Source organism: Capsicum annuum, chromosome 2 (genome assembly GCF_002878395.1).
Source record: "Capsicum annuum cultivar UCD-10X-F1 chromosome 2, UCD10Xv1.1, whole genome shotgun sequence".
NCBI classification, from domain to species: Eukaryota; Viridiplantae; Streptophyta; class Magnoliopsida; order Solanales; family Solanaceae; genus Capsicum; species Capsicum annuum.
The window spans coordinates 145,927,912-145,987,206 of NC_061112.1; the positions used below are offsets into that span (position 1 = coordinate 145,927,912).

The 59,295-nt window shown below is 33.2% G+C and overlaps 4 protein-coding genes across 6 annotated transcripts; 2 read left to right on the plus strand and 2 right to left on the minus strand.

Annotated features, from left to right (window-relative positions):
* The first annotated feature begins 16,127 nt into the window (after nucleotides 1-16,127).
* On the plus strand, nucleotides 16,128-24,081 carry LOC107860288 (nuclear pore complex protein NUP98A). 3 transcript variants are annotated; one of them, XM_047407390.1, is made up of 10 exons: nucleotides 16,128-16,257; nucleotides 17,841-17,990; nucleotides 18,647-18,814; nucleotides 19,021-19,245; nucleotides 20,207-20,488; nucleotides 20,736-20,957; nucleotides 21,049-22,100; nucleotides 22,533-22,649; nucleotides 22,875-23,004; nucleotides 23,400-24,081. In XM_047407390.1, exons 1-10 carry the CDS (start codon nucleotides 16,236-16,238, stop codon nucleotides 23,939-23,941), a joined length of 2,910 nt encoding a protein of 969 aa, XP_047263346.1. In that variant the 5' UTR covers nucleotides 16,128-16,235; the 3' UTR covers nucleotides 23,942-24,081. The 3 variants fall into 3 exon arrangements, with proteins under 3 accessions (XP_047263346.1, XP_047263345.1, XP_016561079.2); XM_047407389.1 differs by having other exon boundaries at nucleotides 18,668-18,814; nucleotides 22,875-23,040; XM_016705593.2 differs by having other exon boundaries at nucleotides 16,129-16,257; nucleotides 22,875-23,040.
* A 1,816-nt stretch (nucleotides 24,082-25,897) lies between these two features.
* On the plus strand, nucleotides 25,898-28,536 carry LOC107860291. Its single transcript, XM_016705597.2, has 3 exons — nucleotides 25,898-26,698; nucleotides 27,090-27,275; nucleotides 27,915-28,536. Exons 1-3 carry the CDS (start codon nucleotides 26,210-26,212, stop codon nucleotides 28,197-28,199), a joined length of 960 nt encoding a protein of 319 aa, XP_016561083.1. The 5' UTR covers nucleotides 25,898-26,209; the 3' UTR covers nucleotides 28,200-28,536.
* A 3,926-nt stretch (nucleotides 28,537-32,462) lies between these two features.
* On the minus strand, nucleotides 32,463-33,916 carry LOC107860290 (mitogen-activated protein kinase kinase kinase 20). The gene has a single exon (XM_016705596.2). The coding sequence runs from the start codon at nucleotides 33,820-33,822 to the stop codon at nucleotides 32,734-32,736; it is 1,089 nt and encodes a 362-aa protein (XP_016561082.1). The 5' UTR covers nucleotides 33,823-33,916; the 3' UTR covers nucleotides 32,463-32,733.
* An 8,744-nt stretch (nucleotides 33,917-42,660) lies between these two features.
* On the minus strand, nucleotides 42,661-44,088 carry LOC107861392 (mitogen-activated protein kinase kinase kinase 20). Its single transcript, XM_016706729.2, has one exon. It carries the CDS (start codon nucleotides 43,934-43,936, stop codon nucleotides 42,845-42,847), a length of 1,092 nt encoding a protein of 363 aa, XP_016562215.2. The 5' UTR covers nucleotides 43,937-44,088; the 3' UTR covers nucleotides 42,661-42,844.
* Nucleotides 44,089-59,295: the final 15,207 nt, after the last annotated feature.

Sequence of the window (59,295 nt, forward strand, 5' to 3'; positions counted from 1 at the left end):
AGGACCCTCTTGGAAAATGGAATTTCACTTTATGTTCAGGATCCTCCTGGAAAATGGGATTTTACTTTATGTTCAGGACCTTTCTGAAAAATGAAAATTTACTTTCTGTTTAGGACCCTCCTGGAAAATGGGATTTTACTTTATGTTCAGGACTCTCCTGAATTTATTTTCTGTCTAGGACCCTCCTGAAAAATGAGATTTTACTTTTTGTTCAGGACCCTTCTGAAAAATGGTATTTTACTTTCTGTCCAGGACCCTCCGAAAAAATGGGATTTTACTTTCTGTTCAGGAGCCTCCTGAAAAATGGGATTTTACTTTTTCTCCAAGACCCTCCGAATAATGGAATTTTACTTTCTGTCTAGGACCCTTCTGAAAAATGGGATTTTACTTTCTGTCCAGGACCCCTATGAAAAATGGGATTTTACTTTCTATTCAGGACCCTACTAAAAATGGGATTTTACTTTCTATCCAGGATCCTCCTCTAGAACGGAATTTTACTTTCTGTTCAGGACCCTCCTAAAAAATGGGATTTTACTTTATGTTCAGGACCCTCCTGAAAAATGGGACTTTACTTTCAAAAAATGAAATCTTTTTTTATCGTAATCTTTGTTTGGGATAATTTTCGTTCTAGTTTTGATTTTGGTTTCAGCAGCCCATCTGAAGAACAGGGTGATGAAATTGGAAGATGATTGAAAATTGCAAGTCAGGGGCCCGCCTGAAGAACAGGGTGAAGGAATTGAAAGCCAAACAACAAATTGAAGAAATTGCAGGTCAGGAGCTTGCCTGAAGAATAAGATGATGAAACTCAAGTCAAGAGTCCAAAAGTAGCTGCATAGATAGGATTTTGTAATTTTATTTATGTTTTAACTTGTAATTTTCATTCTGATGTAATAACAGAGCCGCGGATCAGAACCTCGATAGGATCTCACTTGACTCTCCAACTCGGTATAGTCCATCTCCTTTCAATCTTTTGAGATATCTGTCACTTGATTCTCTCATAACTGGGGTAGTTGGGATGTCCTAAGTCAAGATTCGGTTGTCCTCCTTCCTTCTATTTTTTCCTTCGAATAATGATCGGGATAAAATTCTGTCTTATTGTCTACTTCTTTGTATGAAAACACTCTGTGTTTACATTCAAAGGGGGCATGATGTAGCCACGTAATTTCATCCCTTCACAACTTAATTTTATCATTTACCCCGTCTTACCACGTATCCTATCCATGTGGTAATTTTCCCACAAGAAAAACAAAATAAATAACCACCTCATTATTTTATTTATTTATTTATTTATTTATTTATTTTTATCTTTATCCCATTTAACAAATTCTAACAAATTTTATCTTCTTTTAAACATCCCAACAATCTCTTCAATTAAAAGAGGACACATCACCCCCCAAGACCCTCCTACCCTACCTACCCACGTGACCCCCCCCTTCATATTTCTTGTCCACAAAGAAAAAAAAAGGATAAACATAAACACTATAAAAAGGGGGACCCACATTGAAAAAGGGATCATTGATTTTATCCCATTAGCATATGCCCTAAAAAATTATCTTCTCTACAAAAAACAAACTCACTGAAAACAGACCTTCAAACACGATATTCACACACTAAATCGCACGCACACACATCGAAGTGAAAGGAAAAATGGAGTGAGAGAGAACTAAGAAAGGCAAAGAGAGAGATCTACGAGATAAAGGATACATACACGAACAAAAAAAGAGAAGCAACGACAATCTTCATCCTTTTTTTTCTCTCTTGTCGGAGCTCCCAGTGGTGAAAAAAACACGCACATACACAGACTGTGATAGAGAGGATCGAGGGAGTGAGAGAGATTTGTGTGAGAGAGAGAGATCTGCAATTTAGAATCGAGGAAGAATTAGAATCAAGAAACAGTTAGAGGTCGCATTTTTAGCTACTGCTCCGGCAACACAGTCATCGAAAAAATGTCAAAAGCATCTCAAAATGCACTTCTTGCCATTGAACTCGCTCAATTTGACTCGATCCTGCGAATTTTGTATACTGGCTTGGGTATTGGTCATGATTTTAGTTTTGGCGTCTTGATCTTCATATTGTTTTTGGGAATCTGGATTCGGAAGCTGGGAATTTGATTTGAGTTGGATTTTGTGTCGTGTTGAGGTTCGAATTGAGGCTTTCCGGGTGCACTATTATCTCTGATATATTGAAATCGACACTTGAGGTCTATTTCCTTAACCCGATCTCTTTTTATTTATTTTAGTTTGTTGGATTGACTCTGATTATGTGTGATGTGATTATGTTTTATTGGATTTTTGTTACGTTGATGTTATGATCATGATGCTTGGTGATTCGGTTGTGGTGGTTTGAGGAATAAATTTGATCATGTTTTAATGAACTGATAAAAAGGAAGTTGGGGGTGGAATTGAAAATTGATGAAAAGGTTAGCTCCAGATCAATTTTGATTCATTGTGATGTTGAATGTAAATGTCATCGAATTGGATAGGCAAAAATGTTTAGGTTCGGGTAGGCAAAATTTGGGAGTGATGTGTTTTTGAATGTGTTGAATGTTTAAATGTGTGTTAATGTTTTTTGGTTTATCTTATTTAATTCAAATGTATTCATTCGGCCGGGGAATGCCCCGAGGTATTTGTGTTTATTTTGCCGGGGAATGCCCCGAAGTAGTTTATACTCGGAGGACGTTCGTGATGAAGGCCCGAGGCATCGGGTAAGGTATTGGAGTTTAGCTTAGGATTAGTTTAGAATAGGATTTATATTTTTCTCATTTTTTCATTTTGGACTGTACACTATATTTTGGGATTTGTACGTTTGGTTTGTTTGTTTGATGTTTTTATGTGTTTTGTGTGGTTTATACATCTATAGTGTTAAATTAGCCGATATTCTCCACCAAGCGACCGTGGTCAAACCACGGGACCGAGGGGTGCCTAACAACTTCCCCTCGGTCAACAAAATTCCTTAGCCGGAACCTATGTTCGCAAACCAGCTTAAAGAGTCAAAACGTTTTGAAAAGGATCTTTCAAAGGTGACTTGTCACACCGAATTATGCCAAGTGGCGACTCTGAACAAAAAATGTAAATAATCCTTTTTCGAAACAAAAATCATCTTTTGTCACCCAATAAATAAAACCCTTTCAAAACTTAAAATTTAATCTTTTTGGGTTGAAAAAAGGGTGTGACAGAGGACAGAGAGGTTGAATGCTCTAGAAGCCCTAAGAGTAAGCAATAAGGACATGGAGGACTTCCTATCTCAGCTCAGGGTTCCAAGAACATAAATTCTCAATCTAGTGGAGCCTCTAAATCTAGAGTTCACAGAACCAGTCCAGGAGATTGTGATCATCTTGATACCCCTAGGGTTAACAGGTTTAGGCTTAAGAATAAGTCCAATAAGCCCTATGAGAGAAGAGACCCTCAAGGTTATACTATTCTCACTCAACAGGAAAAGGAAGATACCTTTCCTGCCATCCACCTCCAACCCCAAGGGGAAGGACAGGGTGACGGAAGTAGAACCTCACTACCCCCTTCACTTAAAGATGAAGAACTGCATTGTGTGGAATGCTAGAGGGGGCAAGAATGCTGAGTTTAGGAAACACTTCAAGGCTATGGTAAATATTCATTAGCCATGTATCCTTGCTTTGTTAGAAACTAAGATGACTGAGCACCAAGACCTTTGTGAGGAGCTAGGATACCAAAACCACATTCAGACTGGGGCCAATGGTAACTCAGGAGGGATTTCCATCATATGGAAGGAGGATTCTATCTCCATTACTTCTGTCTCCATCTCTCCCCAGGCTATTAATGCCAAGGTTAAGGTCAACTCTCCTCCTACATCTTATCTTTTTAGTGTCATCTATGCTAGCACTGATTTCCAATCCATAAATGGGACCAGCTCTCTTCTTTCTTTGATACTTACATCTCCCCTGAAGGCAAGAGCTGGCTAGTATGAGGGGACTTTAATGAAGTCCTTAGGGCTTCTAAAAAATTTGAAGGTTCCAAGATTAACCTCAATAGGTCCAACCTGTTTATGAACTGTTTAAATTATTTCAAGCTCATAGACTAGGATTTAGGGGTAGCAAGTTTACTTGGTCCAATATGAGATATAGCATCAGACAAAGCCTTATTCTTAAAAAACTTGATAGATGTCTTGCTAATGATGATTGGGTTCATCTATACCTTGAGGAAACCATCACTCACCTCCCTAGAACCCACTCTGATCACTCCCATCTTCTCTTTAACCTTGGTTCCACCCGTACGAACCAGATCAAGCCCTTTAGAATAGAATCCATGTGGCTTAGCTATCAATTCTTCCCAAACCTTATCAAAGAGTCCTTCCTGAACTGTCCTTGCATCACTGTGGCAACCTCTGAGTTTGTAGATAAGGCCAGGGTTTAGAATAGACTTATCTTTGGAAATATCTTCACTAAGAAAAAGTACTTGCTTGCAAGGTTAGCTGGCATCCAGAACTCCCCTAAATACCCCACTAACCCCTTTCTTCATGGGTTGGAGTCAAACCTCCTAAAGGAGTTCAATCATATCCTCACCCTGGAAACTGAGTTCTGGAAGCTCAAGTCCAGAATATCTTGGCTTCTAGAAGGAGACTCTGAAACCAGGTTCTTCTATACCTTTACCCTCAATAGAAGGAGGAAAAACAAAATCAACTCCCCCATTGATAACAATGACACTTAACATTACCACCATAAGGACAATGCCAATATTGTGTCTTCCTTCTATGCCAACCTCTACTCTACAAAACACAAATTGAGGTATCATGCTACCTAGCTCAACTTCTCCATTGAGGGAAGTATCAGCTCCTCCCACCATGACTTCTTTCAAGCCATCCCTTCATTCGAGGAAGTCAAAAGAGCTGTTTTTTCCTTCAAGCCCAGCAAGGCCCCTGGGCCTGATGGCTTACACCCTTTTTTTGTATCAAAAATCCCCCCCCCCCCCCTTATTTAATTTTGTCAGAAAACTTTCACCTCCTACTCTATGGACCACAGAGGAAACTCTATCTACCCGTGCCTCATCCCTAAGTGTAGGAATTCTACTTTTCTTAAGAACTTTAGACCTATTGGCCTTAGTAATACCAGTACAAAATCATCATCAAGATCATAACCACCAGGCTGAAGCCTCTCCTAGAAAAAATCACTGGCCCCAGCCAGGCCAGCTTCATGGCCAAAAGAAGGGCCTCTGATAATGTCAGCATAGTCTAAGAATATGTTAGCCACTTCTCCAAGATGAAGGGTAAGAAGGCTAAAATGCTCATTAAAATTGACCTGGAGAAAGTCTTTGATAGACTTGAGTGGTCTTTCATCATACAAGCCCTTGACTTCTTTAATTTCCCCCAAAACCTTATCAAACTCATTCTCTCTTGCATCTCCCCCTCCTCTATCTCTATTTTGGTTAATGGGGGAAACTGCAAGCTTTAACCCCTCCAGGGGCATCAGGAAAGGGGATACCATGTCTCCATATCTCTTCATCCTTTGCATGAAAATGCTGTCCAGAAGAATCAACTATGAAGTTGATACCTTTCATTGGACACCTATATCTATCTCTAATAGGGGTCACCCTGTCTCCTACCTATTCTTTGCAGATGATCTTATCCTTTTACAAGAGTTGATCCTAAAAACTGTCACACCATTAACAGAATCCTTCACAGTTTCAGCACTCAATCTGGGCAAAGGTTCAACTTTGCTAAATCTAAGGTCATCTTCTCAGCAAATTATAAGCCTGAAGATCAGGAGAATCTCTCTACTATTCTGGGCATTCACTCCTCTACCAACTTTGGTAAATACCTGGGCTTTCCCATCTTTCATAAAAAGCCTGTGAAGGGTGACTTTTAATTCCTCATTGACAACCTGAACAACAAACTTGCAGGGTGAAAAATCAAATTCCTTAACATGACAGGAAGGGTAACCCTAGACAAATCCTCCTTGGCCAGCATTCCTAATCATGTTATGCAGTACATTCACCTTCCAAAAAGTATCCATAAGCTCATTGACAAATCCCAAAGAAACTTCATTTGGGGCACCACTAAAGTCAATAAGAGAATGCACCTTTTGGGGTGGGACATCATCACCCTTCCCAGAAGAGATGAAGCCTGGGTATGCAGAGGGCTGACATAAAAAACAAAGGTCTCATTTGCAGCTTGGGTTAGAAAATTTACTCCAACCCCACCTCCCTTTGGGCCAACACTCTTCTTTCTAAGTATGGGACAAGGAGAAAAAACAACATGGGCTCTAGAACTTGGCACAATATCTCCAATTGCTGGAGGCTTTGCAATGATGCCCTCTTCTGGGCCATTATGGACGAAACTAAGGTGAATTCCTGGGAGGATAGATGGGTCCCAGGAATTCCCCTTCTCTCTACTATCATCCAAGGGCTACTCCCAAACCTCCCCGACCATATCAAGGTCAATGATATCTGGAAAGAAGGGGGTGGGACTTTACTCCCCTACCTTTTTAGATCCCCCATAGTATTACTTATAATATCCAAAATATATTTCTTCAGAGCCCTCACTTGAAACAAGACACTCCTCTTTGGAGACTTACAGGGGATGTCACCTTTTCTTGCAAAAGTGCCTACCACTGCATCAACAGTTTTGTAAGGAACCCTATTAATACCCGTCTGTCCTACAACTGAATCTAGCAGCTTAAAGCCCCAAACAAAATCAAGACCTTTATGTTGCTCATGCACCATAACAGTCTTCCTACTAAATCCACTCTTTCCAAAAGAGGTTTGAACATTAATACCACCTACCAATGCTGCAATACTATCCAGGAAAACCAACACCACATCTTTTTTGGGTGCAATGCTGTCAAGACCTTTTGGCACCATCTTATCCAGAAATACAAAGGGCACATGCATCTCAATATTCTCATGTTTCACACCAACAATTGGCCCACTACTTGGAGGACTCTTAGTAAGGAGGACTTTAAACCCAACACCCCCTAGGGTACCCTTCTCCCCTTCTACCTCTGACATCTCTGGAAGACTAGAAATTCTAATTACTTCCAGAATTGCAGCTCCTATCCTTGCTTTAGCATTCCCCATGATGAAGCTGTAGAATGTTACCATCGAGGGAGTTCTACAAACCACCATCCCAAAACCAACGTCTCTATCAAATGGCTTCCCCCTACCTGTAACCCCTTCAATCTTAATACTGATGGGTCATATCTTGGGAACCCAGGTAGGAGAAGGATAGAGGAGTCACCAGGAATGGTAGGGGGGGACTGGGTGGTAGGTTTTAGCAAGAGCTTCACTCATGCAACCAACAACCTCATGGAGATCTTAGCTCTAAAGGAAGGCCTCCAACTGGCCCTGGAGCAGAATCTGAAACCCTTAGATATCTGCATAGACTCTATGGAAGTGATTAACATGTTGCATCATGGAAACTTACTTTATAATTCAATTATATCTGAATACAGGTCTCTACTAAAGAGCTTGGGGAATCCTCTAGTCTACCACTCCTATCGAGAGAGAATAGAGTAGCGGATTGGATGGCAAGGCATGGCTCGAAGTTAGATCTGTTTGACAAACTACATGTTTTTGCAACTCCCCCAGTTAGTGTAGGAGTAGTTTTTTGGGAAGACTTCAAGGGGAAATCATTCTCCCGAATTGTACCCACTACTGAAAACTCTAATCCAAATGCTTATGTTTTTGTACCTGATTAGGTATTGCTCTGTAAAACTCTTTACTTATTAATGCACTTCTTCTTTACCAAAAAAAAGTACTTTTCTAAGAATTCATCTGAATACTTCATAATATCTAGGCAGTAACGCGACATCTTGCCTGTGGCTGTCCCCTTGAAATTACTGTCTTCCACACTGTTTGGATGGTTGTTTCGTATAAATTTATAATGTATGATATTGTATGGTATTGTGTTGTATGATACTGTATTATTTTAATAAATAGTATAATATTTGGAAAAATTGTATCCTACTAAATAAGTTGACATGGGGTAAAACTATTATAGAAAGGTAGAATAAAAGATAAAATAAAATTATTAAATAATAAATAAAGATAAAATAAGAGAAAAATTAAGATAACACCACGATATTATTAAGTCGTTGATTACACAAAGTGGAATTTTTCATAGTTACTTAACCATGAAACCAAATCATACCATATATTTTAAAAAACAATCAAAACAAAAACAGTACTCTTAGAAATGATATCATACTATACCATATGTAACCACCATCCAAACAGAGTAATATATGGAGTACTTTTTTTTTTGGCTGTCCATTCATCCTATTAAATGAATTCTGGAGAATAATTTTTATAAATTTCGTTGTTTCTACAAATAACAACAGGCTTCCCATTGGAAAGCACCTCGACAACATTGGTTTCAATGTCTCTCCTCTTTGTCATCACTGCAGTCTGCAAGAGGAAGACATAAACCACCTTTTTTTTCTTGCCAAAAAGCCTCAACCTTCTGAATAGCCCTCAGTGCTAAGAGCCTTTCTATTTAGTCTTTCGACTCTTAACTCCATAAATACTGACAATTGAATCAATACTTGGAAGCTTCTTAAGGAAAAAGCTTACAATAACTGGGATGGACGGGGATACTACCATCCCGTTCAGTGCGGTAGCTCGGCTTTATCAAGGCATGTGCTTTCGTGATTTCCAACAAGAGTTAATAACTTAAATGGTCACTTAAATTATGATTTTTCTCTCAAGAAATCACTTAACTTTGATTCTTACTTCAAAAATCACTCAATTATAATTTTTTTCTCAGAAGGTCACTCAACTTTAGATTTTATTTCAAAAATCACTCAACTATAAATATCTTACTTACAAAGTCACTCAAAATATTTAACTAATTTTTTCATTAAAACTTGCTAACATGTAATTTTTATTTAAAACAAAAAATTTTAAAAATAAAAAAGATTGAGCGACTTACTTACAAAGTCGCTCAAGATATTTAACTAATTTTTTTCATTAAAATTTGCTAACATGTAATTTTTATTTTAAAAAAAAAAAGATTTTCATTTAAACAATCAATTTAATAACTTGCCCATATTCAAAATATATTTAAATGGTTTAAAAGAATATCTCTTTATTTCTTTGAATTTTGATTTTACTACTATTTTTGTAATTTTCTTGTCCGATAATTACTTTATACTCTAAAGTATATATAGTCATACAGATCACCAATTAATATCTCAAAATCACAATTATTTGATTGTACATTTTTGCTGCTAATTTGACCTTGTGTTACAGTGTATATATTATAATGTTACTAATGTTTAGTAACATTTGCTAATGTATTATATCTTAGCACTTTAATTTTAATTCTATAACGTTCCCTTTTATTAACTTATTATGAATAAAATTCATTATATTTATTTGATGTATTTATATATTATACAAGTGGAAATATAAAAAATTGCATTATGATTGAAAAATCAATTCCATAAATAAGTATCACGTTAAAAGTTAATTAAATCTAATCAGCTAAATGAATATGATTCTGAAAATCTCAAAAATCAATATTAACATTATAAGTGAATTTATATAAACTACTTAATAGTATATGATAATAGTTAAAATTTCTGAGAGAAAAGTCATAACTTAACTGATCATTTCAACTATTAACTCTTTCCAACAAGGCTGAACTGTTTGCTATCTTTGAAGGCCTAAAGCTGACTTTAGTCCACAATTACACCCCCTGGAAATTACTACTGACTCAATGGAGATGATTTATATGTTGAGAAATGATCAACTTATAATGACCTTATCTTTGAATGCAAATGCTGGGAGCTAATCACATGCCTCATAATAACCTTATTATAGAATGCAGGTCTTTGATGCAAATGTCGGGAGCTCCACCAATCATGGATGTGTGTAAGGAGTAGAATAGGGTGGCTGATTGTTTAGCGAAGGAGAGGGCAATGTCCTTATTTTTGATAACAAGCACCAACTTTAGAAGTTCCTCCGATGTTCAAGGGTAATTAAGGCGAGTAAAGCCTATGCTTTACGCCCCAAAATTTTGGGGCCTCAAAAATTTTAATAGTAAATTATATGATAATAATGAAGGTTATAAAATACATTTTAAAAAATTATCTTAAAAAACGAGAAAAAACTAGCTCATTTTTACAAGAAATATTTTAGAACTTTGAACTAAATAACTCAAACTTTATACTAATAAATAAAATTTTAACAACAACATTCAAGTTAATGCATTGCAAATAAATTACTAATATCTTATTAAATAGAATTAATCCTTACTTCTATTAATAATTATATTAATCTGTGAAATTAAAGGTTATATGTCTTTTAAAAATAGTACACCAAAATAACTTTTATCCAAGAACAAATAAGACAACTCTAAATTATAATATTAGTATTTTTATATGTATGTTTACAGTCTCTTATTAAAACTTCGCTTTAAGCACTAATTTTATTAAAAAATGCATGTGGCAGCACACATTCTATTTAACTGCTTATTCAGTTGGCATCATGTAGCCAAAAATACTAATGGGTAACCCCAAACCTTTGTAACTGCAACTTAAGTTCTATTTATTAGCTATATGTTTTTTGTAATGCTACTTAAGTTCTATATATTGTCTATATGTTTTTATCAACAAAAATAATAATTTGAGTTGTGTTTTTTTTTTTGTGTACTATTTGAACAATTATTTTAGCTCTTTTCACATTTTATATCAATAATAACATATTAAATACATTTTCACAAAATGATTTTATATAAACAATACAATAACAACATTAACATATTAAATGCATTTCCACAAAATGAATATGAAAAAGATATAGTGGAACTGTCTATATCACTACTTCATATGTGAGGTAGAGAAAACTATTTTCGATAGAACCAGACTCAAGGTAAAAATAGTCTTAAGAAAACATAATACAAGAGCAAATAAATATAATATATTAAGTAAAAATATTGAGTATTTACAAAGTAAAAAAATGAATAAAAGATATAATTTATCATATACTTTTTGAAAATTGAGCAGGTTAAGAAGTATTATTTCCTTAATATTAATGTTATAATTAGAAATAAGTAACTGTTAATTCTTATTAGAGTCGTCAATATGGGTCAGGCTCGTTGGGCCGGTTCGACTCAACCTGTAATTTGATGGAGTTGGACTTCAGTTTTTACAATCAATTTAAGAACAGGGCTTTTTAACCCGGCTCGGATAAGCCCGTGGGGCTTGAGCAATGTGGGTTGGGCTAGCCCGTGGGTCAGCTTGTAAGTCAAATACATGCAACTATTTAAATTGGTTATTAGTATTTTTATTTAATTCGAAGGATATCATGTCAAAAGTTATTTAATTTCGCTATTAGGAGTATTTTCGGGGGAGGGGGGTGTTAGAGACTTGATTAACAAGCATTAACACTATGTAATATTATCTAGTAATATTTATGTTTATTAACATTCTAAAATTAAATTATAAAATATTATATTTTAAAAAGTGGGTTGACCCGTGAGGCGCGCAGCCCACAGAGTAATGGTGTAGGTTTGGGATTTTTTGGCCCATCAATTTTGTTGGGTCAGCCCGGCCTAACCCGTCAAACTCAAAGCTTGTGTGAGTTAGCCCAAATGAACTGGGCTAACCTGTATTGACAGCTCTAATTCTAATGTTGAATTTCTGTAATAAGAATTATTTTGAATTAAAGTGATAGTTAAAATGAAAGAGGACTAAGAAATAAGTGAAACCTCATTCGCCACTATCCAATTAAATTAAAAAAAAAAAAAAAAGAAATAAAAACATTTCAAATTTGTTAGGAAAACTTGTTATCTAGATAGTAATTAGAGTCGCCAATATGGGCTAGGTTCATTGAAATGGTTCAACCAGAGGCGGAATCAGGATTTCAAGTAAGTGGATTCAATATTCAAATAAAACTAAATCGAAGGGGTTCAACACCTACTATAACCACATAAAAAATAATTTTAATCATGTATAAATAGTATATTTTTCCATCCGACCCCCCTAAAGAGGGCTGGCTCCGCCTCTGGGTTCAACTCAAAGCTAAGATTTTTTAAGCGTATTTAAGAACAAAGCTTTTTGTACTCTGTCCATATAAGTTTCATCGGTTTGAGCAATATGGATCTGGCTGACTCGTGGACCAAACAAAAAATAATTAAATTAAAATAAAAAATGAAAAAGGCTCAAAAATACCCCTGAACTATCTGAAATAGCTCAAAAATGCCCCTCATTAGATTTTTGGCTCAAAAATACCCCTCCATTAAATATTTGGCTCAAAAATACCCCTCCCTCGACGGAATTCGAAAAAGGATCAAAAATACCCCTAACTATCTGAAATGGCTAAAAAATGTCCCTCCCCTTAATGAAATTCCACCAAGCATGCCACCTAGATAAAAAAAAAACTATGTGGTTATGCCACATTACCATCCACATGTAAAATGTTAGTATTTTTTAATTATATGACATTCCTTTCTACTTTATTTTTATTTAAAAACGTCAGTGAAACAGATGAAACTTACACGGCTTTTTCATTTTTAATCAAAGTAGACAAACAGTGGTTACATAATTTTTTTTTTGAAATAATTTATTAAATGTAACACCGCTATTATCAAATTCCTTTGATCATCTAAAAAATAAGTTTTTTTCCTGTTAATAGGTTTAAAAGTGTGAAACCCGATAAAAGAGTCTTATTAAACTGTTAAACTCATTAATTATTAGGCCAGTATAAAAGTTAAAATTAAGATTTACTCGTAAAAGTAATAAATTTCAAACTAAACTTTAAATTAGTTACTCAAAAAGATGTGTTTGGCTTTGCTAGCTTTTACTCAAAATGCTTATGTCAAAATGATTTAATAAATACCTCCTCTAATCTAAAATGAATGAATCTTTGATGTGTCACACATCTTCAAAAAGTTAATAAATGACATAATTAAATAATAATTTATCAATATTAAGTATCATTTTACTTCTTTTCAAACTTGTTCTAAAATTAATAAGATTATTCATCAAAACTAAGTTTAGAAAAATGAATTTATTTTGAATGATTAAACAAGTGTTAAAAGGAATTCATTTATTTTGAAAAAGAATTTGCATGTACTAAATTCAACTCAATTATTAGTACATCAACATTGCTAACTTAAAAGTTAAAATTCTAGCTCCTCATCTGAGTCAACATCAGATCAAGATCAAGCTGACTCTCATCTCAAACGACAATAACAAGATGAAATTTAGAACTTTTAAAACACCAATGAAAAGGTGAAATCTAGAACTTTTAAAACACTAATGAATTAATTAGCAAAAGATTGATTTTTTGATTTTTCTGTTTCACTACTTTGCAAAAAAATAAAAATAAAAATAAAAATAGAAATAAAGAAGAAAGAAGAAAGGAATGTCATGTGATTAAAAAATACTAACATTTTACATGTGGATGGTAACGTGGCATAGTCACGTATTTTTTTTTTATCTAGGTGGCATGTTTGGTGGAATTTCGTTAAAGAAAGGGATATTTTTTAGTCAAATATTTAACAGAGGGGTATTTTTGAGTTATTTCAGATAGTTCAGGGGTATTTTTGATCCTTTTCGAATTCCGTTAGAGGGAGGGGGTATTTTTGAGTCAAATATTTAACGAAGGGGTATTTTTTAGCCAAAAATCTAACGAGGGGCATTTTAGAGCTATTTCGAATAGTTCAGAGGTATTTTTGAACCTTTTTCGAATGAAAAATAAAGTATATTACTAAAAGTAACAAGATTACAAGAGAACTCCTAACTCAAAATCTACTTATACCATCATATATTAGTATCACAAAGCCCAAATATTCAAATATTGTAACTAATCATAATACAAAAAACTTATTTTTTTAAAATCACTATTTAGTATCTACTCCCTTTCGCGCTCGATGGTTGTTACTTTCTCATCTCCTTCAGACCTTCACGTTGGTTATTTTTAATTTAAAATATTTTAAAAATAATATTTTTGTAAAAAAGTGGATTGGCTCGTCACGACTCATAACTCATAGAATGATGCATTGGGTTTGCTATTTTTTGTTTGGCCCGTTAAATTTAAAAGTTTGTGTGAACTAGTCCGAATGACTGAACCGACTCATATTGACAATTGTAATGAAAATTAATGATGAGATTACTGTTATGAAAAAATTACAATGCTTAGCAAATATAAACACCTAATTAATTAACCTACTCACCCCTAGATTTTAACTAATTATGATTTATAGTCTAACATTACTATACTGGCCCCTCACTCTCACCATTCCCCTTCTATCTTTCCCGATCTCGCTATGTATCACTGCATTTGATTCTTATGACCAACTTCATATAATTAGATTTTCTTGAATTTTTATTTATACAGTTCTATATTATACATAGTTTAATCATAGTATTTGTATGTTGACTTTGTATATAATTAAAGAGAAAATGGTCTGTTACCCCCCAATCTTTAGTCGAAATCTCAACTACACACTCAACCTTTTAATGTGACTTATTACCCCCTTGAACTTATTTTTACCGAATTTATTACCCCCAAATTGCTGACGTGTCACTGGACGTGACTACATGCGCCCATAGGTGCGTCAGTTGACTTTTTTTCGCTTTAAAATCATTATTTTTTTATTAACACGTCATTATTTTTAATAATAATTATTTTTTCTTAATCAGCAGTGCAGCTTCAATGGTGAAATGCCGATGAACAGTGACGGCGCCAGAAAGTTCAAAATTCAGTCAACTTTTTTTTTTTTTAATGAATTTCACGTAATTCGATTCAATATTTTGATTCCACACGTTGATTCAACATTCGATTCAGCTTCACGTAATCAATGACATTTGACTTTTTTGATTCAACATTCTCACATAATTCGAGTTCTTGGATGCCATTGAAGAAGAAGAACAAGAAATGCCATTAATGAGTTCTCACTTGAACTAAGAACTTCGATTCAAAAAACTTGAAAAAAATTAAGAACTTGAATTTTTGAATGGGGAGATGAGGAAGGTGATAAATTAATCTTGAATACCATTGATTAGTTCTTGGATGCTATTGAAGAAGAAATGCCATTGAACCCAAATTAAGTTGAAAAAAATTAAGAACTTGAATTCTTGAATGAGGAGATGATGAAGATGATAAATTAATCTTGAATGTCATTGATGAGTTTTTGGATGCTATTGATGAATAATGCCATTGATGGATTCTTAGATGCCATTGAAGAAGAAGAATTGAAGAAGAAGAACTGAAAAAGAAGAAATGAAGAAGAAGAGTTGAAGAAGAAGAAAGAAAAATAATAATTGTCATTGATGGGTTCTTGGGTGCCATTGAAGAAGAAGAAGAATTGGAGAAGAAGAATTGAAGAAGAAGAAGAAAGAAAAATAATAATTGAGAAATAATAATGTTAAATTATTATTTTTTTTAGAGTAAAAAAAAAATTGATGTGGCATGATGTGGCAGCGCGTGCATCATACCATATTTGCAATGACTGGTTGTTAGTTTTGGGGGTTTAATAATTCCATTTTAAAATAATTTATGGAGATAATAATTCCACTTTAAAATAGTTCGGGATAATAGGTCACCTTTAAAGGTTGAGTGTCTAGTTGAGATTTGAGGTAAAGGTTTAGGAGTTAACAGACCAAAGTGCCAAAATTTTTGTATTTTTGTATATGTTGATAAAAATATAGTTCATGTAAATACGATTGACACACAGGCTACGAATTGCAATTTTTACAACTGTAGTTATGAAGACTTATTTTCACTATCAGTTAAAAGGGTTATGAGGTAATTCTTTTTAATTGTTAAAATGAGATTAAAAACAAAATAAAGATCACTTCAATTTTTTTATTTATAAATAAGAAAAGAGTTACTATTTATAAATAATATTTTTATTAGGGAAAATGCGTAAAAAGAACAAAACTAATATATTTATTAGAAAAATTATTTTTGACCCAATAAAGAAATTTTTGGATTAAATTATTAATAAAAGATATTTTTTTATTCAATATCGTATAATTTAAAGACATATTTTACTCCAAAATCGTGGAGGAAAAGGTATATGGTCGTATAATAGAGTTTAGAAGGACTTAAATTAGGATTTATTATTAATTTATTAGGGATTAAATAAAAGGGAGAACCGATTCATGAGCTTAAACAGTAAGCTACACGGTTGGGGTTAAATGTGTGCGTAGAGAATATGCAACCTTCTTCTCTATATAAACCACCGATTCGAATATTGCCATTATTTACAAGTCCTATAAAACAAAAAGTCGCGCTCTTTGCTTTCTCTGTCTCAAAATCATGTCCTTGTTTTCTGCTCCATGTAAGTTAACAATTCCCTTTAATTTTGTTGATCAATGTGTCCTCCTTCCTTCCTCTTTCTGTGTGTGTTTATGGTTTTTTTTTCTCCATGTAATGTAAGTAAATTTGCTTGATAACTCATGAATGTGGTTTCCTCAAGGGTTTTGCATGTCTGTTCTGCTTAGTTTATAGTTTATGTATGTGTCCATATCCATGAAGCGGGAGCTAACAAGGGCCCGGAGAGGGAGGGGTTGGAGAAAATTACGCTGTTTATACATTGTTAAAATTATTTTTTTAGAACCCTTTTGGTCTATTCGCGTTTTTACTTTTTATCTTTTGAATATTTTTGGCGAGTTCCGCCACTTCACATGATTCTTTAGAACATGAATTTGTTCTCATGGAGTACTTAGCCAACACATTTTTACTGAGTCTGGGCACGTTGTTCTTTTTTTTTTTTCTTAGTTCTGTGTTTATGCTTCTTTGTGGTCTTTCATATTGGTTCTAGTTAGTTGTGATCTATAGTTTATGCGGCTTAATTTCTCGCTCTCCATGTCCATGATATATGTTTTATTAGTGACGGAGCCAGAATTTTCATTGAGGGGTTCACAAGTAAATATACGCACTAGTGGAAGGTTCTACATCTACTATATATACATAAAAATATTTTCGACCATGTAAAAATAGTACTTCCTCCGTTTAAAAAAAAATGACCTATTTTGACTTGGCACAAAGTTTAAGAAAATAAAGAAGATTTTTGAAACATGCCATATGAAAAGTTTAAATTAAAGTATTGTCAAAAAAGAAAATGGGTCAATCTTTTTGAAACGGACTAAAAAGGAAAGTAGGTCATTCTTTTTCAAATGGAGGGAGTATAATTTTCCGTCGAAGGGGTTCGGATGAACCCCTGAATCCAAGGTGGCTCCGCCACTGTGTTTTATACGGACAAAATTTTTTCTTGACGAGCTACAACAATTGCACCTATTGAAATAAGTTCAAATGGAAGAAAAAGAAATCTGTTGATAAATGAATTACAAATTGTTGATTATTAATTACTTAGAAAATCTTAATCTAGCTATAATTTGGTTTGATCTTGTAGTCCAAATAATCTCGTATCAATACGTATCTGAAATAGTAGTAATTAGCGAAACCATCAAAGTAATTGCATCTCCTACGCTGTAATATTCTGAACCATTCATGGACATCCAGCAGAATTGGTATTGATTACTACCATTAATTACCCGGTGGATAGATTATATTGGGTGCACTTGGATTACTCTGTAATATTAGTAGTATTTTTGATTGAACTGTCCTTAAAAAAAACGAAAAAGAAACTGTCCTTAGGCTACTAACAATAAAGTTTTAAAGCTAATTGGTGCAATCTTTTGAAGTCCTAGCGACCTGATTAAAAATTTGACAACCTATTGTCTGGTTTATTCATCTTATGTACTGAATATTCTGCTTCATCAAATATGTAGTTGCTACCGCAATATGTGCACAATATGATTTTCCATTGCTGTCTTCTTCCTGGAATTAAGTTGATTAAACAAATTCTTTGGTTACATTGTTAATATGGTGATTGACTTTTTCCTCATAATCTTTTGACAGCTTCAAGCCCATTTAGCAGTGTCATCCTATTTGGTTCTACATCCGGAGTTCAACAGACTAGCAACTCCGGTGTGCCACAGTTGTTTGGAACAATGACCTCATCAGCACCACAACCTGCTCGTCCTTTTGGAAGTTTAACACCTTTTGGCGGTAAAGACTTAATTCTGTTATGACGTTTTTCAGCTTCCATGATCACATCCAAACTAAAAAGAATAGGGTGTGCAATTTTCTCAAAAAAATAAGAAGTAAAAAATCTGTGCGCATTAAATCACTAGAAAGACGTTTTTCTTTGTGCAACTTGCTGCAGTTAAAACTGCATCTGTTTCTAGCTTGATTTTGGTGCATTATTATGTCTTATCAACTGAATTTAACATAGAATGCTTCAGAAGAAAGTCAACTTAAACTAATGACCTATATACACTCTTTGAATATGTTTTTTCCAATGATTTCTCTCCAAATGAAATTTCTCGCCTGTGATTCAGGTGTGGCTTGGCTTATATAGATAGATGCTACACTTGAATACTGCCAATTTCATGTAAGGAGAGATATCTTATCTACTTTTCTAGAGCAGTAAGGCGGCTTTGGAATTGGTCAAAAAGCTAACTCTGCTCCTTTTGAGAGTAGCTATGCACATTAGCTGTATTCTTCCCCAAAATGTTAGATAAATTGCAGTATCTCGGTGGGATTTCTTATGCTGGGTAGTGTGGTTGCTTACTATTTCAGGAACCGATCTCGTGTCAGCAAATATATTAGTTGTATTTAATTAGTGATTAGAAAATCAATTCAATTTGTTTTCCTAACTGCAGGACCATTATCCTTTAATGCAGCAAATAATGCCAATGTCTCGGACTCCTCTGTATTTGGAACTCTAGAAGCTCCTGCATTTGTTTTTTCAAGCAACTCACACTTTGGCACCCAAAGTTCAGATTCCTATTCCTTTGGCCAACCAGCAGTATCCATGTCAGGGAGCAAAGGTTTGCTTTATTGCCCATTTTCTCATGTACTATTTAGATGATCTGATTGATATAAGATTATATACAGTTCAATGTGCATTACTCTATGCTCTATATTGATCAGTAATCCATGGTGAGCTTTTATTAGATGCTACTAAGTACTATTTATTCTTACTTTAAATATTTAGATATCTAAGTGTTCAATGTTGATCAAATTTGCAAACCAGGAAAAGAAAGTACAACACCTTTCCTCAAGAGCTCTGGTTTTGGAATGTCAGCATTTTGCATTAATCAGAAAGGAAGTAGAATAGCATCATATATTGCAACTCCAGAGATTGGTGCTGACACAGGACCCAGTCGTGCAAAAATTCAATCAATTTACGGAATGCCGACTTATAAAGATAAAAGCCAGGAGGAGTTGAGGTTTGAGGACTACCAGTTAGGTGATAAAGGTATCCTTAACTTGTTCTCATATATTAACTACACACTTTTTAATTTCTCCACTTTCATGCATTCTTGATAACTATTCTTGATAACTGAATCTGGGCATTCTTCTTCTTCTTCTTCTTCTTATTGAGAACATTTTTTACTTTCAGTAATTTCCCATGTTTATTATCGCAAAGATTTCTTGGTATTAGTGATGAAATAGATTACCAATAACAACCAGGTGGATAGATTATATTGGATGCACTCGTATTACTATGGAATACTAGTGGTATTCTTTATTAAACTGTCATTAAAAAAAGGTGTCCTTTGACTGCTAACAATAAAAGTTTTAAAGCTTGGTGCAGTCTTTCGAAGTCATAGTGACTTAATTAAAAAATTGACAACCTATTGTCATGGTATTTGTTCGTCTTATGTGGATTCAAATTCTGCTTCTTCATATATGTGGTTGCTACCTTAATATGTGCATATCTTCCTGTAGTTAAGTTGATTAAACAGATTCTTTGGTCTCTGTCCAAATACACTCAGAATAAAGACCACTTAAGCTATTGCACTGGAATGACCTACAATCACTCTTTGAATATGTTTTTCCCAATGATTTCCCTGCCAAATGGATTAAGTATAGCTTTCTTTCTCGCCTGTGGTCCAGGTGAGGATTGGCATATATAAATGCTACACTCAATACTGCCGATATCATGAAAGGAGAGATATCATATTTACTTTTCTAGAGCAGTGAGCTGCCTTTGGAATCGATCGAAAAGCTAAATCTTCTGCTTGTGAAAGTAGGCTACGCACACTGAGCTGTACTATTCTCCAAAAATGTTAGTAATAACTACAATGTGGGATTTCTTATGGTGGGTAATGTTATTTACTATTTCTGGAACCAATCTTGTTCCAGCTATTGATGCTTGTATAGTTGTCTTTAATTAGTGATCAGCAAATCAATTCAATCTGCTTTCCTAACTGCAGGAACATTAGCCTTTAATGCAGCGACGACTGCTACATCTGGTCAAACAGAAAACATATCCCCGGGTTCATTCACTTTACCGACATTTGGAAAGAAAAATGACGTTAATAGTGCGGCCAATGAACCTCTGCTTTGGTCCAGGGATGCCAATGTCTCAGACTCCTTCGTATTTGGAGGTCTAAAACCTCCTGTGTTTGGTGTTTCAAGCAACTCACACTTTGGCACCCCAAGATGTGATTCCTACTCATTTGGCCAACCAGCTCTATCCATGTCAGGGAGCAAAGGTTTGCTTTATTGTTCATTCTCTCATGTATTGGAGCAGATTAATCAACATTTTGAGGGAGAACTTTTTTCCGTAATCTAGATGATCTGATTGATATAAGAATATATACAGTTCGATGTGCAGTAATATGCTCTATATTGTTCTGAAATCCATGTTGGGCTTTATTAAGTACTACAAATTACTATTTATTCCTACTTTATATTTTTAGATATCTTAAGTATTCAGTCTTGATCAAATTTGTAAACCAGGAAAAGAAAGTACAATACCTTTGTTCCAGAGCTCTGGTTTTGGAAAGCCAGCATTTGGTATTAATCAGAAAGGAAGTAGAGCAGCATCATACATTGCAACTCCAGAGAAAGATAGCGCAAGACCTGGTGGTGAAAAAATTCTATCCATTTGCGCAATGCAGACTTATAAAGATAAAAGCCAAGAGGAGTTGAGGTTTGAGGACTACCAGTTAGGTGATAAAGGTATCCTTTAACTTTTTGTCTTATTGTAGATAGCAAAGAAATCTACTTTCTATTTCCTTAACTCTTTTATACTTCATGGGTGAATTTGCAGGTCAGAAATGGGGTTTTTCAGTTGGTATTTCCAGCACACAGGGATTTGGTGTCATCGACAACACGGGGCCTCTCACATCACCAGTATTTAACCAATCACCTGTTGATCAACCTTTTTACTCCCATTTCTCATTTTCAAATAAAAATTCTACAGCAACTGCTTCTACCCCTTTTCTGAAGCCGCAGCAGTCCATTTCCCATATATTCCCCCCTAAAACATCATTGTTAAACACTTGTGACACTGAAAGTAGAGTGGCATCTAGTTCCTCAGATGTTTCATTTTCTCCATGGATCCATTTGCCGTTTCCACCTTTAAATCCAGCTTCCAGTTCTTCCACTTCCTCCACCTCTTCTGCATTAAGGAATCCATGGGCTTTATCTACATCTTCCACTACATCACTTACGGCTGCACCTTCCACTACCTCCACCTTTTCTCCATTAACCAATCCATGGCCGTTTCCACCTTTAAATCCAACTTCCAGTTCTTCCACTTTCTCCACGTCTTCTGCATTAAGGAATCCATGGGCCTTATCTACATCTTCCACTACATCACTTACCCAATCTCCACCGCGTGCAGGTTTGGTCGCACCTTCCACTACCTCCACCTTTTCTCCATTAACCAATCCATGGCCATTTCCACCTTTAAATCCAGCTTCCAGTTCTTCCACTACATCACTTACCCAATCTCCACTATGTGCAGATTTAGTCACACCTTCCACTACCTCCACCTTTTCTCCATTACCCAATCCATGGCCGTTTGCACCTTTAAAACCATCAGGCCATGATTCTGATCAAAAGAGCTCTTTTTCTCCCATTCCTGTTTTAGCTACAGGAAGCGCTCCACAATCCTCATTATGCTTGAATTGCTTAAAGCAGTTACAGCCTACTCCCCCAGGACTTTGTAATGTTTCAAGCTCTCTATCTATTGGATTGGAAAACTCAAGAACATCATCACCAATTATGCCTCCTGCTGAAACACAACCTTCAGTCCAAATCACGGTTGAGCACCCGAATTTGACAACATCCATCCAATATGGAATTTCTAGTTTACCTGTAAGTTTCACATTTCTGAACAACTAATTATATGTAATGTGGCTCCTGGATGTGCTCATTGGTCTCAGACCAAGTATCATACTTATCACCCATTCCTATTGGTAAAAATATTATGCACTTATATGCTTTCCTGTCAAGGTAGATGTAACTTGCTAAAGCATGATTCACGTCTAGTTGCTGCTTTGCCTTTTGACTTTATATTTGTTGGATTTTACTGCATCACATAGGTTTATATAAATAAATTCCAGTATTTCTCCAATAAGATATAAACATCAATATAGTTGTCCAAGTTCCAAACAAACTATTCAAAGTAGCATACATAATTATGTTTTTGTAGCTTCACCATGATTTTTAATTCATATTGTTTATGTTTAAGGTGAAAATAAAAGTTGTACGCTATTATGAACAATTCACTTCTATTGTTGGTTGCAGGTTTCTAATAACCCTGCTCCGGTCAGACGAAAATCATCGTTGATAATTCGACATTCATCTCTAGGTCGGCGTAGGTTGCCACCTCAGAAATACAATCCTGCAAGTGATAAACCAAAGGTGAGTAGTATGATTTTATGCGATAATTGTTTAGTAGCTCATGGCATGCTTTGGGTAATGGACCGAAATTTAAGTTAAATGAGAGAAACACAGATCATATGTAAAGATTGCAAGTACTGGTATCATTTCATGTGAAAAAATAAAATACAGGAAAAAGTCCATACTTTCATCTAATCCAAGCAAAACACTGGAAATTTTACAGGACTCTAATATTTGTTTATGCAGGTTCCCTTTTTCATGGATAAAGAAAACGCTTCTGGCTTACTAAGGACAGAAGTCATCATCAGTCCAAGGGAAAATCTAATGGACTGGGTTCGGCCTACCGCTAAAGAATTTCCACTGGAAGATGACTCACGTATATTGTCTCAACTGAAACATATTTCTATAGACAGTAAGCTTTATCTTTCTTAATGAACTTATGCATGCATGCCTTCCTTTCATCTATTGGTTCAGCTGGATTCTAATGGACGCAAAAGTCAGCTATCATAGATAGTGAATGGGAACATCACATGTAATGTTTAGTGGATTACTTAATATCTACCATTTTATGTTTGCTCAATTAAGATGCCATTTCCTTAAGCTCGAAGCCTGGAATCTCTAATTGTTCAAATTAAATCAAGAAACTTCACGGAGGTTCACTTGCTATTTTACAATTTCCAAGAATTAAGAACCAAACTAAACATGTTTTCTATTTAGCTAGCTCATCATTCCCTTTTCTATTAACTTGATAAAAATGTGATAAAATTGCAGGTACGCACGGAGGCAAAGTTGATGATAAACCCAAGTTAGATCCTAAGGAGATGCATTATGATAAATGTGGCGATGACAAGGATTTGGATGCCATAATGCCGAAGCTCCAACGTTCTGATTACTACACAGTTCCTCCTATTGAGGATTTGATATCAAAGGAGAAGGAAGAAGCTGATTTTTGTTGCCACGTGAAGGACTTTGTGGTAGGAAGACACGGCTACGGAAGCATCAAGTTCTTGGGGGAAACAGATGTCCGGAAGCTGGATCTTGATTCTGCTGTCCATTTCAACAGTCGCGAGGTGATCATTTATATGGATGAGAGCAAGAAACCTCCAGTTGGACAAGGCCTCAACAAGCCAGCTGAGATAACTCTCCTTAATGTCAGATGCATCAACAAATCAACTGGGAGGGAGTACAAAGATGGGCCAGTGGTCAACAAGTATAGAGATATCCTTATTAAGAAAGCAGCAGAGCAGGATGCAGAATTTGTTTCTTATGATCCAGTACAAGGGCAGTGGAAATTTAGGGTATCACACTTTTAAGTATGTAATCTCCCTACGTAGTTTGCTTGCATAAGAATTAGGAGTTCAAATTTTAGGTTTGTTTTGTTGTAGAATAACCAAATGTTTGAATTGTTATAACGTGTCTTCCCAATTGATATATTTTACAATTTGCTTGCTTAGTTCGATGATTGTCCCATCATTTAATAATCCCAGTGAGATTAATTTGAAGTCCAACTCTTGCGCACTTTGGTTTCTTCTGATCAAAGTAGCATAATAGTTTATACTGAATTTGGATAACTAGTTCTTGGATTTGTTTTTACATAGTGAAATCAAAGTTTAAACCAGCAAGGTACTGCCTACTTTAGGCCATAGGGAGAAAGTAAATTTTTTTTAGCATCTTTAGAAAAAGACTTAACATTTAAAAGCACTGGTTGTTGACTTATACACAACTCAGTAACTTAGAGAATTATTTTGCAAAACAAACACAAATGCAAGTTCATATATTTCTTTGTGATGTATATTTCTCAAAGAAATATACAAACTCTTCAAAAGCTGTCGGTGAAAGGAAAAATAATTACTAGGTGTGTTTGGTATGATGGAAGATATTCCCCCTTGACCCATGAGGGAAGTCATTTTCGCTTGGCTCATGGGGTGGGATAGAGGCATAAAAGTCACATATATCATTTTCTGAAAAATGGGATAGGTGCATAAAAGTCACATTGTCATTTTCTGGCAAATGACTTCCCTTGATCCATGAGAGAAGTCATTTTCCCTCAAATAGTGAAAAATAAGTCATTTTGGAAAACATTTTCTCAATGTTTTAGTACAACCAAACATTTTTCAGAGAATATTTTCCCTCATACCAAACACACCCTTGATGTACTCTTGAGTTCTTGACATGTACTAATTTAAAGACAATGTTCAAAAAGCTTGTCATGTTTAAACTAATTTAGAACATGTAAAAAGCAATTTTACATGTGTTATATATATAGCAATCATAAATCTGTCATGGCGTACATAGGACATTAATTTTATGAAAAACGACAAGCTGAAATTGATAAGAAAATATAGAACTTAATTGGTGATTTAAATGAACCATCAATTCAATAACAGCCCAACAAGAATAATTCACAACCATCCTGACTTGCTAATCTCATGGCTCAAAGACAAAATCACATAATTAACAATTGCTTAAAGTAAAACTTGTTGTTTAGTGGTTGCAATTATGTCTTTAAATTTAACAACTGTGATGTGCATGTTAGTTTGCCGCTCGACTGATTATATGGGTATATAAATCCTCATATCAACATATCAACACATGTATTGAGTAACTTTGTCTACCAGTACTAATTAAATAGAAAAGCAATCATCTGATTTTTTATTTATTTTTTTTACCTTCACTTGTGCAATTTAAACATGAAATCTTATAATTTTTCACCCACTGACAAATCAGATTACATATCCATTGATGGTCAGTGGCTGCAAGTTCTATTTATAAAAAAAAAACAAAAAGGAAAAGATTGAAGAAAAAAGGAAGCTACCAGTCCATTGCCTCTCTGAATAAATCCAAAGTCAAATCTATATTTTTAGATAGTACAATTGACCTTTTCTGGGTGTGGTTTAGCTGGAAATATACAAATAATGAAGCCAACATCAATAAGTTACGTACTCTGTAACTTCATTTTTACTTAGTCAACTATATTAAAAATTAAATATTCACTTCTACTTATTAAATTTGAAATATTAAAAATAATTACCGTTTTATACACATTTTCCTTTATGACTTTATATTAATTATTTTCAATTCATTTCCCAATGACTAAATTGGCTTTTATAAGACTTAAAGGTGATATAATAAAACTTATCATTTTATTTATAGTTTCCTAAGAGGTATCTTAAGTCACCCATTAACAAGTAAACATGAATAGAGTTGAGAATATACTAAATTAGCTCAACACCATATAAATACAATCAAAACTCCAACTGGCACAAGATACTAAATTAAAAAAAAAATTACATTTATTTTTTCCCTGTGAGAGATACTCTTGGTCTCCTATCTCCATGCCCTCCAGTCCCCCAATTAACTGCGCTCGCACGCAACATTTGTCATACAAAACAAATAAACAAACTAGGACCAACGTGGGTGTTGGACTTTTCTATTACTACTATACTACTACTACTACTACTTCATTCATTTTCCTCAGAGTTAGTGATCATCCTAGCCAGATCTACTCATCTCTATTATTTCTCCACCACCATCTCCTCCTCAGAATAATTATTAGATCATCAGCTGATAAGTGATCAACAATGTCGTCGACGCATCATGCTAAGACGGATTCGGAGGTGACGAGTTTAGCCCCGTCATCTCCGAATCGGCCTGTTTACTACGTCCAGAGCCCGTCGAGGGACTCACATGATGGAGAGAAGACTACTAACTCTTTTCACTCTACGCCCATTCTTAGCCCAATGGGTTCACCGGGTCGACAATCCAGGGACTCATCTTCCACCAGGTATTCGGGCTCACTCAAGCCCGGTTCGCAGAAGTCGAGCAATGGGTCTAGAAGCAACAGTGGGAGACACCATCATCATCGTCATCGAAAGGGTGATAAGCAGCAATGGAAAGAATTTGATGCTATAGAAGAAGAAGGACTTCTTGATGATGATGGCTATAATAAGGGTGTACCTCGTCGCTGTTACTTCTTGGCTTTTGTTGTTGGCTTCTTTTTGCTCTTCACTTTCTTTTCTTTAATCTTGTGGGGTGCCAGCAGAAATCAGAAACCTGTCGTTACCATGAAGGTAAGTTCCTTTTATGTTTAAATTTAATGCCGTAAAAATATTTATATAATTAGATCACTTGTAACATAATTACAAGTAATTAAATTTCTGGATCAGAGAAACATCAGTTGGTAAACCGACACAATTAATATGCTATCACATGATAAACTACATTCACTGTGTACGTAACAACTGCTGTATGTAACTTAAATCCGTACCTAGATCTAGTTGTCTCATTCAAGTACTTACGTACTTAAAAATGAGCGTAAATTTGTCTTTCATCTATCTTCCAATGAATAAAAAGAAACTAATGTTATGATCATATATGCTAACTACAGTATGTGTAACATAATATCTTTAGCTAGGGGGATGGTAGGAATGGTTGTTGAATTGAGTGGTTTATAATGTGCAGAGTATATCATATAATGAATTTGGGGTTCAAGCGGGAATGGACTTCTCAGGAGTTGCAACAGAGATGATATCAATGAACTCAACAGTGAAGTTGACATTTCGTAATACAGGAACATTCTTTGGGGTGCATGTAACATCTACGCCTCTTGTTCTTTCCTTTTCACAACTCACTGTTGCCACTGGAACTGTAAGTATTCAATAACCTCTTATTAATTACTTTTCCCTAGTCGATATATACAATTAATGTACTTGGAAATGGATTTTGATTTATATACAGCGTATCATGTGTAGAGAATCTATACAATCACCAACTTGACGGCCTAGTAAAAATAATTTTTACCATTAAACCAATCTTTTCTCGTTATAACAAATAATTTGTCTGTTTACCAACCAAAAAAAAAACAAATAATTTGTCTTATTTTAAAACTACAAGTCTCATGACTCATATTTTAAGAAGTTTACCATATCGACATGAGTGACCTGATGGCTGATAGCATAAAAAATTTATCAAGAGTGTAGTTATCCATAAGTAACTTATTTCACCACCGAATATTTATAGGCAAGCTTCCTTAAAATGTATGGTTTAAATCTTGAAATAAGATGTGTTAGTTACCTGCTAATTAAAACAGGTAAATATATGATGGATGGTGTAAAAATTACCAATTTCTTACACTGATAGTATATATTACTTGGAACTCTTTTTCAAATTATCACTAGTTCCACTTATTATAGACAATTACCAGTAATTATCTTGCAAATTTATAGAATTTAGACTCAATAAGCATTCACACGTACGTTGACAATGTGTATGTTGTGCCTAGAGCAGATAAACAAGTTTTACCAACGAAGAAAAAGTCAGAGAACAGTAGCAGTGACTTTAATAGGAAGTAAAATTCCACTGTATGGAGGAGGAGTCGACTTGGGCAGCAAAGAGGGTAAACCAATTGCACCAGTATCATTGAACTTAGATTTCATGGTTCGAGCCAGGGCTTATGTTTTGGGAAGAGTGGTCAAGCCCAAATTCTACAAGAAGGTTCAATGTTCAGTTGTAATGGACCCTAAGAAAATGAACGTTCCCACATCGTTGAAGAAATCCTGCACCTACATATAAATTACGTATTACTGCATTAATTATTAATAAAGAAATAGACCCACAAGACACGAAGATGTAACAAAGAGACAAACAATTTTTGAAAAATAGCAAGTGTGCTAAACGCAGCTTCTTTGAAGGTCCAAGTTTTGTTATTTTTCAAATGTTTGGAAATTATTTATAGAGGAGAATGAGGTGTGGCTGCCAGGTTTGTCGCTGATGGCTTGTGGTATTGAGTGAATTATAAATGCCTGTTGAGGAAAATGATGAACCTAGAAACTGATGTATTTATATATATATTTTTTATTTTTACTTGTTTTGGTTCATTCAGATGAGATTGTGCAAGAAACTTTTGAGATCAAAATATCCTGGTACATGTGTCTAGTCAATAAGTCGTTTATATGTATGGGTTGTAAGGTATTCTTAATATTTCTCATCAAGTTAATTGGGAAACTCTTATTGTCAAGTCTTCACGTTAAATCGATGAGTGCATGCAGGAATGTGTTTTTTTCACACTATATACTTTTTAATCTCAAAGGTTAAATTGCTCATTTTGATATAAACACCATTTTATGTTACACAAGAAATGTGAGAAAGTCATTTTGCAAAGACGTCTGATTGGGTTAGAGAAACAAATCTTACCTAATGCTAGAGCGTGAAAAAGTTAGTATTTTGCAAAGGTGCCTCGCTGGATTAGAGAAACAAATCTTACCCACTTTCACATGGGGCTTATTTTTTAAAATTCTTAAGTAAAAATATCATAAATCCCAACTTTATCAAAATTATTTACACTCTCTTACTTCCTTAATTACTTTAGTCTCTCTCCCAATTCATACACATGACAAGACCGACATATACATAACAAAGTCGATTCATATACATAACATGATCAACATATACATCGAAAGCTCTGTATATGTATTTTTAGAGAAAAATGAGATTTTTATAATATGTTTGGAAAGATGAGATTTTTTGTAATAAGTGAAACTTAAGTTATGGATTTGTGTAATTTTTAGAAATTTTAATGGGAAAAATTTTCTATATCAAATGTTGCAATATTTTTGCTTTTACCAAAAATAGTTGGATTTTTTTTTTCAAAATATGTACAAAAGGAGTGAAACCTAATTACGACCGATTTATTTTTGGAGTGTTGTTGTTTCCTAATTTATGGCCGAAGTTACGGCCGAATTTCTCCCCAGTTCAAAAAGTCTTCTTCCCTCAAATATTTCTCCACAATCTCTCAATCAATTTTCATACAACTGAGTGCGACAGCAGAACCATTTGCATATAATGTTGAAAGATTTCCATTAGTGTGATAGGCAATTGCAATCTTGACCACATCTCATCTACCTAAATAACCAAATATCCATATAATAACTACTAATTTTCTCTCTATTTTAAATTAATTAAATAATATTCCACTTCTTCATAAGTCGGGATACATGCCATTAACAACCAACCGGTACCCCCCAGCCTCCCACCCCCAACCGGATGCATGCATATGTATATGAAATATCCGAATCTACTGCGACTTAGCCATATTTCCCGGATACATGTGCATGTATATGAGATACATGGAGACAACCGATCAGATACATGCTCATGTATCTAAGATATATGAATCTACTGCAACGTAACCATGTACTCTGACGCCTTAACTATGTATTTGAACGTTTATTAGTGGTATAAAATGTAATATTGAAAACTAGAGTTTGAGAGAATAATTAGTTCGCAGTGAATTTTCTGTTGTTTACTCTTATCCTAATAAACTCATTACGATTTGTAATGCTATGGCCCCACGACCCCAGGCCCAGCTCTAAATCCAGACTTCCTACTCAGAAGTTGGAATTTGTGCATTGGGCAATGGGCATCAGGTTTGGCCCATAATTGACAATCCAAAACATTGGGCCACTATTGAATGTCATAGTAGTAGTAGGAGTCAATGGGCCAAAGGCCTATTATTTTAGGAACACATATTGCAAGTAATAAACCAGAACATTCCACGGTGGACATATTAAGGCCTGGTGTTTAACTTTTGTCTACATTTTAAAAATTTATATAAAAAAAATTTCAATGGTTTCATCTCAAAGTTATGTTTTCCTTCCTGGTGTATTTAGCTCGAGTTTGATGTTTTTCCTATGAAATTACCATCATTATTTGAAACTTACACTATGTTGACAACATATACAAATTAATTACGAGCTCTAGGCTCTTATCAGAGTGATGCGAAAAGTAAAATTGTTGATGGGAGGAAAAGGAATAAGATAAGGGTGTACTAGAATTTTATCAATTTTACCTTCATTCTTTAATCAAGTGGTCCAAAACGGATGCAAACATTAGTATTGCAGTATGGACATGCATGTATATTTGTTAAAACTAATACTTATACAAGAGGACTTAGTGAACAATTTAACAAGATAGACAGTACTAAATTATGCCAGCCTAGACATAATTGGTGAACAAATTGACTCAAGACTAGCCAATGTGTAGCTTCTGAAAGATATGTACAATGAAGATTGCGTTTAAAGTCGTTGATCAACTCGACATGGCTTGCAAATAAAGCAAAGGGGTCAATCTGGTATGACTTGTGAACAGTTAAAGATAGGTATAACACTAATTGTACTCAAATTCATTCTTGCGCCCAACATAGCTTGTGAACAATACAAGTTTGTCAAACTTAAAATCATGATCCGATCAGCATAACTTGTACTATATGATTATAATTCTTTGAGGTTACTTTTACACAAATTCTTAAACTCAGGCAAATGTTAGCTAGATGCAAATAACCCCAAGTAAATCGAACCATTGCAAACAAGAATAAGAATGGTGCTTGAGGAATATTCTTTGGTCCCATTGCATGTTCTTAAAGACTAGAATTGGGTATTTTAGTCAGAATAATGAAGGAAAGTTATCTTATTCTTGTAGGATGGGCTAGTTAGGCTTTGAAAATCTGAGTAACAATTTTAAAATTAGCAACATGTGAAGATGCCCAGTTGAGGGGTTTCAACTTGCATAGATTCCTAGTCCAATTGTCACATCATTAAATATCAAAAATAACTTCCTTTCAACAGATAAAATTCTAGAGTATGCTATAAACAACTGAAATAATTAAAATTCAATCCTGACATCAAGCAATTTGCAAATGCTTGGGAAGTTGCAAAGACATATAGCCACTTGCAACTGTAGATGGATTAGGAAAGAATTCATTCTAAGATCATTTTTCCACCCAACTATATGTATTCCTTTCTTCAAAATTGATTGTGAAAGTTGACCTTTCTTTATTCATGAAAAAGGAAAAAGAAGAATATCCGTTATCCTTTCTCACGTCACATTTCTTGCCTTTTCGAATAATAATTGCATGGCTCTTATAATTGATGATCATAAGCAATGTCAGTACTAGTATTTTCACTTGGAGAATTTTACAAGATGAAAAAAGTCAAAAAATGAAGAAGTCAAGAATAGTTAAGAAAATATACAGTATTATTAACCAGTTGGATTTTTTAGCTCACCTTATCAAATGTACTAAACATTTTATATTTAATTTTTTTGGGTGTATTGTATCCTTAATCTCAGAATGATACACAACAATTCTCTGTCATTGAGCTCAGTTGGTGCTCGCCAATTAGCCTCGATCGGTTACTCGGGTTCTTCGTTAGTGAACAACAATAGGTACTTTATAAAATAGTTAATGTGCGCAAAAGTTAACTCAACATCGATCACTATTTCAAAAACGAGAAGCAAAGGTCCCATATCAATTTCTACTTGATCCCTTCACATGTATTTTACTTTGCTATTCATGCAATTATGAGTACATGACCTGTTAAGCATTTAGGAAAAGAATTCCATCATCTTTTATCCAATTTTTCTCCTAAATAACTAACTGTATATTGTAGCAAGAGATAAGAGGGACAAAGAAAAAAGGCTGGATAGGAAGGGGATCTAGTCACGAATTTATTGTCATATTCTAAAGGACTACAACTTATGCCGAAAGGTTTTTATCCGTCTATCAGTTGATGAAGCACTTTATATTGATTTTGGGCTACGTATTAGCCAATGATTTAATGGGAGAAAACTGCAACTTGCAAGATATAAACTGAATGATTGCGTATGATAATCAGTTGATCATTGTTGGCCCAAAAAATTATTACTGTAACTCATCCACTGCCTTACAACAATTCCCATTTTTCCAAGTAACCAAGTTGTTTCATAGCTTCATTCACTAAATACGGCTATTAAAAGATACATACCGAAAAAAAAATTAAAAAAAAAAACTGTACACTTTAATTTGCTGAGTCCCAATCACTTGTCTTCATATTGAAAGTGATAATATCCTAATTGCAACCTATATATGTACGATAAACTTGTTTTCTAATTACAGACAAAGTAGAAAAAATTGACCTGCCTAACCAATAAGGTGAAGAAATTACAAAAAAGGTAAAAAAATTCAGAGCTGATATAAAAAATCTTCTGTACTCTGAAAAATCTAAATAATAGTACTAATCTGCTATGCCTTTTCTATCACTAAATTTTAAAAATAATTTAATATAGATAGACATCACCGAATGCTGACCCAATCATCATCAGCATCATCCCATTCAGATTGTGGTATGAGTTCATTCATTAATCCCCTAAGCCTCTCAGCCGGCGATGTGGATAATGACCCGCCGCTAAAATTGATCAATTCTTGAATCGCCGGTGAGGGTAGAGATGTAATTTGACATGTTGCTGTTGATTCAGCAGAGTCATCAGATGTCCAATCTGGGAAATCAAATGGGCATCTAGGAGATATTGAAGGGGTGTTACTGTAGCATGTTTCGTTATTTAATGGAACAGTTTCATCTCGATCAGCTATTACAAAGGGGTGATCTAGTAGCATCTCCGCCGTCCATCTTTTTCTTGGGTCCTTTACGAAGCATTTTCCTAGAAAATCTTTTGCTTTTCCTGATAATTTTTCAGGAACTTCAGGCAATTGATCGCCCACTCCAATTGCCATTAACAATTTAGTTACATCTGAACATCTCCACACTGGATTACCTGTTGCCATTTCCGCCACCACGCATCCAAGTGCCCAGATATCAGATGGAGTGTCCTGTTCACCGGCGGTTACCATTTCTGGCGACATGTACAATGGAGTACCCCTCAGTTCACATCGCAAATTTCCATCTTTCATGGATTCAGCTCTCTTGGACAATCCAAAATCAGCAATTTTAACTTGCCCATCTTCGCCAAGAAGTATGTTCTGTAGTTTAACGTCGCAGTGAACATAGCCGCTCTTGTGAATATAGTGTAGCCCTTTCAGTAAATCCTTTGTATATTTACTGATTTCAAATTCAGGCAGTCTCAGATCCCTTGAATTCTTGATCTTATCCGACAAGGCACCCCCTGAAGCATACTCCAACAAGACATTGTACAATTTTTCGCCTTTTTCGTACGTATAGCTGTCACCAAAACAGCGAATGATCTGAGGGCAGCAGTCAAGCTCCTCCAAGATCAGTTTCTCGTTCATCAGTGTAGCTGAACAAGAAGCTGCAGATGACTTGACAACCATACATGGAGAAAACAGAGTGCTCTGTTTTCTGGGTATAGCAAAATTGACTTTGCCGAAGCTACCATGGCCTACTGTTTCACCTCGAATCCAGTCCATGGAAGAAGATTTTTGGAGTTGAAATTTTGGTATTTTTTAGGCTTCTAGTTAAGGAAGGAAAGAAGAAAACGCAATTAACCGCGAACTTTGCTTCACACAGGAGACTTCTATATATAGTGCGGGTGGAATTTATTTATTTTCCTTTCTTTTTTCTTTAATTAAATAAATTTCTATTGCGTTTTCTTTATACAATGAATTTAATAAACCATGTTCACATAACGAGTCAGTAGTGACGAATCCATACGTCACATCGGATATCGTCCCTTTTTTTTTTTTTTTTTTTTTTTTTTTACAATTTCTTTTTTTTTAAAAAAAATTTTTTACTTTTAGATTTTGCATAATTTTTAAGAAAAAAAATTAATTACAAGTGTGATTCGATTAATATATTCTTTAATAATTTTTTAATTTTTACACTTTTCATCTTATTTTATGTGATATATCTTGACCGAATGTGAAGTTTAAAAAAAAAAAGAAAATTAGTGATGTTATTAAATTGTTCTTTATTAAAAAATATATTATTAAAATTAACTATTTTTGGGATGGACTAAAAAGGAAATGATGATGGGATTGAGAAAGTATCTATTAGTATTAGTTATTAATTCAAGTTGAGGGAGAGCCAGAAAAAAAGAAGTCGCGGGAGAGACAATAGCAATAGAATAAAAGGCATGTGATTGGGGTAAGATATTTCTTCTTTTCTATTTCTCCCTCAAATGAATTTGTTCCTAAATTCGCTAAAATTACGGACGTCACTTTTAGTGACTTGTTTCATTGAATTATTGGATTTGAATTTTGAGTTTTCCTAAAGTATTGGTATCAAGAAATTTAAAATTTTCATAATAGTGTGAACTGTTTATGGTGAGTTCAATCCAACTTCTCGAGTCTACATATTTGTATACTAATATTTAACTGTATAGAAAAATTATTTTAAAATCACTAGTTATTCAAAATATATTTATAAAAATATCATGGTTGTAAGGGGAAAAAAAACGAAGCAAAAAGATCCTTTCTCTTAACGTATCAATAGTTGAGAAAATGGGACCCCACGAGGATCGGATGGTGATGGTTATGATATTTCCCAAATGATCACTCTACCGTTAGTTATATAATATTTTATAAGAAAAAGGTCCAATATTAATGAAATTTACGATCACATTTTAAACATAGCTAGTTCTGTACAAACAAAATAGAGTATAGATAAAGAACAAAAGGTCAGTTTTCATTTAGAGAATAAAATGGACGGTTTGTGTCACGGTTAAATTGTGAATTGAATTTGAATCGTACAAAAATGTTTGTACAAACATGATGGCTAATAGGCAACTCCAAAAGTCACAGCATTTTGTGTTCGTCGTATTTGTTCGCAACAATTAGCAACCACCACTAAAAATCTTTGGCACTCTTCATGGCTCAAATGGGGTCATTTTAATGCATGCAAACCGTGGAGTTGCACTATTCATGGCTTTTGTGGGCTCCTTTACCCCTTTTACTACGATTCACAAGTTTATTTCATCGCAAATTACAATGAATTTGGCAATTCATGCATCAACAATGATTATATATTTAGTGTGATTCCACGAATTTGACTATTTATACATCCACAACAAATATATACTTGGTGTAATCCCATGAATTTGACTATTCATATACCATAACATTTTAAAAAATAGTTATTAGTTGTTTTGAATTATGTTTTTCAAATTGTATGTATATATGTATCATACTTAAGAATGATAATTTTTTCTGCATTAATTTTAAACGAGAATTTGCTCATGTCTAGATGAAAGACCCTCTTCGATTTTAATACGATCAACCGATATGTCCATATTAGCGACACTATGTTATTAGTATTCACACTAAATCAATAGATATATAATATGAAAATTATTCAAGTTCTTTTCTTTTAGCCATAATTAATTAATATCTATTATTACTTCTCTAAATCAATTAACTATAGAAAGTTGAATTGATTTAATGTAGTCATCCACGTGACATTGGAGGGCATGAGGTTAATTAAAAACAAGATATTGAAATATAGCCAAATTTTATGAAAAGGCATAAGTAGAGGAGAATTTCAAGCAAAAAGCAAGAAAAGAAGAGGAAAATGGTATTTTTTGTCGATCGGTTGTTCTCGAGGGAAAGGAAAATAAAAATCCAACAATAGAAAGTAGATCAATTGGTTTTGGTGGAGTTGGTTATTGAAACTAGGAATAAGTTATGTATGGAGTATGGTGGACATACACACGATATTCCAGCCATGTTTCATATGGAAAACATAATTGTACCACGCTTTCCACTATATATTAAGGTTCTTTTTTTATTCTTCACCTGATTATCAAGTTAGGAAGATATATCTAGATAATAGTAATCAAAACCACAAGAGATTAAGTTCATAATTCAATTGATATTTCGCCTAACTCAACTTTAAAAGTTAGACCATGAAAATTACCCAAAATCGTATGGGGTACCAATTGTCTATCCTTTTTCGATGTGGGATTTGTATCACTTTAACACTTGTCTAGACCTTGTTAACTGAAACACGAGCAATATAATATGAACGTTCAACATAGTTGAACAAAGAATTGGGATTCGTTGGCTCTGGTATATATCATGTAAAAAAAAAAAAGAGACCCTGGGCATAACAGACGTCAAAAGCTAGCTTGTAGGACGAGAATTGGCCCAAATTTATATATGGAGATCAATCACGCATCTTTTTTCCGAAGTGAGACTCTTTAACATAACCTCCATTAAGCTGTCCAAAATGAAACAATTAAGTAAAAAAATTTAAAAAAATTGCTAGCTTAAGTAAGTAGTTGAAAGGTTAAATAAAGAAAAGAGAAAACCGGTCAGAAGATATCCGCCGCTTTGCGGCGCAGAGGCATCAAGACCAGATTTTCGTAAAGTATTTACTTGCCGGTGATAGCGGTTACAAAAGGTGTTATAGGCACAGAATGCATGCTAAAGCCCACATTTTGATTGCTTGTAAATAAGGTGAGAATAATATACAGCTAGCTTCAACACATGAATAAGACCTCCTAGCTTCTACTTTACCCTTCATAATAATGCTTATTGCCCTTCGTTTTCGTGACACACACATAATGTCCATTCATTTGGTTCTAGACATTTGATTGCATTATTGACTATGTTACCGAAAATATATAAATATCTTACTACAATATGTTAAAAGATGATTTACATATACATATATATAAACATTTGACGATAAACTAAATTATTAGAACATCTTTATTAACTTGAAATCGTATAAAACTGAAACATTATCAACCATCATATCCTCATATCCCCACTGGTTCACAATATTCACCTGCCGAACAAACACAAATCTCGGCCCCACTATTCCTTCTTGTTAACCAAGAAATTTTAACTCTTTTTAAAGTTGCGTTCTTAAGTTTTAACTAAGTTAAAGGTAGTTACATTCCTTCATTAAAAACAAAGAGACAAAAATTGAGGGAGGAAAATGTATAAAGGCTATTAAGATCAGAACTCACGACGTAAGAGCTAAATAACCTTGACATGCTCGTAACCTTCAAATCTTAAATTAATATTTAGAACGTAACACAGTGGACATTGGACAGGAGTACCTAATAAAAATATACTACTCACATCATTGGATAAGTGCAGTGAACTGTAATGACACATGTTGGCATGTTCTTCGCCAAATAAATACTATTGTATGACGATTGACGCAACTGATAATTGATTTTGTCTTGTTATTCGTTATTTTATCAACTGCAAACCTCGCATTTGCGGCTAAAACTACTTGACTATGGCTTTGGACATTTTTCTTTACAATTTGTATTTCTGATGATTCTCATGATACATAAATTCTTTTAATTTAAGTTTTGTTGTTGTGGTTTATAAATAACTTATTTTAGTTCAATATAATACTTAATGAGTTAATTGTTCAATATTTAAGAATATTAAATTGTATACTTAATGAGTTAATTGTTCAATATTTAAGAATATTAAATTGTTTTTCCAGATGTTTTTAATGACTTTACATTTTTTTAGGAGATACACTTGGAAAGAGGTTTGGAAGAATAAAAGGACAATATAGATGTGGGTTAGCGGAAGTATCTTAATAAAATTAATGGTCTAATCCCATACTTTAATAAGAGGTTTTAGATATATACACATACATGTAAAATAATATTGTAATAATTTAGAGTTATCTTTTTTTTTAATTCTTTAATATTAGTTGTTGTGGCATAGTATTTTTAAAAGACTCCTAATCTTTGGCTTCACATAATAATATAATTATTAATTAAAGTAAGAAATTATTCTAGTGAATAAGATGTTTGTCATTTATTTTCAATACATTAACTTGGATGTTGTTGTTAAAGCTTTATTATTAATATGAAGTTTGAGTTGTTTAATTCAAGGTTTTAAAATATTTCTAGTAAAAATTAGAGAGTGTTTTCTTTCTTTACTGCCTTTTTAAAATAATTTTTTCATACGTATTTCACAATCTTTATTATTATTTTAAGTGAAATTGAAACCACCAAATTTACTATTAAAATTTTTGAGGTATCAAAATTTTAGAAGTTTGAAGCAAAGACTTTAGTAGTGTTATCCTTGAGTCATCCCTTAATATTAGACGCTAACAATTCACATATATCGGTCTGGAGAGAGTAACAAACTTTATAAAGTGTCTCCTTGCCGAACAATCTCATTTAACAAAGATTGGCCTCTCACGTGCCAACTTACCTTATTCAGTTATTTCTAGTCATGAAATCCTGACCAACCGTTTGAATTGGATTTGGAGTGCATGTATTGTACGCACATTTATAATTTTCTCTTTTTCTCAACTTATTAGACTCAAACAGCAACAGCCCACAGAAACTGGACTTTTTCTTCTTTCCGTTTTCGGTTGCTTTCCACTCTTTCCAAGCAATTAGATAAGGTGAGAATCTCATCTTTGATCTTCCTTCCCCTTTCTCAAATTTGAATACTTCAATACAGTACTTATAATTTTTTTTTTCACAAAAGATGATGTCCAGTTCGGATTACAAGAACACAAAAATTCTGGTGTTTGTTTGAAACTTTCAAATATTGAGTTTGCACAATTTTCTTTTGAAGATTTCCTAACTCAATATTTGTACAATTTTTCCCTTTCAAAAAGATGGAATCTCTTAAAACTAGTTCACGTTGTGAAAATTTAATAAATATCCTCTAGCTAACGCCTAGCTGGCCGATAAATTTCCTTTCTGAAACGTGATTGAGAATGGGTAACCTTGCAAATGCAGGGAGTAGATATCTTTATTTGTATATATATAAAGACAACAAAAGGATCATTTTTGTTAACATACAAAATTAAAAATTGACCCCACAAGGCTGGGATGGTGATGGTTAGGAAATCTCCTAAATGGATCCTCTATCGCTCATTATTTTATTTTTATTTCATTAAAATAAGCATGTCCCATGTCCCATAGTCCATTCAATTATTACTCACAATCACATTTTAAACATCCCAATCAATAAAATGCAAAACAAGAATAAAAGAGGTCCCAAATCAGACCATACATTGGTGAAAAGTTGCTATCAAGGTTAAATTGTTCTTACATGCATTGCGGCTAATGATAGGTGAGTCCAAAAGTCACAGCATCTTTGACTCCAATTTGTTTCCCACAACAAATTAGCTACCCACTAATTACAATCTTTAGCATTCTTCCTCTTTATTAGTACTGCTACTATTTTATAGGACTAGTATTTTATTACATATCCATATTGATGCAAATTGCAAAATTAGTGGCGCTCTTCATGGTTCTAATATGCTCTTGCACACTTTAATATATATATATAAAAAAAAAATCCATTTCAATGCAAATTGCATTTGACTGATCCCAAAAGTTAAAAATAGAGGCTAAGAGATTAAATTGCATTTGACTGATTCCATAAGTTAAAAAAAAAAAGGGTAGAAAACTTTCCATGTTGAAAGTTTGGGGTAGGTAGGGGCTTCAAAGGTACCAAAACAGATTCTTCATTATTTGTAACATCTAAATTATGAGATACATCTTGCAGGAAGTATACATGTAGCTACCGACAGTTATATCTATTGGTTGCCTAATCATTAATTTTGTATTCAATTTGTTGCATAAAAAAATGATAATCTCTTGTTTAAGATGGATATGATATCCTAAATTTTTGTATTTTAGTGATTATTTTTTAGAAGAAAAGGATGTCATGGTTTCACACCTCCAAAACGTGCTAACAAATTCCTAAAACGTGTGATTTGAAAAGAAGAGTACGTTTCACGATCTTGATTTAAAATACATGCTGGAAATAGTTTAAATTATTGTAGAACTGTAATTGATAATTAATTGTACGTTGTTACAGGTACAGATTTTATATATCTTGTCGCACTTGAACTTTTCAAACTTACTCACCCCTTATCGTATAGTAGTAGACAATAGGTAAGTATGATTAGGAGTATCAAATGGGTAATTGGTTGATTTTGGACGGGTTAAAATAGGTTGCATTAATAAATAAATAGGATATTAATTGATCAATCAGTATGTAACTTGAGTTGGAATGGGCTAAATTCGAAATAACCGAACCCAACCAACTCTCACTAAATTTTAATTTCTTTCTTTGTTTATTTTAATTTAATTTTTTACTGCCTAAAATGTTGTTTATTTTCGTTATTATATAAAACATATTAAATAGAAAAATATTGTTTTGAAAAGCTAGTTTTACTAGCCTTTTGGTTTACCCTCTCATAATTCCATTGCCCTTTGTTTACTTGAAACACTCATAAGGTTCATTTCGTCTGGTCTAAGAAATTTGATTGCAATTCGTAAACTTGACAAGTTTAGTAGCACCTCCAGCTCATTTTTTCTCAATAGAATCATAAGAGGAACCCCATTGCATAAGGTGAATTTGAAGTTGAAAAGATTAGTATCACCTCTATTTATTCCATTTATATATTGGCATATATTGGGTAGATTCTAAATAAATAATTTATCTTTTTTCTATTTTCTAAAACAATACTTTCACCCTCTCGATCATGATAAGTCTCAAGATGTTACTAGTCATTTATTTGGTACGCACTATTTGATAGGATGTGGTAGAACTATATTTGAAATAAAATTTATATACTATTATTGTATTTGAAATAAATTTATATCATCAACCAAAGATAACCCACCTGATTCAATCCGACTTTTAGATTATTTAATCTAGAATTATAATTTCATGACAATAATTCGCGTACGATACGATCTCTTAAGAACTTGGTCAAGACTCGCGATTCTAAAACTTTGTGAAAAAATTACACAGATTTTATTGAAGTATATTATTGGTGTTCGAGCTCATGTTCTTGTGAACACCATGCTCCCATGCTGCAATTCAACGTTGTGTTCGGCACCAAAGATTTCGATTCTGACGTTTAATATTTTCCTGGTCCAGTTTGCACCATACAGATGAAATGTCTATGTAGAAAACAAAGGGATGAAAATGATTGTGGGGTGAAGGGGTCCACAGCACAAAGGCCATGATCAGTGCTCATGCAAGAGTGAGTGAAATACTAGTAGCTGGTAGCTAGCTGTGATTAAAGATCACATCATGGGATTTGTGCAGTGAGTTGTAGCAATCACATGTTGGCATGTTCTTCCCCAAATATTGCATGAAGGCAACATATAGTAATTAATTCATGCTCCTATTGGTTTTGGTGTTTTTTAATGTAAAGATTTGCGGCTAAAAGGCATGGGATTTCCCAACTTGCCTATATAGCCTCGGGACCTTTCTATTTTGCAATTTGCAATTTGCAATTCTGAGGATTCTCATAAATAATCAACTTAAGAAAATGACGTTTTCAAGAATACCTAGTTGAATAAAATCTCATGTACCAAAGATTTGCCTTTCACGTGATGCTTACCTTCTGATCTAAACAAACTGTTGAAAAAAGAAATATTATCTTCCCATTATTAGGCCTCACAGAAACTACACCTTTTTTTTTTTTTTAAAAAATCTTTCATGTTTTGGTTTCTTCCACTCTTCCCAAGCATTACATAAAGTAGAGCGTATTGAAACAATTCATTCATTTGGCCATCAACTTTCAAGAAATTAAGCTATATAGTTCTTAAATCAGAATAAATATTGTCCAAGTTTGAACGCATGAAGTATTGGAATTAAGGGGTCCAACAAGTGGTGGAACTAAACATTTTCACTAATTATTGAATAAAAAAAGTACACTAAAAAGTCTAGCTATTGAAGGGTTCCATTCCTAACTATTCTATTCTATTAGTCGCTTTTGTTAACCTGCAAATCACAAAACGCAGACCTTATTCCTTGACTACTTTAATACTACTCCCATGTTTCAAAAGAGGATTAAGAGTTCCAAGAACAAGGTCAATTTTTTATATCGAAAATAAACTTTATAATACGCCCTTCAGCTGCTTTTAATTATCATTAATTTCCTAATTAAATTTATATTTTTATTTGTCAGTTTTTCCTATTTTACTCTTAGCATTAATTATTTTCTTTTGCAAATTAATTTCAAAACATATTGTAAACATTATTTAATAGGAATATTATAATAAAATAGTTATGATATTAATTGTTTTATTAATGAGTGTGACAAGTCAAAATGTGAACGAGGGAGTAAGTAACAAACCGAACAAAAGAAATACTATTAAAACTCAAAAGCTGTTAATATATCAAATTATAATTTGTAAAGCCTTAATTAACAGTGCAAAATTTGTTTTCGGATTTGTTTCATTGCCATGCTTTAGGCACAAAAAGACAGTACTAATTAAGAAACAACGTACAAAGAAGTGTGAACATCAGTGAGCTCCAATCACTCTTGTTTCATGAAGAATTTCATATCGTAATTGCATTCTGTTTTATATACAACTATATGTACAAAGGAGATATTGTAAAAATCTGACCTTGGCTAACGTTAAAGGAATATCAACCTTTTTTAAGTGGGAAAAAAAGAAAAGAAAGAAGAACAGAGCTGCAAGGGAAAAAAATCTGCACAACTCTGGACGTGATAAATCATTTGACATCATCTAACACTGATCCAGTCATCAGCAACTGACCAGTCAGATTCTGGTCTGTTTTCATCACCCACTAATAGTACTTGCAGCCTTTCAGTTGGCGATGTGGACCATGACCCGCCGTTAAAATGGATCAATTCTTGAAACGCCGGCGAGGGCAAAGATGTAATTGGACATGTTACTGTTGATTCAGCAGAGTCATCAGATGCCCAATCTGGGAAATCAAATGGGCACCTTGGAGATGTTGAAGGGGCGGCACTGTTGTACCTTTCGTCATTCAATGTAACAGTGTCATCCATTTGATCAGCAACAAATTCATGTTTTAGTAGCATCTCTGCGCTCCATCTCTTTCTCGGATCCTTCACGAAGCATTTCTCTAGAAAGTCTTTTCCTTCTTCCGATAATTCTTCAGGAATTTCAGGCAATTGATCACCCACTCCAATTGTCATCAACAATTTAGCTATGTCTGAGTATCCCCAAACTGGAACTCCGGCTGCCATCTCAGCAACTACGCATCCAAGTGCCCAGATATCAGCAGGAGTGTCCTGTTCACCGGCGGTAACCATTTCCGGCGACATGTACAGTAGAGTACCCCTCAATTCACCTCGCGAATAGTCACCTTTAATTGAATTGGATCTCTTTGTCAATCCGAAATCAGCAATTTTGACTTGACCATTAGCACCAAGAAGAATGTTCTGTGGTTTAATGTCGCAGTGGACATAGCCACGCTTGTGGATATAGTGTAGCCCTTTCAATAACGACTTGGTGTATTTCCTGATTTCAATCTCCGGCAATTTACGTTCAATAGAATTCTTAACCTTTTCGGACAGAGCACCTCCAGGGGCATACTCCAATAAGACATTGTACAACTTTTCGCCATTTTCGTAGGTGTAGCTGTCACCAAGACAATTAATAATTTGTGGGCAACCGTTAATCTCATCCAAAATTAGCTTCTCGTTCATCAGCGTAGCTGAACGAGAAGCTGAAGAAGACTTGACCACCATTGATGATGAAAACAGAGTGCTCTGTTTTCTGGGTACTGCAAAACTCACTTTGCCAAAGCTTCCATGGCCTATTGCTTCACCTCTTACCCAATCCATGGCCGTTATTGTTATTATTTTCGTTGAAAATGGAAGTTTATTGAGCTGAAATTTTTGTAATTTATGCTCTCCTATTACAGAAGAAGGATAGAAGATACGTTGAACTCTGTTTCACACGGAACTTCTATATATAATATATATATATATAGCGTGGGGGGAATTTATTTAGTTTACTTTTTTCTTTCAAATTGTATTTTTGATGTATTAATGTTCCCCACAAGTATTAAATGAATATATACGCGTATAGAGTTAACCGAGAGGGTGGCCATAATAACAATAACAATAAAATAAAAAAGGAACACGTGATAGGAGGAACATCTTTCTTCGTAATTTGGCCAAACAGTTTTACATCAATTTTAGAATCCCGGTCCAATGAATCTTGGTCTATGTCAGCAAGTCAATATAAAGGGAGTTTAAAATCATGATATTTTAGGCTTAAATCTTATCTATGTGTGTGTAGCCAAGATTCCAAGTTGTGTGTTGATAAAATGATATTTCAAGGTAATAATTTGGGTTACGGTAATCATGTGGATCAACATTGCAAGTAATGTAATATAACTTGGAAGTAGAACGATAGAGGATACATAGTTTTTTGTAATAAGAGTTAATCGAGAGGGAATTTATTGTTAAAAACTCTCAAAAAGAATGAAAGCAATCTTCCACAAATATTAATGGATTTTTGTACAAATAGACGATTGGATTCACTGTTTTCTTTTTTTTTTTTCTAGCCGATAGGCATAGTTATTCGATTGAATGAGCAACTTTTTAGATTATTTCTTCAAAATTTAAAATTGACAAACTTGGTAAGTTATAAACTTTATGTATAACAGTAATATAATTTGTTTTTAATTTTTATGATGTACGAGTACACCATTGACTACTGAAATAAATAATGTAAATATTTTTGAAATTGTGTGTTGATCTTTATTTATTTAGGATAATTTACTCTAATTAGTGTGAGTAGTTATCCGTTATTATTGTCTTAATATTGCAAAAAAGAGGTTAAGAAACGTATTCGTTAAGATGTGTTAGATATTCTTATTAGTAATAAATTAGAAGAGAAGAAGCAAAGATCTTTTCTATTTGCATACAAAAATTGAAAATAATTAATCCCACGAGAATGGGATGCTGATGGTTAGCAAGTCTGCCGCTAATAACTTTGCTTTCTATGAAAAAATTGACATCTCAAGCTCTATTCACGGTCAAATTCTGAACATCCCAATCAACAAAATGCAAACCAAAACGAAAGAGGTCTCGATCAGTTGATACAACATACATATAGAAGAAGTTGGTATTAGCAATTGAATCTTCAAAGACAATGTACATAAATGAAGGCTGGCTAGTAGATGTGTCCAAAAGTCACAGAATGACCAGCCACCACTCGTGCTAGTGCCATCTTCTTATACTCTTTTTAATTACTAGCCACTACTGGTACAGTACTAATATTTACATGTCCATTTCAATTTTGCAACTTGCAGGCGTTGCACTATGACTCTAGTGGACTTTAGTATTCTTTTAATTACTGTTAATTCCACAATGCCTTTTGCATTGCAAATTTCGTTTTGACTAATCGTAAACTAAAGATTAACTCCTAAAAAGGTAGCGGTCCTGACCAGGGGCGGAGCTACATATAAGGTAGGGGGTTTTGATGGAAAACTGTACTATATATACATGGTTAAAATTATTTTTTATGTATATATAGTAGATGTCGAAACCCCTACAGTTAGTTCGTATGTTCACTTGTAAATCCCCTTGGTGTCAATTCTAGCTCCGCCACTGGTCCTAACCATTTATTTGACGGCGGAAGCTATATATTAGTTGCTAAGAAATTTCATCATACACCAAAATTTTATACGTTGAAATAGGACTTGAAGTTCTTTGGATGGGTGGTGGGGTGGGGTGGCGTGGGGTGGGGGTTATGTAATTATGGATGGTTAAAGTATCTAGTCAACAACTTAATTAATCAACTCCCACCTCTCCTTTCCCAACTGAAATTTCTAGTTCTATTTATATATTATTATATGAAGAATCAGGCTATGATGGTATTATAATAGTTTATATTAGTTGCTTAATCTTTTGACTTAGTTTAATTTTTACTAGTGGATGTCTGACATTGAGGTAACTGTTGAATTTAGCTATAAATATGCCGAAAAGATAATTAATAACTTTAGGTGGGGAAAAAGAAGAATAGGAAAGGAAGAAAATGCATCTGTACGAAACTGGTGAAATTGGGATATACTATTGGCAAACGGGTAGAGAGGACATTTAATTTGGTATAGTACGCTTTTGATTTATTTATTTTTTTCCTTCAAAAAATTGAATATGAACACACGATATCAGAGTGGTGGTTCATGTGAAAATTATTAGCACAACGACGCTCCCACATGGGAATCCAACCCAAACTAGCTATATATCTTGTTAAATCAATACTATTAAGGATAAAATGCCAGCTGAATACGAGCATGTTAATACTAATGATATGAAATGAAAGGAAATTTGTAATAAAAAATAAAAGATCAATTAATTACTACTATGTACTTCTTCATATTATTTAATTAACTTGTTTGTACAAAGATATATGAACTCAAAATGAAAATATGAGAAGGAATCTGCTTTGCGGCGCGCCGGTAAGAATAGCTGATTTTGCGCAAAGCCGGTGACTGCAGATTGGAAGGACGTAAAAGGCACAGAATGCAATGTCTTGAAACCAATTACAAGTGAATACTGCTTGATTCTCTTGCGTATGGACCAGATTTCCTTGCTTTCTGGTTTTACCCATTTAAATGATACTATTCGTTTTCTCCATATTGTTGAACACTATAGATCACGTCCATTTCTTTTGGATTCAGGAATTTGAATGCACTGAAAAATGTTTTTGGGTCCTCTTTTTTCGATCACCATTTTATTTTTAAAAACTTAAAAGTAACATGTACATGTGTTGGGTGTGAATAAAAGTCGATCACATCTGTAGCTGAAAATATTAACAAGTTAGATACATATAAATTGTGAATCTCTTAATGGTACGAGGTATCGAGAAAAATCGTGGGGGTTTGGACTATAGGCAATATCACATTATATAAGAATATCTTTGGATTGACTGAGCTCAACAACTGATTTTAGAATCCATGTTCGGTGAGATGAGAACGAGGATGGCAAAGTGAGCTCAGTTTGCTTATTCTTATGAGCTTGAGATGCACATGAAGAAGCTTGTTGTGGCCGTCAATTGTTATAAAATATCCAAACGACGTAGATAACACATAGTAAATATCAATAACCCGTGGATTGTGCTCTTGGGTCATGAAACTTAGTTCGAGTCAGAACAAAAGTCCCACATTAATAGCTAGAGATTGGAAAACTACACATCAGATATAGGATCTTTTGATATGAGCCTTTTGAGAGAAATCATACAAGTTTGGTCCAAAGTAGCCAATATCACATCATGTAAAATATTTCTGTGCAACACCAACTTCTATGAATATGGTCGCTTCCTTGATTCAAAGCATATTCACACTTATAAAATTGAACTTTACATAGATGGTGGCTGTAACTAAACACTGTCGTCCCCAATTTTAAAGAATAAGGTTATTTTAAATATTTTTCTAATATGTTTCTATATAATTTTCGTTTGATTTAGTTTTATCGAACGCAATGAATATGTTCGTTTGATTTGTTTAAAGGGGGGACAGGGGCAGTGCTCAAATGAGCGAGTTTGAGAAAAAGATGAGAGCAATAAATTAGAATTAGTCAGTGCAGTGAACTGTAACAACAAACACAAGTTGGCATTTGTTGCTCCTCAAATTTTGCTAACATATAATATTTGATGCTGTCAATCAACTTTGCTATTGGCTTCTTAATGAAACGCATCGCTCGCAGTTTTCGTCTAGCAGTTTTGGTGATTTTCCAACTTGCGTCATCTAAGGGTCTTTACTCTTTACATTTGCAATTTGCATTTATGAGTAAAATAATATGGGATCCATGATAATATCTATATTTGGTAGAAATTATATACGTATGTCAGATGTTTTAAGAGAGTGATTCTGGTGAGGGACAGTTTAAATTTTGTAATGTAATCAGCTTTCCTTAACTTATTGTTTTTGATAGGTTACTAATCAAAGTTTATTAAGTACCTAATTTTCAAACTTATTGGAGTAGTGGAAGTTAAATCTAAATGTATTTGTTTATATTTTCTTAGTTTTATTTTCAAATTCAATACATGTTTAATTTTATTATATTTTTTTAGAAAGTGAGTGGCAAAGCTTGGTTCTCATGTGCTAGTTGCAAGTTGCAACTAACCTTATTTGGGGTATTCAAACCCTTGACAGAACAAAACTATTTCCAACTCTCATAAAGTAGACTCTACAAATGCATAAACCCTTGACAGAACAAAACTACTTCCAACTGTCATAAAGTAAACTCTACAAATGCATAAGTTATAGTGTATTGGTGGAATTGTTTCAAATCTTAACTAGAGTTTTATATTCGACTCCTCAAAGAAAATCTTGTTGCGCACAGTACCTTCAAAATTAGTCATGTAATGCGCATTTCAAATTAATCGTGGTTTTAATTTAAATATTATATTAGACAGCAAAATAAAAATGAAAAGAAAAAGAAAGGATAGTCTACACTTATAACTATATACATACATATGTCATACCAAAGCCGCCCACAGAAAAATCGGTTGTTTTTAGTTTCTTCATCACCACACTTGTTCAACACAATTACTACTATATATGAGGATTAGGCTCCGCCGATCCACTTCCAAAATCCAGATATTTGATGCATATCTTTTAAAAATATACACCTACTAGTAACAGTATTGGGAACAGGGGAGTGTTTTGTGCAATAGTTAAAGGAGCATGAAACTTCAATTCAATGTACATACAGCTGCTTTCCCTATTCTGGTCCAATAATATCTTACCTCTTCTAACTTAAAATGCCTCCATTATCCATTCCTTTTCTATTCTGTTAAATCGAATAGGATACCTTCTTCTTTGACTTTCTCAATTTGAATGCTTTCAATACTATATATTTTCTTCCTCACAACTTGGGTTGTACATCTCTTTTTTTTTTTTTTTTTAATAGTATTATCAGCAAGAATAACAACATACTCGGTGTAACTTTACGTAAGTTGGTGTATGCAACCTTTCTATTTGGGAGTTTACGTATTCGGTGTAAACTTTACATATATAGGCCGGTGTATGTAATTTTTTTTGTTTGTGAGTTTGGATAAAGTTGAATGTAGGTAATCTTATCCTTATCTTATTAAGTTAAAGAGATTATTTTGTGATGAATTCTGGCATAAGTAAAGCAAAGATATCAAATAAAAATACTATCATTATATATCTAAAAATAATTTATTTTGAAATTTTTGTTTTATCAAATGAGTCGTAGCTACATAATATGTTAGACTAGTTGATTATAATTTTCAAAAAGATTCACTACTAGAAAACTGCTTATTACCTGGAGATTTTCATAGGGATATTATGGTAAAATCCTCAGGTAATTTGATTACCTGCGGATTTTCTTACCAATTAGAATCCAAAGGAAATACCTTTGTAGGTAATTATTACCTGCGGATTTATAAAATCCCTAGGTAATTTAGCTGCGGAAATAAATCTGCAGGTATGTTATTTGCGAATTTATCTGCAGATTTTACCTATGGATTTTACCTACGAATTTTCACGAAAAAAATCATAAATTATTCCTCATGAATATTCCCAAGTAAATTCCTAGGTAATTTAGCTGCGAAAATAAATCCGTAGATACGTTATTTGCGAATTTATTTGCGATTAAATATCAAAATTTTGCATTATTTGGTAAAATTTCATAAAAGGGATTTTACCTGCAGATTTTCAGAAAAAAATTCCAAAATTATTCCCTACGAAGATTCCTAAGTAAATCCCAAGGTAATTTAGCTGCGAAAATAAATCCGCAGGTACATTATTTGCGGATTTATTTGAGATTAATCATAAAAATTTTGCATGAATTATTTGGTAAAATTTCTTGCAGATATTTATGAAACTATTCCGCAAGAAAATTTATATGAAATACCCCAAATAAATCCGCAAGAACAAATTTTTTCAAAAAAAAATTCATAAATATTTAGCATATATATCCCCATAAAAATTTCCAAATAATAATTCACACGTAAATTACTAAAAATATTTTACAATTAATTAAAAATCTATTCAAAACTTTCAATAATTCTCAAAAACATCATTCAATACAAATCTAATGTAAAACCTCACAGCTAACAAAACATACATTATTCTAAACATCCACATCAATAATGTATGATTCTTAAATGGTCCAAAACAAAATATTTTAAACTTGAATCCTCAATAAAACTACCAACCATCAGGATCAGACCACTTTCATTCACGTTATCAGGATTATCAATTTCATTCACATCGTTAGAGTCACCATCAATTTCATCCTCATAAGCTTGGTTGTCTTCTTGAGATGGGCGTTAATCATTTGCAGATGATTTCTTATATACATGTTTCATCAAGAAGTCTAATTCCTTTCTCATCCTCCTTCCACAATTGATGCACTTTGAGCAACTAATATTTCTTGTTTCTTTCTTTCAAACTTATTCTGCATAAGAATATGTTAATTCAAGTCATAAAAAGTGCTAAAAATACATTATTGGCATAAATTATATGATATTATAGTATCAAATAAAATCATAACAATCAACAAATATAAATATGTATATATTAGCATTTTCAAGTAACTATACTTAACCATTTTCAAGTCACTACACTTGACCATTTTCAAGTAACTAATTCACATTTCAAGTCACTACACTTAACCATTTTCAATTCACTAGTACATTTTTCAAATCACTACACTTAACCATTTTCAAATAATTAATTCACATTTCAAGTAATATACTTAACCATTTTCAAGTAAATATACTTAACCTCTTTCAAGTAACTAATTCACATTTCAAGTAACTACACTTTAACAATTTTCAAGTCACTAGTACACGTTTCAAGTCAGTATACTTAACCATATTTTCAAGTAACTACCACTACTAGAAAAAACAAGAAACGCGATAATAAAAACCGACCACATGTGGTCGCTTTTCCTGTTTTCACTTCAAGTCACTAATTCACTTCATAAGTTACCAAACTAAACTAATTCAAAATAAAAGTTCGCATTTCAAATACCTACACTTGAAACATTTTCAAGTCACTATTCACTTCATAAGTTACCAAACTAAACTAAATTCAAAACAAAATTTCGCATTTCAAGTACCTACACTTAAACATTTTCAAGTCACTAATTCACTTCACAAGTTACCAAACTAAACTAAATTCAAAATAAACGTTCACATTTCAAGTACCTACACTAAAAACATTTTCAAGTTGCTAATTCACTTCTCAAGTGACTATGTACTTTACTAAATTCAAAACAAAGGATCACATTTCAAGTACCTACACTTAAGCATTTCAAGTAACTAATTCACTTCACAAGTGACCATGTACTTTACTAAATTCAAAACAAAAGTTCATATTTCAAGTACCTACACTTAAAAATTTTCAAGTCACAAATTCACGTCTCAAGTGACCACACTTTACTAAATTCAAAACACAAGTTCACATTTCAAGTAACTACACTTACACAAATCGAAGTCACTAATTCACTTCTCAAGTGACCATGTACCTTACTAAATTCAAAACAAAACTTCACCTATCAAGTACCTACACTTAAAACATATCAAGCCACTAATTCACTTCACAAGTTGCCAAACTAAACTTAATTCAAAACAAAAGTTCACCTTTCAAGTAACTACACATAAATCCCTGCCCCTGAGCAATTCCTAATTTTAAACACCTTGTGCTACCTAACAATCCATTCCAAGATTTAGAGAGTACACTCTAATTGGCTACTTGCTCTCTGTTTCCCCTAAGAATACCCTCTCACAAACATGAAGAGAACCAAGAATCTCTGGCAAATCGATGAGAGGACACTTCAAGATTGGACACAACATGACCAGTGAAAAGTGAAATCAAACCTAACGCAAACAACATTAACCCACAAACTTTGGTAATAAACTGTGAACTCATCATGTCATAATGCCAGTTAACACCAATCGCGTAATAAACTTATTCAAGTAAATATTTTCAATATTTTCAAGTAAAGATCATATTCACAGAATAACAGACCATGAACACGGTATTCGGCCTAATACTACTAGTACCATTACCATGGGTTTAACAAAATTCAATTTAGTAATCACGAACACAGAAGCTAAACTACCTAATACTTATGATTAATCACAACTACTTTTACAGTGAGACTAGAATATATTTTATTGCTCGTACATCTCAAGACTGCAAATCTTTCTTCATGGTACATTAGACAAATCAAGATTACAAATCTTTCATAGATTACATTTCTGGAAAATATATACTTTGCCATACAAACTTGACATGATTAAATTAAAAACTAAAATTTTGAATCCAGCACCATATTAGACAATTATGCAAATATAGCTAGCTCAAATCACTATAGGGAATGACGTCTATCTTGGTTTATTTCGGGCATACCATCAGATGGATGAGTGATGACCAAAGGGCTGCTTGTAGCTAGCTGTTTGAATTCATTTTTTCAATCTCTTTCAGCTTCGGTTTCATTTTCAGCAACTCGAATTTCAGCTCCTGATTTTCTCATTTTAGACTAGAGACCTCGTCTGAAACAGGGCGGATATCAGTGGAGAACTGATGATTTATTTTGGAAGGAACAAGAGTTTGAGATTCAGTTGCTACAAGCTGGCTCCCATCCATGACATCGCGAAGACATTGCTGCTAGTAGTAAAGTACTTGCACAACTGTGGGCTCGAGCTGGTGGGGATGGCAGTTGGTCGCTGATCTCCAACGGCCTTCGGCGTTGGTGGCTTGCCGGTGGAGCAGCAGCGGGGAAGGGGAAGAGGCGGCAGCTTTGGTGGCCTTTGTTCTTTGAGAAAAAGAGAGAGTAGAGAGAAGTTAGAGAGAGAATAAGGGTGGTGTGCGGTTGTTTTCTTTGTAAATGGAGGGGTAGGGTTTCTGTTGGATTAAAAATGAAGGCAAAGAGAAATGTGATCTCAGCCAATGGATCAAATTTGATCGACGGCTGAGATCTAGTTATTAGGAATATGATCAAAATTGGATGAAAAATTTAAATTGAGTCTAATTAGACACCATTTGGCTAGAATTGTAATAAACTGAATAAAATTAGGCTAAAATTATTATCAATTGACAAAATCAGGCTAAAATTTAAATAAATTAAATTAAGTCGGATTGCTATTTTAATAAATGTTATAAATATTATTATTATGATAATAATAATAATAATAATAATAATAATAATAATAATAATAATAAATGACTAAGAATCAAACAGATTGGGAAATTGAATTGAATTATGGCTGCTATTTTAATAAATGTACTACTGACGTAATAATAAAAATGAGAAAAATAATAAGATGTCGATATCTATGTATTTGTAAATTGTGAATGTGCATATTTGTGAAAATAATTTGATAAATATTAACAAAATATTATATTAAAATTACATAAAATATAAAATTGCTTAATAAAAATAAATTGTCTATTTAGAAATCATGACTACTACACGTCAGTATTTATTTGATATCAAAATAATACATAAAATTAATATAGGTCAAAATTGGGTGTCAGCACTACAACAGTCGGAATATATATTTTTCAGAATTTACGTATTTCACATAGAAAATACTATATAAAAACCGATAATGAATTTGAAATAAATTGAGCATAAATATAATAATAATAATAATAATAATAATAATAATAATAATAATTTAATAATAAATCAAGGTGACATCTTTTGATAGCTTTCTCTATGAGATTTCGAGAAAATGAATACAACAACTAGCCCGATTTAGTCCCACAAATTGGGGCCTGTCGAGGATACAGTATACGCAGACCGTACCGTTGAGGTAAATAGGTTGTTTTCAGTAAACCCTTGGTTCAAGAAAAATAGTCTGAAGTTGTCCAATTTCAAGAAAAATATTAGTAAAAATTGATTTAATATTGAACGTTGTTCAAATATGATGAACAGTTGAGATTAGAATTGAGGAAATGAGTCAAATTGAGATTAGATATGGGGTTAAAAAATAGAATTGGGAATTTCAATTGAGTCAAATTAAACTCAATTGACACAATTTGTGCATAAATGGCTAGAATTTAAATAAATTAGGAAAATTGAATTGAATTAGGTTGATATTTAATAAATATAATCACTATATAAAATTAATTTTTAAAAAATAAATAAAATTATTACTTTTAATAATTGAGTAGACTACTATTTAATAAATGTAGGAAAATCGTAACAACAACAACATCATCATCATCAACAACAACAACACCAACACCAACACCAACAATAATAATAGACAATTTGTAAATTATGGGCATTTATACTTGCGAAAATAATTTAATAACTATAGTAACTATAAATTAATATAAAAAAAAGCGACGCATATTAAGATTCGATATAAATGAAATAATAACATAATAATAACGAGAAAAATAATAAGAACCGATATAAATTTGGTTTAAAATGAACCAAGTTGAATTCAAAAACCGATTAAAATTGACATAAATTAGATATAAGGTTGACTAGAATTTAAATAAAATTGAGAAAATAATTGAATCGACTTAGACTGCTATTTTAATAAAATAATAATAATAATAATAATAATAATAATAATAATTAATAAATAAATAAATAAATATTGATCAACAGCTGAGATCTAAAGATTAAGAATTCGGTTAAAAAAATTGAATGAAATTTGAAATTGAGTTCAATTGAACACATTTTGGGCTAGGCTTGTAATAAATTGGATAAAAATAGGCTAAAATTGTTATAAATTGACAAAATCAGGCTAGAAAATAAATAAAATGAAAAAAATTAAATTGACTAAGGTTGCGGATTAGTACAATATAAATAATAGTAAAATAAATAAGATAATTATTCTCATATTAGACTGCTATTTAAATATAATAATAATAAATAAATATTGCTCAACAACTGAGATCTAAAGATTAGGAATCTGGTTAAAAAGATTGAATGAAATTTGAAATTGAGTTCAATTGAACACAATTTGGGCTAAGATTTTAATAAATTGGATAAAATAGGTTAAATTGTTATAAATTGGCAAAATCAGGCTAGAAAATAAATAGATTAGAAAAAATTAAATTGACTAAGGTTGCGGATTAATACAATAACAATAATAACAGTAAAATAAATAATATAATTATTCTTAGATTAGTTATGAATAAATTTTGTAAATAAAAATACGGCACATAATATATTACTTTAAGATCAACGATAACAATAATTCAAAATAAACACCTATAAATTATGAATATAAAATTTAAAATTGTTGATAATACTTGTGTGATACCATCTATGTCAATAAACTAATTTTAATTTCTTGAGCATCTTTTGCTTGATAATATGTATCCACCGATTTAATGTCTAATTTCTTTTTATTTTGTGTTTTTTATTCTTCAAATTTATCCTTTTCCTATTTAAAAATTTCAAGTCACAAAATTCCTACATAAATCCTCAAGAAATAATTTCAGCTTAATTTGTAGCAACACAATCCCCCGATATATTTCCACCAAAATATCTCTAAGTAAATCCGTAAGATAAATTATTTGGAGATTTTTCTATGGATTTAAAAAAATATATATTTTTTCATATAGCTGCGGATTTACCTAGAGATAAAATATCCGCCGATATATTTTCCCAGGTAATGTCGCAAGTAATAATTTCGCAGGTAAATCTCCAAGAATAAATTCCCAGCCAAATTCCCTGCACAAAATCCCCAAATAATTTCTCAGATAATAAAATTAATTACATAAATTTTCACCAAAATATCTCCAAGTACATCCGTAGGATAAATTACCAGGGGATTTTTCTATGGATTTAAAAAAATATATATAATTTTTCATATACCTGCGGATTTACCTAGAGATAAAATACCCGCTGATATATTTTCCCAGGTAATGTCAAAATAATTTTGCAGGTAAATCCCCAAGAATAAATTTCCAGCAAAATTCCCAGCATAAAATCCCCAAATAATTTCCCAGGTAACAAAATTCATTACATAAATTTCACCAAAATATCTCTAGGTAATCCGTAGGATAAATTACCTGGGATTTTTCTACGGATTTAAAAAATATATATATTTGTCCATATAACTGCGGATTTACCCAGAGATAAAATACCCACCGATATATTTCCCCAAGTAATGTCGCAAGTAAGAAATTTGCGCAATATGTCGTCAAATTTTCCTGGGGAATTTGTTGCACATATATAGTTCGCAGGTAATATATTTTGATATTGATGAATTTAATAATTTCGTAGGTAAATCCGCATGTATTTCCAGCGATGTTATTCCCTAGGTAAAATCCCCAGGTAATAAACAATTTTCTAGTAGTGATTTTTCTTACTTAAATTACACAACCAAATTGGTCATTGACACAAACACCACATTTTGGGGATGATATTTTAAGTTTTGCTCCTTAAATTTGTGGTCTTTAATTTCTATCTTCAACATTTTAAGTAACAAATAAGTAGCCGATAATAGCTCTTTACATCATAACAAAAACAACTTATTGCGGGCACAAGTTCATATTTTCATATTATGATATCTCACAAGTTATATATGTAGTTAAAGTCATAACAAGTTTGGCCCTTGACATCAAAATAACAAATAACTTTTTTCGTGGCATAAGTTTGTACGTTCATATCATAATATTTCACGTGTTATGTCGCAAAGGTATAATGAGTTACGTTGTATATTGAGAGGGTAATATCCAACAAGTTATGCCGTAAATGGCATAGTAAGTTATGTTGTATGTCGAGAGGGTATAATATTTTTTAAGAAAAAAATAAATATGAACATAGCATATATGCCCACACATATACCCCGATTTTGAAATAGTACTACAAATTCTGAAAAATACGACATGAATTATATGCTGCATAAATTAATTTCTATATACTTATGATGAACGACACAAAAATTCGGTGTACATATGCGGAACTAATTGGGTCAGGAGAGATAAAGTACTTTGACCAATAAAAATTCATTAAATGAGCAACAAGAGCAAAAACACCGTTATATTTGAGGATAAAAATTATAGACCACCCAAAATGGGGGCATTCTGTGCAAAAACATGCAATCAAACGGTGACATAGAATTATATGGTGTTTTAATCTAGTGAATTAATTATTTTATGGGTTATAGAATTTAGGTGTTGTTATAAAACAATAAAGAACAAAGAAAGAGTAGAGAGAATAGAGAGAGTAATTCTTATTTCTTCTTAAAGGATGAATTATAATAAAGGAAAACCCCTTTAATTATAGGGGAAAACTAACTTGGGGTTTGTAACTTTTCCATAAATAGACATACACAGTATATGGTAAAGTAGGTATTCACAATATATGATAAAGTAGACATTCACTATATATGGTATATTTATAACACTCCCCCTTGAATGTCTAATTGATAGATAATATGCCTCGTTAAAAACTTACTAGAAAAAACTCAATGAAAAAAAAAATCTAGTGAAGGAAAAAGAGTACACATCTCTAACAATACGCATATAGGCTGCCTCATTAAAAATCTTACAAGGAAAATACAATGGAACAAAACCTCGTAAGGAAAAAAAGAGTACAAAGCGTATTAACTCCCCCTAACGAGAACATTCTTGAGCCTTTGCATCCCGATCTTGTGCACCCTCTTCTTGAAAGTTGCAATTGGAGGAGACTTGATGAATAAATTAGCCACATTGTCATTTGAATGAATCTGTTCCATGTTAATATCATCATTCTTTTTGTAGCTCATGTGTATAGAAATGCTTTGATGAAGTGTGCTTCGTTCTATCTCCTTTGATGAATCCTCCATTAAGATGTGCTATGCATGTTGCATTATCTCCGTATAAAATTATCGGTAGATTGTCATATTTCACACCGCATTTTTCTCGAATGAGATGTATCATGGATCTCAACCATACACATTCTCGGCTTGTTTCATGAATATCTATTATCTCAGCATGATTCGATGAAGTGGCTATGATAGACCGCTTTGTATATCTCCAAGATATTACAGTACTATCACATATGAACACATAGCCTATTTGAGACCGAGCTTTATATAGGTCAGATAAGTACCCAAAATCAGCATAACCAATAAGATCGGGACTACAAACTTGCTAACAAATTAACTAAAAAAAAAGGCTATATCAGGCCTTGTAGTATTTGCAAGATACTTTAGTGCATCAATTGCGCTAAGATATGGTAGTTCATAACCAAGGAGTTCGTCATTCTTTTCTTGAGGCCGGAATGGATCCTTATTCAATTTTTTGCATGTTTCTCATTTAAGCAAATACTCTATTGTTTTTGAAAACTCTCCAAGAATTTTAATGATACTGAAATCATCAAATTATATCTTATGAGGATAATAAAAAGTTTCCCAGAAACTTTATATGCTTCAGAAATTTTGAATCCTTTAGGAATTTTCATATGGATGTTTGTCAAGTAACAATATCCAACATGTCAAGTGCGACATCTTCAAGTGTGTGGACTGCAAATCAAATAAGTTCTACGCTTACCAAAATGCATCCTTTCAGGTCACTTGAAAAATGTTTCTACGTCAGCATGCTTAAATTAACGTAGAATTCAGATTCTCATAATCTTTTACAGTATTGCGCCAATATTGTACCAAAGATACTATTGACGATTTATTATTTAGTATCGGTTCACAATGCGACATAACATTTTGAGATCTCATCACTTTATTGTTTTCAGGTACCTAAACCTCTCATAAGGTTTTATGAAGTGTTATGTCGTAGGTTCTTCAAAAGCACATTACCTTCTTATCATGATTATTTGCTCCTTATCCTTTTCAAGGATTATTTCATTTGGAACCGATTGGTCTATCATGCTTCACGCATGCTTAGACTTTATCCTTTAATGAAAAAAAAATAGAAGCACTTGCAGCTAAATATGAGATGCTTTCGACATTAGACTTGAATTATCTTTTGAATGAGGATCTGATGGTAATTCCTAACATATTTCATAGCTTCTTATAATCTCCCCCTCATGTTAGGAAAACTAACATATATCCTCCATCTTCTTTGAGGAATCCATCTTTGTGCATCATAGTATATTTATTAATCGTATACCGCACATCAAAACTATTAGATGGAATAGTTGATTCCTGACCTTGAACCAATTGAGAGGGAAGAAATAATCATAATATATTGGTCTATTGCATACAATAGCACTTGTATGCATTAGACCAATATATTATG

Coding starts and splice junctions, on each gene's coding strand:
- LOC107860288 (XM_016705593.2), top strand. CDS start 16,236: ATGTCCTTGTTTTCTGCTCCAT. Junction 18,815..19,020: donor ATCCATGTCAGGGAGCAAAG/GTTTGCTTTATT, acceptor TTTGCAAACCAG/GAAAAGAAAGTACAACACCT. Junction 19,246..20,206: donor CTACCAGTTAGGTGATAAAG/GTATCCTTAACT, acceptor TCCTAACTGCAG/GAACATTAGCCTTTAATGCA.
- LOC107860291 (XM_016705597.2), top strand. CDS start 26,210: ATGTCGTCGACGCATCATGCTAAGACGGATTCGGAGGTGACGAGTTTA. Junction 26,699..27,089: donor AACCTGTCGTTACCATGAAG/GTAAGTTCCTTT, acceptor TATAATGTGCAG/AGTATATCATATAATGAATT. Junction 27,276..27,914: donor TCACTGTTGCCACTGGAACT/GTAAGTATTCAA, acceptor TGCCTAGAGCAG/ATAAACAAGTTTTACCAACG.
- LOC107860290 (XM_016705596.2), bottom strand. CDS start 33,822: ATGGACTGGATTCGAGGTGAAACAGTAGGCCATGGTAGCTTCGGCAAA.
- LOC107861392 (XM_016706729.2), bottom strand. CDS start 43,936: ATGGATTGGGTAAGAGGTGAAGCAATAGGCCATGGAAGCTTTGGCAAA.